General features: G+C 39.2%; 5 protein-coding genes across 19 annotated transcripts in view; 1 reads left to right on the plus strand and 4 right to left on the minus strand.

Annotated features, from left to right (window-relative positions):
• Positions 1–16,295: 16,295 nt before the first annotated feature.
• Positions 16,296–18,725, plus strand: LOC136264226 (uncharacterized). Of its 4 annotated transcripts, none has more exons than XM_066058941.1 (8): positions 16,296–16,989; positions 17,038–17,191; positions 17,318–17,422; positions 17,676–17,740; positions 17,801–17,829; positions 17,920–18,012; positions 18,457–18,521; positions 18,581–18,725. In XM_066058941.1, exons 3-8 carry the CDS (start codon positions 17,412–17,414, stop codon positions 18,648–18,650), a joined length of 333 nt encoding a protein of 110 aa, XP_065915013.1. In that variant the 5' UTR covers positions 16,296–16,989; positions 17,038–17,191; positions 17,318–17,411; the 3' UTR covers positions 18,651–18,725. The 4 variants fall into 4 exon arrangements, with proteins under 4 accessions (XP_065915013.1, XP_065915030.1, XP_065915024.1 ...); XM_066058958.1 differs by having other exon boundaries at positions 16,303–16,989; positions 17,880–18,012; positions 18,581–18,710; XM_066058952.1 differs by having other exon boundaries at positions 16,305–16,989; positions 17,473–17,740; positions 17,880–18,012; positions 18,581–18,708.
• A 26,894-nt stretch (positions 18,726–45,619) lies between these two features.
• LOC136246584 (uncharacterized) lies at positions 45,620–47,994 on the minus strand. Its single transcript, XM_066038081.1, has 2 exons — positions 45,949–47,994; positions 45,620–45,808 (listed from the first exon to the last, which is right to left on the minus strand). The coding sequence occupies exons 1-2, from the start codon at positions 47,992–47,994 to the stop codon at positions 45,620–45,622; spliced, it is 2,235 nt and encodes a 744-aa protein (XP_065894153.1).
• A 69-nt stretch (positions 47,995–48,063) lies between these two features.
• Positions 48,064–51,526, minus strand: LOC136246592 (uncharacterized). Its single transcript, XM_066038094.1, has 3 exons — positions 51,214–51,526; positions 48,507–51,143; positions 48,064–48,401 (listed from the first exon to the last, which is right to left on the minus strand). The coding sequence occupies exons 1-3, from the start codon at positions 51,524–51,526 to the stop codon at positions 48,064–48,066; spliced, it is 3,288 nt and encodes a 1,095-aa protein (XP_065894166.1).
• A 2,309-nt stretch (positions 51,527–53,835) lies between these two features.
• LOC136263895 (uncharacterized) lies at positions 53,836–59,957 on the minus strand. Of its 11 annotated transcripts, none has more exons than XM_066058530.1 (21): positions 59,378–59,957; positions 59,257–59,328; positions 59,136–59,207; positions 59,015–59,086; positions 58,889–58,960; positions 58,768–58,839; positions 58,642–58,713; positions 58,531–58,593; positions 58,165–58,478; positions 57,916–57,971; positions 55,862–56,003; positions 55,672–55,813; positions 55,487–55,608; positions 55,341–55,412; positions 55,220–55,288; positions 55,120–55,161; positions 54,999–55,064; positions 54,905–54,943; positions 54,822–54,851; positions 54,002–54,028; positions 53,836–53,949 (listed from the first exon to the last, which is right to left on the minus strand). In XM_066058530.1, the coding sequence occupies exons 1-21, from the start codon at positions 59,397–59,399 to the stop codon at positions 53,893–53,895; spliced, it is 1,695 nt and encodes a 564-aa protein (XP_065914602.1). In that variant the 5' UTR covers positions 59,400–59,957; the 3' UTR covers positions 53,836–53,892. The 11 variants fall into 11 exon arrangements, with proteins under 11 accessions (XP_065914602.1, XP_065914610.1, XP_065914595.1 ...); XM_066058538.1 differs by having other exon boundaries at positions 55,460–55,608; positions 55,862–55,952; positions 59,378–59,953; XM_066058523.1 differs by having other exon boundaries at positions 55,460–55,608; positions 55,672–55,795; positions 59,378–59,953.
• Positions 59,958–63,351: 3,394 nt separating this feature from the next.
• LOC136263934 (protein sidekick-1-like) overlaps positions 63,352–71,619 on the minus strand; it is a 90,744-nt gene continuing 82,476 nt past the window's right edge. For both annotated transcript variants that reach the window (XM_066058605.1, XM_066058606.1), the window contains 5 exons: positions 71,318–71,599; positions 70,920–71,264; positions 70,767–70,873; positions 70,488–70,713; positions 63,352–63,826 (listed from right to left, as the gene is read on the minus strand). In XM_066058605.1, coding sequence (XP_065914677.1) covers positions 63,585–63,826; positions 70,488–70,713; positions 70,767–70,873; positions 70,920–71,264; positions 71,318–71,599 — 1,202 coding nt within the window. In that variant the 3' untranslated portion in view covers positions 63,352–63,584. The remainder of the gene's footprint in view (positions 63,827–70,487; positions 70,714–70,766; positions 70,874–70,919; positions 71,265–71,317; positions 71,600–71,619) is intronic.

A 71,619-nucleotide genomic window follows, 5' to 3' on the forward strand; every position in this document is an offset into this window, starting at 1 on the left:
TTCTTACTAACTGTACTCTAAACTAAAACCATCAGTGGCTGCATTGTCAGGAGCAATTTCCAGCCGCAGCATCGCGAAAATGAAATTTCGGACTCGAAAAAAAAATTCGATGTCACTGGAGCACACAGTATCGATGCCAAAGTAACCCTCCCAGGTCAAACTGGTCTGGCATGGGTCCAACTACTAGCACACCAAACATCATCGAATTCCAAAATTGTTTGCCATCTGGCTGAGCTTGACGGCTGTCAAAAATGCCGATTTTATTCACTGACGGTTAGCCAGATGTGCTAGTTTACTTCTCAAAAGCTTGCTAGACCCATAGCCTGGAGCTTTCATTCATAGGATTGGTCTGGCAGCTCTTAAAGCGACCTCAGAAACCGCCAAATGCCGATATCAACGAATTTTTGCCGATGTTGACCAATTTGCAATGCGTCAAAGAAATTTTGCACACCAAACGTGATGCTTTGCCACTCTAAAGTCATGCTGCATCCTTGTTTAGTTATATTCGTCCATAGGATGGCACTGGCGGCTCTCTAATCGAGACCAAAATCCATCAAAATACCCATCTCACCATTTGTCATCAGTTTTAGGAAGTTTTGCATGTCAAACATGTTGGTTTACCTCTCTACATCCTTTCTGGACCATTCAATCACCTTCGTCTGTGTAGGCAGCTTTCTTCAGTCTCTTGAAAACACCAGATCACGCCAATTGGGCACAACCATCAATACCAGTTATGCTTAGCTATTTTGTTTTATTGGTTCCATGCAAAAATGACAGGAAAACTAGCAGAAATGTAATAGAGCGCAAATGGAGTTAGTCTAGCTCTAAATATTGTACTCTACATGTTTATACAAATGATTACCGAATGCAAATTCCGATTATCAAAAACCACAATCGAAATTTCCATTCGTGTAGAGTTCCGAAGGATAGATATTCAGAACTAGACTAAGTCCAGTTGGGTTATGTAATATTTCTGCTGGATTTTCGTGGAATTAACGCGCGAAAACAAAATAAGCAGTAAGTGGTGTTGATGGTTGCGCCGCGGCCCAATTGGCGTGATCTGACATTTTCAAGAGACTGAAGAAAGCTGCCTACACAGACGAAAGTGATTGAAACGTCCAGTAAAGATGTAGAGAGGCAAACCAGCATGTTTAACTTGTAAAATTCCTAAAACTGATGACAAATGGTGAGATGGGAATTTTGATGAATTGTGGCCTAGATAAGAGAGCCGCCATTGCCACCCTATGGACGAATATAACTAAACAAGGATGCAGCATGACTTTAGAGAGGCAAAGCATCACGTTTGGTGTGCAAAATTTCTTTAACGCATTGCAAATTGGTCAACATCAGCAAAATTCGTGGATATCGGCATTTGGCGGTTTTTGAAGTCGCTAGAAGAGCTGCCAGATCAACCCTATGAATGAAAACTACTGGCTAGGGGTCTAGTGAGTTTTTGAGAAATAAACTAGCACATCTGGCTAGCAAAAGTTCCCGTCAGTGAATAAAATCGGAATTTTTGACGAATTTATTACAGCCGTCGAGCTCAGCCAGATGGCAAACAATTTTGGAATTCGATGATATTTGGTGTGGTAGTAGTTGGACCCATGCCAGACCAGTTTGTCCTGGGAGGGTTACTTTGGCATTGCTACTGTGTGCTCCAGTGACATCGAAACTTTTTCGAGTCCGAAATTTCATTTTCGCGATGCTGCGGCTGGAAATTGCTCCAGACAATGCAGCCACTGATGGTTTTAGTTTAGAGTACAGTTAGTAAGAAAGGTTGAGAGCGCGTATTGTAGCTTTAAAAGACATTTCCCTGAAGATATAACATAAAATCTCGTAATTTGTAAGCATATTCGCTGATTTGTACGACAAGACGTTAATGAAAAATAATGCCAATCTGGAATTTTCTAAGTGGTACCTAGCCTAACATTTGTGGGTGGTTTGGTAGTTGATTCTCTGAGGTCAAAATTTCACGTTGCGGAACCTATCGAAGAAGGTATTATGTGCCTCCTATGCTCGCTCCCATGGAATTATAGAAAGGAAAGCGGACGCCGCTAGCGTGTCCTCATGGAGAATCAAGCAGGAAATAAGACACCTTCGTACTCATTTTCTTCCTTTGTCCCAAGAAGCACAAAATAAATTAGTGTGGCTGTTGCTAAACAGTTTTAATCACTTCATTTTAGTCTTGGTATTAGAAATATTCAATTAACGGTAATAGTTTTTAGTAGCGCTGATATCGTGTCCACCCTCCTCTGGGTTAACCTGTAAAATAAAACATGAGTAAATGGCTGCCATTGAAAAGGGAGCCTAAATAATTAATTTCCTTTTTTTACATTGAGTGGCTAGAATTGAACTGGTTAGTTGATGGAGAAAATAATATCTATACTGAACCTGCATGTGGCTCATTCATATGTGGCCTCAGCCATACTGGCTCACTGAGTTCACCTTAGCTAGTTACTAGCTAGCTGGTAATGGGAACTCTTCAATTTGGTGCCTTCACTCACTTGGAGTTCTTTTTACCCTTAGTGGGTTACTGTTACTCTCCTAGTAATCCAAACTCCCCTTTCAGAGTAAACTATTTTACTCCCCGTAGTTACTGTTACTCCCCTGTTTAACAGTGTAGAAATCCATAGGATCTTGGTCCAAATCAAGGTCTGGTGGCTATGAGCATGGATGCGTGAAAGGTTTAGGAGATCTGGTTGATTTTGTTGGTAGTCTCAAGTAAGGAAGAACAGTCGAAGACTTGGCAAGCTCTTTATCATACAACAGAAAAATTTCAACTCACTACTGGTTTTAGTCCACTACAGTGTTAATGAATCCATGAACTTTATTGATTTTCACAGAAAATAGCCTTGATGTGGCACTCAGTCTGCCAGAACATTTGCGCTTCACACGCTGCAAAAAATTGCTTACATTTTGATTGAGTTCCTTCAGCTGGCTCTTTCTTGTCACCATTGCCTTCCTGCTTGTTTCCTTTGTAGCATACAACATTCAGTCTACTAATTTATGATTGAAATGCTGGCCCCAGACTGTAGTCTATAGTCACACTAAGCATAAACAAGTGCAAGATTCAGTGAAAATAATTGATCCATTCATTAACTGCTCTTCTTGATAAATTCTTAGATAAACATCATGGAGACAGCTAATCCCACAATAAGTACTTCGTTACTAATGACAACCGACTAAAACCCACAATCAGTCCTTTAATTGTATCTATCTTTCTTGGGGCTTTGTTTAATCACCGACTGGAAGTCCATCGATAACTTGTAAGGGAAGTTTCAGCAATGGTAAGCTGCAGGTTTTATTTTGAGAAAGCGTTCTGTTCCGTAGTTTAGTTCATGATTCCGTTCCGTTCCGTAGAATAGACCCCACGTAATATTTTTATAGTTACTTTATTTTATGAGTAATATGTAACTGTAACTAAATAATTCAGTTGCAAGTATTATGTAATATGTGACTAGTTACTTTTACAAAGTAACTTGCCCAACACTGCAGGTAAGATATAGTGAAGATGGTTGTATTGTCTTGTTGGTCGTGTTTTTGGTAAGTAATAATGAGTGATAACTGTTGGTAGTGTATCTTATGCAATATTTGTAACCTAGATAATTTCTGACAATCTTGTAATGTAAGCCATTTTAGCTTATCCAACATTAGAGAAACTGAACTGAATCTGCCAGTGTTGGGCAAGTTACTTTGTAAAAGTACCTAGTTACATATTACTTATTACTTGTAACTGAACTATTTTGCTACAGATACATATTACCCATAAGATATTAAGTAACTATAATAATATTACATATTATATTACTTTGTGTCCGCAGCCTTAAGTTGTAACGTGTGAAACTACCACTTTATCACGTGACATAATTGCGTTGTTGGACAACGTGCAAATCTTGGTTGTAAGTAAGAAGCTGGTGAATAAGCTTCATTCAGTAGGCTTCTTTACTTCGTTGTGGCTAGGCGTTACTCAGAAGATAACTAACGAGATTAGTAACTTCGTTACTTGTAGTAATAATATTATGCAATATTAGACTCGTTACAGTAACTATATTACTTAGGTAACGCGTTACATTAGTAAGTAAAGTAACTTGAGTTATTTTACCCGTTTTTATAGCGTATTTCGTCATATCAAGCATGCGGCCCAAGAAGCCGGCGCGTAACACCCGTGAGTATATTGACAGGAAGAAAGAAAATGCAATTTTCGCACCTCCGTAGCTCTGTGCTTCCTTGATGAAACAAAACGATTTTTGCTGTGGACATGCCCTCCAACTTCAGCACTCCACATTCCAAATTTGAGCGAAATCGCTTCACGCGTTCCCGAGATATGCGACTTCAAATAATTTTATATTTTTTCACAAATTGCGCAACAATTTATAAATAACACACGTACATACTGAAAACTACAACATACTACTATTTATTACCTAACTATATTGTTTTAGGCTGCAAGCACCAGTTGCTTGCAGACCTTTGGCATACTTGCCATAAAGTAATAATAAAAATAAAAAATATATATACTTATTACTACCTATACGTACTTAACTTAACCAATGTCAAAGTCAGGAAATTCGTCCTCAGCAGTAAGCGAATACTGGCGGAGTATCATTTTTGCATTGTACCTCCACAAAGTCACAGACAGTTGCTGGAGAAGTTGGCGCCTAGCAAACTTTCGAGGTAAACCGTTTCTAACAGTTGTTCTGTCAGCTATGGATCCTAAAATTGATAGGGCATATGGTGACCAAACACCAAAGGTCTCACATACAAGAGGGATAAAATCTCCTCCATTATCATTCACAATGTCCTGGTATTGGTTGTCCTTAGCTATCTCACCAACAGCAGCGGCCGCCCCAGCCTGAGAAGAAGCAGAAGATATGACAGCAGACTGAGTGGTACTCCTGACGGAGAGATCAAAATAAGCAGGACGACCAAGATGAAAGTCAGGGTGGTATATGTCGCCAGGACGAGATCGGTCAGATGGAATGCCTTGCTCCCTAAGAACACCAGGGTGATCTTGGAGTAAGGCATGGTGTACAACAGACACTAAAGCATTATGACGCTGGATCCTCAAGGGACCATGAGAGCACCCCAGTAGATGATCACCAAACTGGTCAATGACAGATAGACAAGTACAGAGTGGTAAAGAAGGGAACAAAAGAATGCCAAGCCACAAACGTAAAGCTATAGTAAAATCGTGAGGAGGAATAGCTAGACCCAAAGCAGGCTGTGGAAGTGCTTTAAGCCAACCACTGCTGGTGCCAGAAGAATGTGATAAAGCACGCAGACGTGCTTGATCACGAATGGTGGAACTGCTTACAAGCTGTTTAAAAAGTGAATCATCTAAAATGGCTTGAAGGTCAGTTTGAGAGGAGTTTTGCAACACAGAAACAGACATACCTTCGAAGAAACCGAGGGAACGATCCTCCCCGGGAAATGGCATAAAAACATCAAAAGTTTCCACTAAACGCGACACTAAAATACGGGAAGAATTACAGGACCCCACAAATGCAGGAGCAGCAGAACGCTCAGATTCACGTAGGCCCAAGCCTCCTAACCTAAATGGTAAGGTGGCTTGTGTCCAACTACTATCAGAAATTCCACAACACAAGATTCTACTGAGGCATTCTCGCAACCTAAGGTCAAAATGTGAGGGAAAGGAACCCAAAGAGGAAGATTTCACACAACGTAAAAGGTGAGTGACCTTGCAAACGCTAAGACAGCTCCTAAGCAGATGCAACTCTACTTGAGGGTCCTCGAGGTCAACCAATTTATCCTGAATTGCAACTATTTTATCAAATTGAACAGATACAAAGGCATCGTAAAACTGTGGAGGTCCCCAAATAGGAGATCCAAGAAGCTCCAAACCACTGTTCTTGGGGTTGATACGCTTGATGGCAGGATGAAAGTTAGGAAAAGAAATGTCACCAGAAGGCCAGTATAGTTCACACTTGGATAGATTGATGTAAAGACCAAAACTGGGAGCCGACTCAGTAAAATGTGCAAGTAATGCATGAAGACAAGATCTAGTACCTATAAATGTGCCATCATCTAAATACCACAGGTTAAGAAGACATGTTTCACTAAAAGAGATGGAACAAAGAAATTGCACCAACACCAAAGAAAAAAGTAAGGGACCAAGAGGATCTCCCTGTTGGACACCTGTGGAAGCAAAAATATGCCTGTGGCCAAACCTCAGCTCAGCAGGTTGACTGTAGCACCAATACACCCAGGGGGAAATCTCTGGAAACTCTTTACACACACCATCAAGAAAAGCTGAGTGATTACATTCATTAAATGCATTCTTCATGTCTATTTTGAGTAGAGCTAGAGATTCATCATTGCCAAATTGGGAAAGAGAATGACGGACAGCATGGATAGCTGCCTCAAGACCACCTGGGATACCAACACCCACTTGACCATAAGGTAGGAAAAAGTCAGAGAGAAAGGGACGAGCAAACTGACAGCACAGACGACTGGCAAGGCGACGAAGAATTTCACCAACTGCAATAGGGCGAACACCCCCGTTCTTTTTCAGAAGAGCTGTTAAAGGGGCACCACACAACCAAGGGGCAAGCGATGGAGAAGCTTTTCCAGAAAGCAAAAAGTTCATCAGACGAGTGAGGGTGGTAAGGCAAAGTTCAGCAGAAGGTGCAGTGTGGCCACTGACTGCATCAAGAAGGTGTTGTGCCTGTAAACCAGAGGCACCAGGACTGGTACCACGAGGAAAACTCTTCAAACATATTAATACAGCAGATTCATCTACAACTAAAGAAGCAGTCTTGGGGGCCGAACAAGAAGGTGGATCAGAGACAGGATGTCGCTGAAGCAACTCTTGAAATGCCAAATCATCATTCTTATCAGCCACACCAGTAGAAGTAAGAGACTGTACAGCATTACTGTACCTACGTACCTTCTCGAGCCCAGAACAAAGCTCGAGAAATATTGTGTTTTGAAGACTGAATACAGTGACTGGAGCGAGAGACATGTAAATCATCTTGTAGAGCTTTCCAAAGATTATACAAACCATCGGGCTGAGACCAGAGATGAAGGCGGTCTAGCAAAATAAAAGCTAAAATAAAACGACGGCGGCACTGACGAAGTGGAGGCATACGTAGTGCCAGTTTAGCAAACAGAAAAAGACGCATAAAGCCCCAGACTGAAGAAATTGCATTTCGAAACTCGGTAGATAAGACTCTAGCTAGCAAAGGACGAACACTGCGGGGAATGTGAACAACAGTTGAGACAGGACAGGTCATAACATAATTCATCACTACAGAAAGAGCCTCAGACTCAAGATGAAGAGGGCCAACAAAAGAACATGCAGAAGCTGACAGAAGGGCTAACTCTAAAGGATCAGAAGGAATACTGTGGAGAAAGCTAAGGAAGGTGGTGAAGGAGAAGTGGGAGACTGACTTTCAGACTGATCACAAATTAAGAAAGGAAGATCAGAAGCAGAAACTAATGGAGCATTACAGTGCTGACCAGGCTCAAGTAAACGTCTGCAGCCTGTTTTACGAAAACGTTCATGAGTAGCCCAACGGCAGGAGGGAACAGTGCAAATAAGACGGTTACAGCAACAAAGAAAGTCGCAGATGGAAAAACATACCTAGATATGTGAACCGAGTTGATGTGTTGCCATAAAAGAGAACAGGAGGAACAGGATTTATTACAAATAGGACAAGGTAGAAGTGAAGAAAAGTGATCAGCTGAGGAAGCACTGGCTGGGATTGGCTTAGTTTCTTCGTTTTTTTTCTTCTTATTTTTCTTCCTCTTTCTAACACCCAGGCTGTGCTTTTGGCCGATGCCTCCAACGCTTTTAATTCCTTAAATCGGCATGTTTCTTTACACAATTTACACTTTATCTGCCCTCCACTTGCTGTTACTCTTACCAATGTGTATAGGGAGGCATCCGCTTTATTTATTGATGGTGAATGTCTACTCTCTGAAGAGGGGACCACTCAGGGTGATCCCTTGGCTATGGCCATGTATGCGCTCTCTACTGTTCCTCTTATACGAAAGTTGGATGGCTTGGCCGCCCAAGTATGGTTTGCAGATGATGCTGCTGCTGCCGGGTCTCTTGCTGACCTGCTGGTCTGGTGGAAACAGTTGTCTGGTTTGAGTCCTGGTTATGGGTATTACGTGAATGCTTCCAAGTCCTGGTTGGTCGTTAAAGAAGATTACTATGACACTGCCTGCACTTTATTTGCTGGTACTTCCCTGCGCATTACAACTGAAGGTCGTCCCTACTTGGGAGTTCCTCTTGGTTCCCCTGAATTTAAATCCATCTTTCTTCAGGAAAGGGTATGTCAATGGCGGAATGACGTTATTCAGCTTTCCAATTTTGCCTCCAGTCAGCCACATGCTGCATATTCCGCTATGATTAATGGCCTGTCATCTCGTTGGACCTTTTTAACTAGGACTGTGTGTGATTTGTCCTCTCAACTCGCTCCCATTGAGAAGGCTATTCGTCTGCACTTGCTGCCGAAGTTATGTCTCCATGCCCCTAATGACTCTGAACGGGCTATGTTTGCTTTGCCAAACCGTCAGGGGGCCTTGGTGCATTTCACCCTTGTAAATCTTCCCAAGACAACTATCAGTTTTCCACATCTGTTACATCCCCCTAGCATCTGCCATCCTGAATCAGCTTTCTTGCTTTGATCCCTCCATCCTACAACAACAGCGTGCTCTTTTTTATTATTGCTTTATGGTGTAAACACACCAAAGATCTGTTGGTAACATGTACCAACAGCCGCGAAAGTACATTACATTACATTACTTATTTACCTACTTACTTACTTACTTATATACACACATACATACAGATTCTACAAGTAGTTCAGGTTTAAGGTGGGTGGACGTGACTGGTGGCATCTTGAGCAAGGACAGAGATAGTGTAATGAGCAATTGTTGTTGTCTTCAAAGTTAGTTATAAAATGATCCCAGAGAAAAGTTTTTAGTTTTGATTTTAGCAGAGGAAACGTTAGATCCAAGTTAAGGATAGGCATGGCATTCCAGAGAGTTGGTAATCTATGGAAATAAGAATGTCTAGATACGTTATTTAAATGATGAGGGAAGATCAATTTGTTGCTGGTGCCGGATCTAGTATTAGCTGAGCTGAAGTTGATATGATCATGAATATTGAACTGTTTAGATTGTACCTTGATTGATTTGATTGATTTGATTGCAAATAATATATCTTGTAACTCGAACAGGTACATCAGAGGAAGGATCCTTAGTTTTACTAGACGGGTTTTGTAACTACTGGTGTAATCATTTAATAGATACTTAGTGGCACGCGCTGGATTTGCTCAAGAGTTAAAATGTCTTTCATCAGGTGTGGACGCCATAGTTGGGTGCAATAGAGCAGCTGAGATCGAACCATTGAAATATATAACGTGACCAATGTAGAAGTAGAATGGGTAGAAGCAATAGTACGACGTATTAGTCCCAATACCTTGTATGCACGAGCAGAGATTGATTTGTAGTGATTGTCCCAACTTAGATTCTCAGATAATATGAACCCTAAGTCCTTGTGTGAGTCATTATGTGGTATAGTAATATCCGAAATGGTGTAGGTGGTTTCTAACTTGCGTTTAAATGATAAATGTACGAATTATTTTAGATTAAAATTCAGATCTGTCTCTCTGGACCAAGTAAATAAAGCGATGATATCTTCTTGCAGAGCGTTGTAGTCAGATATAGTACAGATGTGCATGAAACACTTGGTATCATCGGCAAATTTTAGGAGTTGGCTTTGGTGTATATATGATGTCATGTCATTTATATAAATTAGAAATAGCACGAGGCCAAGTATGCTGCCCTGGGGCACACCTGAGAGAACTGGCAGTAAATCGGAGTAACAGTTGTTGATGCAAACACGTTGATATCGATCAGTCAGATATTCCCGGAACCAAGCCCAGAGTGTACCAGTTATTCCAGCAGACCAAAGCTTGTTGAGCAAGATGGCATGGGATACGGTATCGAAGGCTTTACTGATATCGAAGTACACCACATCAGTTTGTGAGGGGCTGTTAATTATGTAGTCTAGGAAAATTAGCATTTGTTGTAAGGTTGAACAGTTTTTAGTGAAACCAAACTGAGAACAACTAATATATTTACTAATGTGAGTGATAATTTTGTTGTAGATTAGTCTTTCAAGAACTTTAGATGTGTTGGATAGGAGCGAGATGGGACGATAATTTCTTACAGAACAATGGTCGCCAGCTTTGAAGATGGGTATTACTTTGTGAATTTTCCAGCTAGAAGGTAAGGTGGCATGACGTAGTGACATGGAAAACAGATGATGTAGTGGCTCACATAGAGGTCCAGCACAGCTGTGAAGTACTTTAGGAGCAATTCTGTCAATGCCGCAAGATTTCTCAACATCTAATGAAATGAGAGCTTCGAAAACATCAGTGACAGTAATAGTTATGGAGTTTAAGGATTCATGTGTGGGTGGGTAATTGTCATGGTTTGCTGGTGAAGATGAATTGTGAAAAACAGAGTGGAAATATTGATTAAACAAATTGGCCTTGCTGGAGTCAGTGCTAGCAGATGAAGAGTCAAAGTTCATGATAGGAGGATTAGTATTAGACTTAGTGATAGATTTTAGATATTTAAATATTTTGTTGTTGTTAGTTGGGGCAAAATTGTTTATGAGGTGAAATTCATAGTTCTGTTTGGCTGCTTTTATTTTGTCTTGAAGAGAATTCTCAAGGGAGTCAATGATATGGGAAATGTGATATGTTGGGTGCCTCTTATTTCTACGTCGAAGAGTTCTGAGACGTTTGATGCAGTGCCTTATTTCTGAATTGAACCATATGGGGTGTCGGTCTGAATGAACTTTATTTACAGGAATGAACAGTTCCATGGCTGTAATTATCTGATATTCAACAATGTGCCATATATACTCAACGTCATCACTTGAATAGCATGATGTAAAGTCAGAGCAACATAGGTAGTCATGTAAACCTTGGTAGTCACCTTTGGAATAACCAAATGTAAAGTAAGTAGTTGGCTTAGAAGACATTGTAGTACTTGTAGACAGTGAAAAGGTAATGTTGAAGTGATCTGATGGTAGTAGTGGAGTTGAATGGACTTGTAAATTGGAAATATTGTCATCTAAATTAGTAAGAACCAGGTCTAGTATGTTGCCATGATTATGGGTAGGTATGTCGATGAGCTGACTTAAACCAGTCTGGAAAACCAGATCACAAAACTGATTGGAAGGAAGAGAATGACTTGAGAATGAGTCCCAGTCTATGTCTGGAAAGTTAAAATCACCAAGAATGATTAATTGATCAGAAGCATTAGATAAATTTGAAAGAAAATCGAACAGGGTTTCATAATAAGTAGCAGTACTGTTGGGAGGTACGTAAACTGTGCAAACGGTGACAGGATTAGGTAGATTCAGTATGACACATACGGCTTCCAAGTTTACAGGTGAGGTTAATTTCTGGGAGGAGATTTTGTCGTTGACTGCAATGAGGACCCCACCACCACGAGATTGACGATCGTGACGAAACAGGGTATAATTTGAGGGTAGAATTTCATTATCAAATATGCTATCGGAAAGCCAATTTTCTGTTAAGCCAATTATATCAAACCATTTAGAGTAAACTACAGATTGGAATTTCTGGAGTTTATTTACTATACTTCTGGAATTGGTATAGAAAAAAGAGAGCCATTGAGAGGTAGTAGGTGTGACAACTTCCATTGTAGAATTACTATTAGAAGTGTTTGATGCTTCAGATCTAGATTTAGGTACAAAGGTTGAATCAACTAGTTCACTATGTATTTGGTTTTTAACGTAAATTTTAGTGCCACGAATTTTAATGTGTTTTTTATCAGTTCCTGAACTAATCAGGCTCCAACTTTCCTTTAATAGTAGTTGCTCTCTCAGCTTTTCTTCTTTGCTCATATCCGGTTTGACTTGTGTGCCTTCGGGGATTTTGGATCTATTGTAAAGGATAGTATTTACATTAAAACCACGAGACAATTTCACAAGTAGAGGTCTTGGCTTTGTTCTAGTTGAATCGAACTTTCCCAGTCGGAAGCAGTCTCTAATAGACTGTTCAGTGATGTCATTATTTGCTTCCTTCAAAATGTGGACACAACAATCGATATCTGACTTAGTGCGGGCACTCCTAGTAGTGCTAGTGGGATTCTCTTTGATGCCATAAACCACGACATTGAATTTGTGATCTATGGGATTGTCAGGCACAGCTACATGTTTGTTGTTTGGTGAAGGAGTAGACTGTGATTTGCTGGTAGAAGATTCTGAAGTGATCAGTTGTGGCTCTGGAATGATATGTTGAGTGATACCAACAATTTCCTTGGGTTGGGGACTTTCAGCTTTCAAGTCTGTGACTTCTTTTTTGAGGCTATCAATGGCGGATGTAAGCTCATGTAGTTGCTGCTCTTGAATGGCTAGGTGACAGTGGGGACAGTAGAATGGATCATCTCCATCTTGGTAGACTTTATAAAGTGTTTGTGAGAGACCGGCACACTGCCTGTGAATCCAGGCGTTGCAAGTACTTTCACAGTATATGGCTTCTTGTCCTTCTGCATCTTTTGTGGCATCTATGATAGGGTCCAAACAGATTGGACAGATCGTTGCATCAGAATCACCAGGTGAGTTTGGCGGTGGTCGCTTCCTCTTGGAACGTGGGGTTGTTGTCATTTTGCCGCCTCAATCTAAATAAAGAACACCATGAAGAAAAAACGAACCTGAAATCACAGTGGCTAGCCTTAGGTTGTACTGTTATTAATAACATGCCACGGTACAACAGCGTCTCAACGTAGTGGCGGAGAACACGAGAGGAAACAGTCCTGAGCAAAAACAGCATAAACGTTTCCCAGGATACCCCATACACGTACAGGAAGCCCGCTTAAACAAGAAGCTCTATCCATCAAACGTCAGAATCTCTCTCAAAGATTTTCAGAGTTTTTCTCGACTTTGTCCAACAATCTCCAACTGTCCCTGAAACTTGCTGGTGAGAAGGGTGCATCCTCCTGGCTTTCCACTTTGCCTTTGGAATGTCATGGATTTGCTCTGCACAAAGGTACTATCCCAATGGAAACATGCCTATGTCAGTCCAATATTCAAGAAAGGTCAAAAATCTGACCCAAAAAACTATCGCCCCATCTCATTAACATCAGTAATATGCAAATCAATGGAACACATTATAGTAAGTCAAATAATGAAGCATCTGGAAGATCAAAATATTCTTTCTGACAGACAGTTCGGATTTAGGTCTAAGCACTCTTGTGAGTCACAATTATTTATCACTATCAACGACATTGCCAAACAAATAGACACAAATTTACAAGTTGATGCTGCAATACTAGATTTTTCTAAAGCTTTTTATAAAGTATCTCACTCAAGACTCCTCTACAAACTAAGGCATTATGGAATAAGAGGGAATGTATTACACTTGCTTGAATCCTTTCTTCATGGTCGCACACAGCAAGTTATAGTAGAAGGTTCTAAATCATCCACTTGTGATGTAACATCTGGTGTTCCCCAAGGGTCTGTTCTTGGACCAGTTCTATTCTTGATTTATATCAATGACATCATTGCCAACATCCAAAGTGAGATCCGTCTTTTTGCAGATGATATCCTTATTTACAAAACCATTAAAACACCACAAGACCATAAAATACTTCAAGATGATTTAAACTCACTGACAAGATGGGCAACTGACTGGATGATGGAATTCAACATCTCCAAATGTAAAATTTTACAGATAACTACACACCATAACAAGAGTACTTTCACATACAAAATGTCCGACATTCCACTGGCTACAGTATTAGAACACAATTACCTTGGAATCCGTCTCCACCACAAATTATCATGGGATCCTCAAATCAATTACATCTGTAACAAGGCAAATCGACTCCTTGGATTCTTAAAAAGAAATCTCCACAATGCACCATCAGAAATTAAAGAACACGTCTACAAACAATTGCTCTTACCATCATTAGAATACTGCTCAACCATCTGGGACCCCTATCATCACACCAGTATTAGTAAACTAGAAATGATTCAACACCGCGCTGCTCGTTTCGTTTTGAACAAACCCTGGCACAAATCTAACCAAAACCATGATAGCATCACAGACATGTTAACCAGTCTTGAATGGCCTATACTTCAAAACAGAAGAACAATTGCTAGACTCACCTTCCTATTCAAGATTGTCAGGAACTTACTAGCAATACCTGATCATTGCTTACCGTCACCAACTCCAGTGTCCTCCACCCGTGCTCAACATCCTCTCAAGCTAACTCAATTGCAAACAAGAGTTGATGTGTACAAATACTCCTTCCTCCCTCGAACAATTATTCAATGGAACTCCCTTCAAATTCCTAACATCGACACAATAGATCTTGAAACATTTAAGAACGCTGTGAGTAATATAATATCCACCCCAAAAACACCTTCGCTGTAAAAAAGGCGCGCCCAAGAAACTACAAGTACCTGGAACCCAATGTAAAGAAACAAAAAGAAAAATCAGCTTAGCTGAAGTGAAAAGTAACTGGTAACTTAAAGAGCTGATATCTGAAGCGGTCAAGAATACAATTACTAAAGTTTAATCCATGCAAGAACACCTTGGCTATAAAACAGGTGTATACATGAAAGTAACTGGCAACTGAAATGGCTGATATCTGAAGCGGCCAAGAATGAATGGTCATATACAACTAATTCAAAAATTTAACACTGAACCTTTATAATTCAGCTGTGTTCTATATTCACTCTTGCTGCATCGTAAAGTAATTTCTTTTAACTCTAATTGGCTGGTAATTTGGCCGTCTTTTTTAATAGTCAGTATAATAGAGCAAAAAAAGGCGGCCAAATTACCAGCCAATTAGAGTTAAAAGGAATTACTTTACGATGCAGCAAGAGTGAATATAGAACACAGCTGAATTATAAAGGTTCAGTGTTAAATTTTTGAATTAGTTGTATATGACCATTCATTCTTGGCCGCTTCAGATATCAGCCATTTCAGTTGCCAGTTACTTTCATGTATACACCTGTTTTATAGCCAAGGTGTTCTTGCATGGATTAAACTTTAGTAATTGTATTCTTGGCCGCTTCAGATATCAGCTCTTTAAGTTACCAGTTACTTTTCACTTCAGCTAAGCTGATTTTTCTTTTTGTTTTTTTACATTGGGTTCCAGGTACTTGTAGTTTCTTGGGCGCGCCTTTTTTACAGCGAAGGTGTTTTTGGGGTGGATATCACTCATTTTTGTCAGTGATAGACTCTACATTTGGTTTAAAAGGTAATTTTTTTGGAAATGAGCAATTAACATTAATGCAGAATATTATCTTGGAGAGTCAGTAAAATCCGTACATAATAATGATTGTTTCATAACACCGTAAATTCGGAAGTATGAATTTACGGTGTAGTATGACTGTTCTATTAGAGTAAATTTATCTTTACTGCCTGTACGTGATGAATATATCTCATATCTGTGCATGTTAAATGCTTCAGACACCTAATTAAACTTGCAAGTGCCTAATTAGTTCACAGTTGCTACACAGCTATAAATACATTTGTAATTGTTATCATCATAATCATTTATCATGTTATAACCATTTTTTAATATTTTGGTCACAACTTCAGGATTAGAGCAGCAGAGAAAGGAATAGAGGACTCAACCATCAAGACTTGTATATGGGAGATGGAACAGTATTGCGATGGACAATGCCGGTACTAACCCCTCAAGGGTGTTGCAGTACAGTATAGATGCAAGACCAGAGCCTTGATCGTCACCTTTTGACTGTGGTCACAACTTCAGGATTGGAGCAGCAGAGAAAGGAATGGAGGACTCAATCATCAAGACTCGGGGAGATGGAATAGTATTGCCATGGACAATGCCAGCACTAACCAACCCCTCAAGGATGTCACAGTGCAGTATCGATACAACCACTCCAACCAGTGCATAAGACCAGAGCTCGATCATCACCTTTTGGCTGAAATTTTTATACTTGATGAAGCAATTAAAACAAAAAAGTTGTAGTACTTGTACTTTCCTGAGGGAACATGTCCCCAGAGTCCCTGACTCCCTTGCCTGTTCAGCAGAATAATAGGATTGAGCCTTACTACCAGTTTCACCTTTATCCTTGGCCTGAATGTACATATCAGCAACATAATACAGTAGCTGTAGATAATGCTAGTTAATGCCCCTAGGCAGAGCTATAGGGGTGGGAATTTTTCCCTACTATCATACTATCATAGTAGTTCTTCTCGCAGTTCTTTGCCTGGCCATCATCAACTAGTGTCTATCAACTGCTGTCAAAACATTAGTCTCGTCCCCCAGACCCTTCCTCAAGCATGCTTATCACACAAAAATAACTTAGTTTAGCAGTGCACAAACAATTATTCATTGACAGCTTATACTACACTTACCGCATTTTTGAACCATGTATACCACCAGAATCCACCAGATTGACAACTAACACGTGATCTATTTAGGGGAAATCTCGTGGAAAGTCCCTAATTACCTTAAGAGGACACTCATGATACGTGGTTTTAAATTGAATGGTTTAAGAATGTAACTGGATGGTGAGGCGTACTTTAATCGGCTCGACTTTACTGAGAAACTCGAGCCCCTCGTGAGAAACTACATCGCTTGAGCAACGCTTGAAAAAGTAGGAGTCAAGAATACTGAGGGACTCTATGATATATGCCGGTCTTGAATGCTAACGAAACGAGGAGTGAAGTTTGTGCAACGTGTCACATCGCCACACACTGATTCACCGTGTTTGTGCGATTGGGTTTTTGGACCTGTCCACCAGATGTTGAAAGGAAATTCATTCCACCACATGTTGAAAGGAAATTCATTCCAACTTGTCAGAAGTTATTGGTATACTCATTGTTGGGGTCCATGGGGACATCGATGATCATTTACCAGTCAGCTGTAAGTAATGTCACAACAGAAGGAAAGGAACCATTTCCATACCCCTATGGCATACTGATTTTCCAGGTCAGTTTATGTACACCCAACCACAGAAATGTAGAACTTTGGTTGCAGGTGGAAAATAAACACCTTTTTACTCAGTTACAAGAGATTCACCCAGCTGGGATAAAATGTTGAAGTGAATGTCATTAGTACCTACTTGCGGTTCATCAGGTATTGGACAATTCCAAGTGTCCAGATTATGCAGTTGTCCAGTTTACACGTTTAGGCAAGTTCCACAACATCCTATAATCTATTACTATATCAGTGTGGAATAATGCTTATATAATATTTTTCATATTCCAGGCTTTAGGTATGTGTATTGTATTTAACACCTGCATGTTGGTTTTTGCAGGCCATCTGGTCATACTGGTTTATCCACTAGCAGTTGAATGTGATCATGGTACATATGTAAGTTGAGACCATGCAGGAACAAAGATAGAGGTGTCATGAATTTCAGGTCAGTTGACATTCAGAGGAATTGTATTATTGCAATTGTTCTTTTTGTAGTTATCAATTATCAGTGACCAGTTTGTGATAGCGTACTTTTGTTTGACTAATGACCAAATGTTCTGGTTTACATGCTTACCCAACAGTTATGTTACTCACTTAACCTGCATATGGGATATATATTTTTAGTTCATTTTGATTATTCATCCTTTATTGGTACAGCCTGGCATATTGATTTTTTGCACATTCTCTTTTTAATTCAGTGCCTGCTGGATTGTTTCGTCAGATATCGAAACAGATGTCTTTGGTGTTGCGACCGATGTTCCAGGTCAGTTTGCGTGTGTGTTTAATTTAAGGTTGACTTCAGTGCCTGCTTATTCTTTTACAGGTCTCGGTATTGAGTGTCATGAATTTCAGGTCAGTTGACGTACAGAAGAAATGTATTATTGCAATTGTTGTTTTTGCAGTTATCAATTATCACTGTATACTAGTGATGTGAATTTGCAGGTCAGTCTACTCAGATGTATCAGGCATAGTGTTGATGGGTTCGAACAAGTATCCAGTGTAGACTGTAGTGGCATCAAGGGTGTTAATTTCCAGGTCAGTTTACATGTTGTGATGTTAGTGATTTTTTCCTAGTACCCAGATATTAAGTGTATTGTATTTAATGCCCACCTGTTATGTTTTTAAATTATGGTATATCAGTGTAGACAGTGCAACAGTAAGCCTTCTGTGTTGTAGTAACTATTTGTTTCATAATATTATGCTGTTGTCCCGGAATGGCACAATTTTTGGCAACCAGTGTGAAGTCCGGTGGTACAAACATTGTATTATGACCAAGTTGTGATAGCGTACTTTTGTTTGACTAATGTCCTAATGTTCTGGTTTGACTAATGTCCTAATGTTCTGGTTTAACATGCTTATCCAACAGTTATGTTATTCATTCACTTAGCCTGGGATATAATTTTTGTTCATTTCGATTATCCATGCTATTATTGACACAGCCCGGCATATTGATTTTTTGTACATTCTCTTTTAATTCAGTGCCTGCTGGATTGTGTCATCAGACATCGAAACAAGTGTTTTTGGTGTTGCGACCGATGTTCCAGGTCAGTTGCATGAGTGTTTAATTTAAGGTTAACTTCAGTGCCTGCTTATTCTTTTACAGGTCTCAGTATCGTCATGCTGACATACAAGAAATCATCACTATTGTTGGAACTATTTTAGTCTTGATGTGATGTTAATTAACGTTGTTACACATTGTTGTATGTTTACCATATGGCAAGAAATTATTATGGCCATCATGAAATTTGAATATTGTGTAAGTTGTGTGGACCAACCCCAACTCCTACATGGCCACTGGCAAACCACGAGCCACATTCGAGCCACAACACCACCAACCACATTCGAGCAATCCATTACAAAATTTTGTTGCACCATTTGTGTGTGCATAATACTTAATGAAAGCCACAACACAAGCTACATGGTACATACTACATAGAGGTGGTAACCCCTAAAGGCTTGTTACCTTTTGTATTCACCTTATCGGCCTTTGTGGTTAATCTATTAAAAATTACATGTAAATAGAGAATTGAAGAGTATGCTTAAAGCACCTTCGCTAGTGATTTTGTTCTTCAAACCATATAAAACAACTGGCGATTTATAAACGCTCGCATGGGGTGTGGTACTAAATGGAATTTAAAAGATTTCTGCTTAAAACGCCATCCCTAGGGAACTTACGGTTCAGCACGCTGTCACAACTTGTTTATCAGGCATTAGAGTTTGTGTCCACGTCGTGTCTTTAAAAGTTATTGTAGGGATTAGAGGTTGATTGAAGAAAATACGCGTATAGGCAAACCAGGATTGGATAATGTCAGTGCTAGATGGACTATACAAACACAGCTATGTTGACTGGTTGACTGGTATAACGTGACAGTAGTTGTAACATAGGGTAGAGAAATAAAGTGAAATACGCCTATTTTTTATTTTGCGATGGTTACTTTTTTATTTTAGCGAGGTCGCAAGAAAACTATAACGACTCCTAAAGATTTTTTATCACGTAACGCAATACAAATCTATTGAGAGATGTTGCGTAATTTAGGACTAATATTGCGAAACCGGCCCTACACGTAAATAACTCACAGTAGTGGCCGCGCGTCTTTTAATTGGGCGTGCGCTTTGTAGTTTCTTGGCCGCGCGACTCACTACCGTGAGTCTTGATAATGCGTGATTGTAATGCTCATTAGTGTGTTGCCCCTAGTGGGCTTTGCTAATTAACAATAATCATAATAATAAAGGTGGCTTTTGTGATGCGTCAACTCTCCGTTATGGTTGGTCTCCTAAGAATCTTCCTGTCAGCTGTGTCTGTGGCAGATCCAACAACATTGAACATGCTCTCAGCTGTCCGAACGGAGCCTTCCCTACCATCCGCCACAATGACATCCGAGATTTGACTGCAGAATTAATGTCAGAGGTTTGTCATGATGTATATACTGAACCTCCCCTTCAGCCCTTGAGTGGTGAATCTCTCTCCCTACGTACAGCTAACCAAGATGTCGGTGCTCGCTTGGACATCAAGGCTTCTGGATTCTGGGGTTCTCGGTTTGACCCAACATTTTTTGATGTTAGAATATTTAACCCGTATGCCCCTTCAAACCGTTGTAATCCCTATCACCAGCATGAAACTTCGAAGCGCCGTCAGTATGAGGAGAGAGTGCGAGAGGTGGAACATGGTAATTTTAGTCCTCTTGTTTTTTCAACTTCTGGAGGCATGGGTGCCTCCACCACTGTGGCTTACAAGCGCCTGGCCTTCCTCCTATCTTGTAAGTGGAAATCACCGTACTGTACGGTGATGAGCTGGCTTCGCTGCCGTCTTGGCTTCTTATTGCACTCTGCCATCATGTGAATAAGGGGTTCTCGCTCCTCTTCTGGTCATCCCTTTAAGGGTCATGTTCCAACATCATTTGACCTTGCACTGGGGGAGGGGCGTTTTGGGGCCGTTTAAGCCCTATTTCCTTTTTTCTATTCTGTGTTCTGTACAGCGGCGGAGGCAGTAGTTAATATGAGGGGGGCTGGGCTGACCCAGACTTATTTCTATAGTTTGGTAAGGTTAGACCAAAAAAAATGGTTCTGTAGGTTTTGTTTCAGTGGCTCTGTAGGTGTAGAAAAAGGCTAAACCCATTTTATAGAACATCTTAGCGTAGAGTAGATGGGAGTGCCAACTTGGGCCGGTTCTTCTTTCTTAAAAAGAAAAATTTCTTCCTCTTGTCGCACACTTACAAAAACTGCTATAAAACGCGAACGCCATATCCGATTGCCTTGAAATTTGGCACACAGAAGGGGGTATAAAGGCGCATCTTAGTATCAACTTTGGCTGGAATACGATAAACAGGCAAAGAGTTATGAGCGATTATTCACGAAAAATAACACCAATTATGTTGTCACGCCTACAGGGTAAACCGCGTATGGGAAGAAGCTGAAAATCGGTGGGTGAATAGGTTAACTATTGAACCTCAAACCTTTTGTGGTTTGAAAGAAATCGAGCTAAAAACCAGGAAGATATAACGAAAACACGAACACTGTGTAACAATTACGCAATCGAGATTAGCTAATAAAAAACGACTGCTTGCCACGCCTACCAGATAAACCGCTTGGGGTAATAGAGGATATGCGCTAACTTTATGACCGAAAACATTCTAATGAAAACGAGATGTTTTCTTACCTCACGACGGTGAACGAATGTATTGTAGGTATGCAAAGAAGATGCGAATCACCGAAACTAGACCAGTTACACGAGTTTCTCCAGAGCGATAGATTTCTTTACGTGTATAACAGAGTAACTGGAAGGAGGAGCCCCATCCGTAGTTCATGTGGCGAGTTATAGTCCGAGCCGCATTTGTTACCAGTACTTTTGTATGGGATTCACGATAGTCGTTCACCGTCAAAATTCTTGGGCACGCCGCAAATCTTGTTATATTGATCATTTTTCGTTCAAATTATTAATAGCGCATATCCTCTATTTATTATTATTTATATTATTTTCCAAAAATGTGCAGCCTCAGTTTGAGGATTAACGTACATATGAAACATGCATACAAAATGTTTTACAATATGATTGATTATGGGATTACTGATTGGTAGGGGAAAGTAATAATAATTTCAGTTGGTACTTAAAAATTTGTGATGATTGTTGTTGGATTAGGTCAGGTGGGAGTGAATTCCACAGTCTAATTGATCTAGGGAAGAATGAATTACTGTACTGATTGGTCCTTGCATAGATATGATGAAATCTTTGATCATGTCCTCTGGTGTTAGAAGTGACAGGGATTAAATCAACTGGGGATATATCAATGAGATTATGAACAATTTTGTAGAGGGTGATACTAGATACTTGTCTGCGGTGTTCTAAGCTGGAATGTTAAGGTCAATGAGCAGGTTAGTTACGCTGCTGAAACGCGAGAAGTCAGCCATATTGAATCTGGCAGATTGCCTCTGTACTCGTTCAAGCCTATCTATGCTTTGAAAATCGTTGTACAGATGGAGTAATCATCTTAGAAAGGTTCATCAATGGTGTAGAAGAATCAGACTTAAAGCCACGGAGTTATAACACGAAATCCAACTTGGTGCAACAAGTGCGAGATCGAAATACTCTAATAGAGCAGTCATCCTAATAGAGCAGTCACCCTGAAGAGAATTCAACGGATCAGTTAGAAACAAGAAACCTGTATAGAGATCAGCTACACACAAGTCACCCTGTAGAGAGATCAGTTAGAAGAAGTTACCTTGTATGGAGTTCATGCAACTATGGAAAGAGATAGTTCAGCTAGAAGAAATCACCCTGTAGAGTTCAGTTACAAAGAAACCACCATGTAGAGAGTTCAGCTACAAACAAATCGCCCTGTAGAGAGATCAATAGAAGAAGTTACCTTGCAGAGAGTTCAGCTACAAAGAAACCATCATGTAGAGAGTTCAGCTACAAACAAATCTCCCTGTAGAGAGATCAGCTAGAAGAAGTGACCTTGTAGAGAGTTCAGCTACAAAGAAACCATCATGTAGAGAGTTCAGCTGCAAACAAATCACCTATAGAGAGTTCAGCTTCAAACAAATCTCCCTGTAGAAAGATCAGCTAGAAGAAGTCACCTTGTAGACAGTTCAGTTGCAAAGAAACCACCATGTAGAGAATTCAGCTACAAACTAGTGGCCCTGTAAAGACATCAGCTAGAAGAAGTTACTTTGTAGAGAGTTCAGCTACAAAGAAACCATTCTGTAAAGAGCTCAGCTGCAAACAAATCACCTGTACAGAATTCAGCTATAAGCAAATCACCCTGTAGAGAGATCAGCTAGAAGAAGTTACGTTGTAGAGTGTTCAGTTACAAAGAAACCACCATGGAGATTTCTGTAATCAATATATCTATTATATATGTAATTTGTACATTTACTGATCAAATATGTAAAGTACATCTACTTCATCTTTTCTTCTTCCTGTGGTAAAGAAAAGAACATAGGTTAATAAAGTCTCAAAGCCGGCCATAGGCTGGCTTTGGGGTATACAAATACAAAAAGAAATGAAATCTAATCCAAAACAGCCAAGCTGTAAAAAAAAGTTTGCGGTCCTCAGAAAGGCTATGGTGAAAAAAGATGTGAAATCCAAGGTGGCGGCCAAGAAATGGCTGTGATGGTAGGTTAATGGTAAAAATTTTAATAATGACAATTCAGGTGAATTTTGTGCCAAGACCAAGCGGCACAAAAATTCACCTGAATGGTCGTTATTAAAATTTTTACCATTAACCTACCATCACAGCCATTTCTTGGCCGCCACCTTGGATTTCACATCTTTTTTCACCATAGCCTTTCTGAGGGCCGCACACTTTTTTTACAGCTTGGCTGTTTTGGATTAGATTACTTAGTTGCCACAAAAGCAATAATATTATGTAACGCGTTATTCCCAACACTGGAATCTGCCAGTCATTCAACACCCAGCGTGCTGCGTTTACTACTACTAAGACAGTATTACTGCACCACACATAATAGAATCTATATGACTGTAGTACTAAGCAGGGTATGAGCCCTCAGTGACAAAGTCTGGCATTGGCTAGACCACTTTTCAGCTACTTGAATAATGAATTTGTATCAAAAAGATCGAGATACTCTAATAGAGCAGTCATCGTAATGTATTTTGTTTTTGTAATTGTATTTTAAAGATAAAGGCTTATGCCTGTACATCCATCAAAAAAAAGTACTTAGCTATTCTAATTACTATACAAAATCAAATAAGCAATTGCTGTAGTGTCTGTCCAGCAGTGTTTTAAAATCATTAACAGAGGGCGAATCAACAATAGATTGGGGTAATGAATTCCAGTTATTGATTACTCTGTTATTATAAAAATTAGATCTTGTATATGAATTAGTGTGATGCTTGAATAATTTCCTTGTGCGACCTCTTGTTACAGTAGAAGTGGATGGGGTAAATAAATGATTTTCTATGTCATAACTGCCTTTGAGAATTTGGTACAAATAGATCAAATCACCCCTTCGTCTATGTACTCTAATTAGAGAATTCCAACATACCGATTTTTTACAAAAATGTTTGCTAATCAAATTACGCCCCTTCAACAAGTGTTTCACGAGCTGCTGTTCTAGTATGTAGTAGCCAATGCTTCGTACTTCGTAATGCACTTTACCGAATTGAATTTCATCCAGTATTTATTGAAATACGCGAAATCAAAGTTTGAGAAATAAAATTCCCCAATGGGAGCCCATACAAAAATTCTGTACGACGTAATGTATGGAAAAACACAGGATTTTACGGCACCGCTTGTAGTCAAATGTTATCGAGTTTTCTGCGAGTTTCTGTGACCTGTAAGGCTGAAAGAAGGGATCCTAGGCAAAGTAGATACGCTGATTCTGATTTTGGCATTGGCTTTCTGATGAAAAAATGTTTTGTGGTGGTCACTGACGAAAATTTGTCTTGTGAAAGGGTACAGCACCAACTAGGAGACTTCAGAATTCTGCGTTACAACCATCCTTGCATTCAAGACATCCATCCACATCAATCCAAGTATAGTTTGAAAGTGAGCAGTTTGTTATGTTGCGCGGAATTGCTTTATAGCATTCAAGGTGATACATAACTTTTGAAAAAGCAGTGTTTGGCAATTGATACCAACCTTGTAACACTGTGAAAAAGGTGGGATATAATATGGTATTTCCAGTGGCTTATTGAATACATATAAGTCTTAATATAAATCCTGTATTATACTCATCTTATACTTTAGTATAATCCATACTATACTAATACATATATGGTTTCAGTTTATTTATTACAATACCTGAAATAGCTTATATCTAATATAATGCCCACACTATACCATCACATATGTGGTTTCAGTATGTTTAACACATTAACTAAATCCTTACATGTGATTGTTAGTATACTACTGGCTATATCAAGCTTTTTTGTATTCAATAAGCCACTCGAAATACCATCTTATATCCCTCATTTTTCACAGTGTAAGGCTTCACAACTACCTGTTGTGATGTTCTGATATGCACACTACTGTTATTGTCCATTTTGTTGCAGCTGCATGACTGTAATTCTAGTCAGGGACAGTTTATTGTTTCTCTTTGTTGTACAATGATGTCATCATATTATATAATAATTACTATCTTCTGTACTTTTGGTGTGGCAAATAAAGTGAAGTAGTATCAAAAAATTGCTGCGTTACAATAATATTGAAGAGTAGTGGTCATATATGTCAGAAACCAATTGTTATATTTTGCAAAGTAATTGTTAATTGTGCCCTGCAATGTCAAAGGTCACTCTGTAATACAATGTCACTAGTTAATCATCTGTAAATATGTGTGGGGTACACCTGTATGTAATTTGATTTACAGAACTCCTGCTATTCTTAGCAAATTACTGACTCAAACATTAAATATTACAAGTGGTCATTCTACAAAGAGTGGTCACTCTTGAGAGGTCTTACCTAGCTCATGCATTTTACTACATTAAGTGGTTTATGTGGTGAAAATTTCATGTCATTAGGAGATTCATATTCAAATTTATAGCACTTTGGATATTGCGCTTGGTGCCACGCTAATGTACAGAAAAGTCCTAAAAATGTCGTACACAAAAATTACCGCTCTGCTGACTTCTTTTGCGTATATCTTTTGTCAGGAGCCACCGATTGAGGTGCGGTTTGCACTAAAATGATTCTAATAGATAGCACAATATTTGCTATACCAAAGAATTTAAGGAATGTAAAATTTTTAATTTGGTTGGAAATCTCTACTCTAATAGAGCATTCCAGTATAGATTATAGCCACTGCTCTCATTACACTGCTTGGTCTAAATCATTTACATTGTTAATTGTCTTTAAATTACTTTTCAAAAGTTCTAATGAGTCAACTTGCATGGCATTACATTGAGTTACTGAATTGATCACATAGAGTAAGTGATCTATTGTCGGACGCCATCTATAATCGGACACTTTTTCTCAGAAACTACCACACAAAATTTTCTGAATTTTTCCATGGGTAACTTCACATGTAGCCTAGCAACATACCAAAATTTGGGCTGGAAAGCTTTTGTGGTTGCTTTGCTACGGCCGATTAAAGTGACTGTCCGAAAACCTCTAATATCGGAAATTTACCTCTTTCATCGGACACCGCCCAGCAATCCTCCACTAAAAGATGAAATTCCTCACAACCACCACTGATTGTTAGGGAAATACATGTACTTTCTAAGCAGCCATAGTTTGTTTCATATGGGGTGCCATTTGTGCCAAAATAGTACAAAAACACCTTATTTATAAACTATAACCATGCATACTTTATAAATCAATACACTACTTTATAAAGTATAGACATATACTTTATAAATCATACACATACTTTATAAATCATAGACATATACTTTATAAATCATACTTATACTTTACAAATCATGCATATACTTTATAAATCATACATATAGCTACTTTATAAACCACACACGTAATTAGTAAATTATTAACATACTTTATAAACCTGACTTATTAGACATTTAGCATTTTAATAAGCAATCACGAATACATGATATTATCGTTTGGTAACGATTGCCAGTAATCGATAAAGTATTTTGCGCACGTGTAGAATAAATCTTTGCACGTGCAGCTTTTAAATCGGGTCTTACCGGGTCACACAAGTTTTGGAACAAGCGTTTTAAACATTCGCTGGGGTTATAGCGCAGAATCAACTACGTCACAGTAATGTGTACCACAGACTGGGTCCATGGTCTAACAGTCGATCTCTACTTTGAGGTCCAAGTCTCGTGCCCAGACCACCTTTTTTCTCCGCCCCCACACAAAAAGAAAAAAAGCGGTCTGGGCACGAGACTAGGTCCACCTCACTCGACCATACTGAGTTGCTTCCGACACTTCCACAACCACTTTCTCTCCGGCTCTTACTTCGTCAACAAGGTATTTAACCAAGTTGTTAGATTTGTTACTTTCGGAGTTGCCTGCTTGAGGCAAGTTAATTAACTAACCCGAATTGGGGTGAATGGAATGTAAAGTGTTACTTATAGTATTATTGTTATTCCCAGGCTAGATGAACTGCCCTTAACCACCACCCCCAGCACTAGTTGTCATGTGTTAGACAACTAAGAGACAAAAGGTTGGACTCCGTAGCCCCTGTTTTCATCACAGTGGCCCATCTCTGGAGAGATGTCAGCACATTATAGCAAGATGGACCTGCCACCATGGATACACACTGTTGTCGAGTGCAACAGAGAAAAGGACAGTGTGCAGGCCAGAGTATGGTTGTATGCAGTTGAATCTTGACGAGACAGTAGGTCAGCCAAACGTCTATAGAAAACTATGGCTTCTTTTCCCATTCCCCAGTAGTAGGGGCAAAAGAAGCCTGCTCTATTTCTCTGAAGAAGGGTAGCTAACACAAAAGGCTAGATAGCCGGTACAAGGTGGTCCCCAACACAGAACATACATGCACACATACAGTTTATCTGTTTATGATTACTGCAGGGGTGTATGCAGTAATTTCGAAATGGGTTTTCACTACAGTTAAGTGACTGTTACAGGGGCGGATCTAGGATTTATAAAAGGGGGGGGCTACTTCAAAGTCTAATCTCTTGGGTAGAGGTGTGCAAAGCACACTTCCCAGCATGCGAAGCATGCTGGAACTAGGGGGGTCTGGGGACATGCCCCCCAGGAAAATTTTGAAAAATAGGTGCTAAAATACTGCAATTTGGAGACGTTTCCACACTTTCCACATAAAATTCATAATATTTTCTGCCTGTAGATATTTTATACTAGTGAATTTAAAAATTGTTAATTTAGAAATGGAAGTAGGGATCAAGCGATAAAAACTACTGAAACAAGTGATTTGAATGATGGCAACTATTACAACATAGCTTTGTAGGGAAATCCTTACATTGGCATCTCACCACCTCACCATATATGTTCAATGCCAAAGTAGGGATTTCCCCACAAAGCTATGTTGTAATAGTTGCCATCATTCAAATCACTTGTTTCAGTAGTTTTTATCACTTGATCCCTACTTCCATTTCTAAATTAACAATTTTTAAAATCACTAGTTTGTTAACTTTTTTTGGTATAGGTATATAGCTATTATTGATCTTTGGCACTGACTGCTCTATTAGAGTATCTCGATCTTGCTGCTTGCTTTATGCAAGCTGCTCAATTACTAAATTGAAAAGCATGCAGGGTTTCTATCTCCTGTTTTCTACAATTAGTTACAGCTGGACCATTAATAATGGGCGTGGTCCACTGATCGTTAAGTACGAGCGCGCGCTCTGATTGATAAGGGCGTGGCCGTGTGTTCTTACTTCACTAGGCTGTTTGATCGCTTTGCAAGTGTTGCTATACAGGCATCTATTTGCCCTTACAGTACGGAATCCTTTATTAGTTTTGTGGCGTCCGAATACGGCTGCTCTAAGGAAAGTGTCGATACGAATTATTAACGCCTCCGTGACTGGAAAAGAAGACGATCCGTAATTGAAGATAAAAGGAAAGGCAAAGCGCAGAAGGCAGACACTCGTCGGAACCCGAAAAGGCACATCCCAGCAGCGAGTTAAATATTGTGGCAAAGAATGGTGATCCTTCGCTGCTTCGTTTGGCCTGTAGCCTTGCGAATGTGGTCAGGCAGGCTGGCAGGCAGGCAGGCTGGCAGGCAGGCAGGCTGGCAGGCAGGCAGGCTGGCAGGCAGGCAGGCAGGCAGGCAGGCAGGCAGGCAGGCAGGCAGGCAGGCAGGCAGGCTGGCAGGCAGGCAGGCAGGCAGGCTGGCAGGCAGGCGAAAATTTCTGTTTTAGCGATTTTTTAGAAATAAAATCCCAGCACTTTTCTAGTCGTTTCCTGATATATAACGCTAGAAATAAAGTTAGAAACTTGAAGACTCTTTAGTAAAAGGTTTATTTGCTGTGTGAGATATTTCTAGGATGATTTTTGAGGGATCGAAATTTGAGGCGCGTGCCAAATCCACCCGGATCCCTACTTAAACAGTACTATCGTACTGTTTAATACTGCCTTTAGATTATAGGTATGGCTCTCTGAAGCATTTTGCTCATGGAAAAGCTTGGGTAGGTACAGACAACCAAGTACATGATGCACCCTTCTCACAATTGCACAACAATAAGTGCATGTTAGAAGAATAATGTTGAAAATGGAAAATTTTGAAATTTGACCAATACAAGATTGAATCTGAGAGCATTTTCAATGGAAATTGTGTTCCTGAATTAAGTATTGCCATACATATTAACTACACAAGTAGATGAATGAAGCCCTTTAAAGAGACCAATGCACTTCATTGTATGTATAGGTGCAGGCAGATTTGGAAAAATTCCATAACAGAACCAACTACATGTTTCCAGTGAATGTTCTATTAGAGTAGTTAGCTGACTGCTCTATTAGAATATCTCGATCTTGTACACCTCCAATGCTGATCCGGGTCCTTGTTGCATAAACTTTAGCATAAATCCACTGATATTACCTTGGAAAGATGTTTGTAAGGTGGTTTTATGAGTATTTGTATTATTAGTGATCATATAATTATGCTAAGACAAAATTTCATTATAATACTCAGCATATTGATCAAGTAAAGCCTAAATATGAAGGGGGGGGGGGGGGCTTCAGCCCCCAAAGCCCCCCTGGATCCGCCCCTGTGTTACATTATAGAGTAGTTTATATTACCTGACTGCGTTATTAGAGTATCTCAATCTTTTCACCAAAATCATAATTTAGAACAATGCTGCAGGTGTTGCTATAATGTTAGAAACTATTATTTAACTAAGTAAAAGTCCTGTTCCATGATAAATTCCACATTCTGGAAACCTGAAGTTTCAATTTCTTTATGCTTCAAGTACTGTGTAAAATCCAAAGGGGTTCCTGAAACCCCCTTGGTATGTCCCTGTTACTGGGAAATCAGCACAGCTGGTGTGCCCAAGAAAAAAGGAAATTAGAGTATTAGGTACAATTATATAAGTATTATTAGACACAAATAAATACAAAACAAAAATAAATTACTTATGCTAACTAGCTGTATTAAATTATCAATCACACAAAAGACCACATAATTACAAACTAAATGCTTAAGCCTATATGTAAAACTTCCTGCAGTCAGCTGAGACAAAACTGCCAATGGTATAGAGTTCCATAACATTGGTGCAGCCACAAAAAAAGGAGTGTGTGGCCTAAATGCACTGATAGTTAATGGCACTAGGTTCAAAGTCAAAGAAGTGACTTTGTGGCTAACGTATTGAATTGAAAATATATTAATTTTTAAAATCAATGGCTGTTTTCTTATGAAAGATGTAGTAGAGAATCCAAATAGATAAGTTTTCGATGAACTTTGGGCAAGGGCCATCGCAATTCGCAATAGAAGATATGGACCATTTTAGCATGGCCTGATTGTGGAGTTCTTGTACCCAAACATTTGACTACTTTCCAAGTCTTTCTGCAATGGCCCTGAATAGTAACATACATTATTAGTGGTTTGGAGTATGCATGTTCTTTCTACAACTAGCCAGAGCCAAACTTAAATACAATATTATGCTTTCACTTCATTGTACCTCTTTATGCTTTTATTTTGGCAAACAATGGTCTAATTGGTATAAGCTACACCTGACATCACATCAGAGATGATGTTGAATGTGAAATTTGGTTAATCTTTCAAGGAACAATACAAAATGATCCCATTTTTTTCATTTCTGTACCTGCAAGTGACAGTTGCTGGTGCAAAACCATTAACTATTCCATTACAAAGCTCATCTTTTAATGGACTCCACAGCAGGTGGCTCACCTCTCTAGCCAGTTGGGCACAATTTATATATGGGCACAAGCTGACCTTCACTACACCACTGAAGAGGGGTGAGGTGTATACATACAATTTAATTTGCAGACTGATTACATAAAGCACTTGTGCTGTAAAGCATTAATAAATAAAATAAATAAATAAATAATTTATTTTTTTGTTATCTTTCATGTAGGGTAATCAAGGGGATATTGAAGTGAACAGTCCTATGGAAACTTACTCTGCATCAATGCCACAATCCCCATCACAAATACCACCATCTCCAACACCACCTCTATGTCACCATTTGTACCTTTTTCGGCAGTACCACTGCTGCCACCTCTACCGATACAATTATATACTTAACAGGGAACCAGAGAAAGGCCTATTGATAGTACTGTTATAAAGCATGTGATTCAGCAACATCAGTTACGTGCAATAAAATCTCCAAATGATGAGGATGTTCAAAGGATCAATATCAGAAGATCACAAGTGTATTCTGATGCCCTGCGACATTTTTCAAAGAAAGCATTTGATGTAGAGAAATTATTGAAAGCATGCTTCATAAGACAAAAAGCAGTTGATCTGGGAATCCTATTTCATGATGTCATGGCTGTTGCTAACGACACTTACTATACTGTTGGAAAAATGCTTTCAACATTTTCAACTCACAGGGGTTGGAGAAGTTTAACAGAAATATTCTAAGACAAGTTACATTTTGTAATAGAAATTAGGTGTTAAGTATATAAAATTGTATACATTGTTACCACATATACATACAATATCAATTATAGGTGACATGTGTTACTATTGATTTGTCAAAATTAATGTTGTCCTAGTATATGCATTGCTCATAAAACTGTTTTCCAAAATCTGTGCAACCTGTTTCAGGGTAATAAGCTCATTAACAACCTGTTTACATTTTTATTATTTTGACAGCACGTGGCTAAAAGGACATACAAAAAACCATGCCAAAAGTATGAATTTGTATCAGTTGGAATCTCTACAAGGTCTATCTCCTCTGGCATTAAATCTTGTAGTCTGCTTATTAATCCAGGTTACTCTTGAGGCATGATACTGCACTCTATGGCCTGTAAACCATCTAGGTACAATTGCATGGGAGTCGTGTCACCCTCAGTTGACCGCAAAGTTCCAGCCACCTTGAAAGTCAGCCAATGCTTTGTCTATTTGAGTTGAAATTAAAACTAGTCAACATCAGTACTACACCACAGGTAGGGTCCGCAATCCGAAAAATCAACTTCTACAAATCAATCCCCCTACCATTGTGGGATGCTCATTATAGTATCCCATTGCTAGATCCACCATGAAACCGGAGGCACGATTGTTGTCTTCACAGAAATATTGCTTTCAGTATCTCGCAAAATGCAAAATTTATTTTAAAATTTCGTGCTCCACAAAAGGATCGGATGAAACTTTCTACTTAGCCAGATCATATCCAGAGTTGTTGTAGTTGAAAAGTACGCACAGAACTAAGTGATTAATTTGCTGGGTTCCCGGCACAGGGTTGCTTTCTTTGAAAAAACAGACAAAGAAATACAAAGTTTCGAATTCAAACTGCCCTACCACCCAGGGCAAGAGAAGCCAACTCTTCCTCATAGTGTTTCGATATGGTTGGGTGCATAGTCTGTCTATGCTGTTAGTTTGGAAATGATCTGAGACTTTTCACCATCTGGGTGACGAGCGTCAAATTTTTCTGCAGCATCAAAGAATTGTGTCGCACTTTCTAGCCATTTCCAGCGCTTCTGCAGCCACAACAATCATCATTTATTGACTAAAACTATGGCAAAAGATGTCACTGAACGTTTGGTATATAGCAGCGGTTGTCCATTATTATTTCATCCACAGCTTCCAAGCCTCGCTCTAAGCTATGCATCAAGGGAGGCAGCAAAATCGTCCAAATTTGACTTCACCTCTCACACTCCACAGCAGTTTCAAATCTTCACTAAATCACCCTACATCACCATTATGCTGCAAAACATCCCAAAACGAACCGAAAAAAGCACAAAATCTTTCATTTTTGATTCGAGCTGGGTGGAGCTCCTGGTGAGCTGCTGGTATACTGCATCATATGAAATCACAGAAACACCAACTGCTACTAATACCAAACGTTTTGAGCCATCATTTATCATCATTCTAAACAAAATTAAGTGACCAGTGTGGCATCAGAAGTACTGGAAAGCACTTTGGTACCATTGAGAGAATCCCTTGAAATGACGCACGAAAATTTTGACGTTCTTCACCCAGATGGTGAGAAGTCTCAGATCCTTTCCAGATTAACAGCATAGACAGACTATGCATCCAACCTTATCACATCACTATGAGGAAGAGTTGGCTTTTCTTGTCTTGGCTGGTAGGGCAGTTTGAATTCGAAAATTCGTGTTTCATTTTCTGCTTTTTGAGAGAAAGCAACCCTGTGCCGGGAACCCAGTGAATCATTTGCTTATTACTGTGCGTACTTTTTAACTACATTAACTCTAGATAATATCTAGCTAAGCAGCAAGTTCTATCCTGTTCTTTGTGTGGAGCACGAAATTTAAAAAATATTTTTGCATCTCACGAAATACTAAAATCAATATTTCTGTGATGACAACAATCGTGCCTCCGGTTTCATGGTGGATCTAGCCATGAGGTACTACATTGAACATCCCACAATGGTAGGGGGATCGATTTGTAAAAGTTGATTTTTCGGATTGCGGACCCTACCACAGGCAATAATGTAGCTAGATATCTTGTTGGGATGTCTGAGTCTCACTTTGAGGAGTAGGAGCCGGAGCCAAGACAACTGGTGGCATCACATGGATGCTTGCGGAGGAAGCCACATTGTTGTACGCTAGATCCGTACATTTTGGTTCTGTGCTATATAATTCCCCAGCAAATGTTAAAGACGCTTGTTCCAAAGCTTGTGATAACCGGTACGACATCCGCGCCATCCTGATTTCAGTTGCACGTGCGAGGATTTATTCTACACGTGCACAAAGGTATCGATTATTGACAATCACTACCAAACGATAATTCATGTGTTTATGATTGTCTATTGACAAAGTACGAAATACTAAATGACTAATAAGTCATGTTCAGGGGCGGATCCAGAGGGGGTTCCAAGGGTTCCATGGAACCCCCCTTTTGAAAGAGCCTCTCTTACTCGAGATACTCTAATAGAACAGTCACAGTAGTCTTTTGAGGAGCAGTGTAGCAAGTTATGTATCTAGATATAAATAAGGAATTATAGTTGGTAAGGGTATCTATGGTGAGGGGCAGCTGTTGTCAGCAGGTGATGGCCTTTTTTTTTTTTGGTCTTCAACTTACCCTAGGCTAAAATTGCAATTCCAAAAATGGTACCCCCTTTTTAATAGTCTGGATCCGTCCCTGATGTTTATAAAGTATAATTTACAAATTACGTGTGTGGTTTATAAAGTATATGTATGATTTATAAAGTATATGCATGATTTGTAAGTATAAGTCTGATTTATAAAGTATATGTCTATACTTTATAAAGTAGTGTATTGATTTATAAAGTATGGTTATAGTTTATAAATAAGGTGTTTGTGTACTATTTTGGCACAAATGGCACCCCATAGTTTCATTCCTCTACTCGTATAAGCGGAGCTACAACCATTAATATGTGGGTGTGTCGTGACCTCTATAATCGGGCAGAGCAGGATTTCATTTCACGCGGTTTTATCAGTTCAAAGCTACCTTTAGGTATAATTAACTATGAAAATGAAAGGTGTGGTACAACATCTAATTGGATTTGTAAAGAGTCGTAAAATTTTACCATTTTAGCGATCAGTATGCTACTGTGGGACTCCACAAAATGACTGTTCCGAAGAACTTTTAGCACTGAAATGCATGAGTGTAGCACAAAGGGAAGGGGATAAAGTCCTTACACCCCTCCACTTCCAATTATCAAGATATATTCTAATAGAGCAGTCAGCTACTCTAATAGAACAGTTATGTATTCAAATAAGTATTTAGATGCATTTTTGAATAAAATTTCAACCTTGGTATATCAAAATGAATTTCAGAAGGCTAATTTTCAAAACTTTTCTGGGGAGGCATGCTCCCAGACTCTCGTGATATTGCATGCTTTAGATGATGATAAGTGTATCAAGACACACGGTAGTGTGTTGCGGCCAAGAAAGCCAGTGACCACACCGTGAGTATATTTACAGGATGAAAGAAAACAGCTTTTTCATGTGTGCATACCTCCATGCCGCAGGGGCGGATCCAAGAGCTGGCAAGGGGAGGGGCACAAACAGGCCAAGTTGTAGGTGGTTGGGGAGAGCCAGATTCTCTAGCTGAGTGCTGCATTTTTAAAGCAGCAAATGATCATCTCTTAGCAGTGTCCCACTGTTGTTTTTGCCACTTTTGGTCTTTTCAGATGGTTGTGAAGTCTTAGATACTGTTTAAAGGCTCTGAATGTCTTTTAAAACAGTAACACGATAATTGTTTTTAGAGGCGCTTAGTACTCACGATGTGCTGGGTGACAATTTTGAATTTCAGGGCTATTTTGACTGTTTCGCTTTGGTTTCAAGTGAATTTGTAATAAATGCTAATAAAATGTGCTTACTTTCATGAGTTTATAAACTGATTGGCCTGACAAAGTTTAGTAGCTAGCTATTTTAATCAGAACTGAGTATATAGCTGGTTCCTCACAAGGTGAAGGAGGGGGTGGGGGGGGGGGGGGGGCATTTGCCCAAAATTCCCCATCCTGCATCCGCCATTGCATGGTCCCTTTTCCAAAGCACACCATTTTTGCATTATAGCTGTCCCCCCAGTAGGGTACGCCACACAGAAAATTTGATTAAATTCGAACAGCCATTTGCGAGATATGGCTATCCAAATTTTCGTTTTAATTTCTTAGTTTTTTCTTCTTCTTACGTATTACGGGGGCTACGGGGGCTTCAATTTCTTTTCGCATACTTAAATTTTTTTTCTACAAAATGCAAACGTGTAACTCGATTGCCACGATCTTTGGCACAAATGACAACATACACAACAGAACACAGCAAGTAGTAATAGAAGGCCGTTATTCCATACCTTGTGACATAACATCTGGTGTCCCCCAAGGCTCAATTCTTGGACTTGCCCTTTTCCTAATATATATCAGCGACATAACTACAAACATACATAGCGAGTTGCGACTGTTTGCAGATGACATTTTAATTTATAGGCCTATACACTCACCAAGTGATCAGAAGATTCTGCAGGATGACTTAACTACTCTTATAAAATGGGCAAATGAATGGCAGATGGACTTTAATGTATCTAAATGCAACATCTTAAAAGTTACCACACACCATACCACCAAAACATTTACATATCTAATGAATGGAGTGCCCTTGAAATCAGTAGAAAAGATTAAATATCTTGGAGTTTACTTGAACAATAAACTTTCATGGCACGATCACATTGACTACATATGCAACAAAGCAAATCGATTACTTGGTTTCCTAAAGCGAAATTTACATTCCTGTCATAAACACTTCAAAGAATATGCCTACAAACAATTTCTGCTACCATCTATCGAATATTGTTGTGCCATCTGGGACCCACACCACCAAAATGACATTTCTAAACTTGAAATGATTCAACATCGAGCTGCTCGTTTCGTCTTAAATAAGCCTTGGAACAGACACCATCGTGACAGTATCACAGACATGTTAAATGAACTAAATTGGCCATCTTTACAAGAACGCAGAAAGCAAGCACGCCTCATCCTATTGTACAAGTTAGTTAATCATTTATTATTGGTCCCAAATCGCTGTCTGCCATCATTAAATCAAACTGCTACCAGAGCCCATCATGATCAGAAATTTAATCGTATACAATCTTCAGTAAACACGTATCTCTATTCATTCCTACCCAGAACTATTCCCCATTGGAACGATCTATGTATCCCAAATCTATCTACCATTGATCTTGAAACATTTAAACAATCAACTACTCCTACTTTATAACTGTAACTTAGCACTTATTGTATTTATTGTAACTTAGCACTCACTGTAATTTAGTACTCATTGTAATTCTAGCACTTATTGTAACTTACCACTTACTGTAATTTAGCACTAGTTGTAACCTAGCACCTATTGTAACCTAGCACTTATTGTAACTTAGTACTAATCATTATTGTAACCTAAATTATAGGCACTTATGTTATTGTAACTTAAACTAGGCACTTATGTGTACGTACCTTGTACATTAGTGTAAAAATCCTGTTTGGGTGTTTGCTAATCAATAAATAAATAAATAAATAATGAAGAGTGTGTAATGGATTCACATACTAAGTTTGTTGTGAATCTGAGAAATATTCAAGGAGATATGAGCGTTTATTCACGTAAAAAAAGATCAAACTTCTGTCACAGCTACAGGGTAAACCAAGCATAGAAATAACTTAAAAATTGGTGTATAGATAGGCTGATCATCGTAGCAGTGCCTTTTGATAGTTTGAATAGCAATAGAGTTACAGCGAAAGAGTTATAAAGCAAAAACTAAGCATGTGTAAAATCGCGGGATCGAGATACTCTAATAGAATAGTCACCTCGGGGTAACAAAGGTGTGCACAAAATGTCGAAAAAACTTACCAGAGTTCGAACCAACACCTGCATTCTTAGCCACTGAATCACTGCTACCTTGGCTGATCACCTCACTTAATTTCTGCTTTATAAATGAAATTTCTAGTTGAAATCTGCTTGGACATTATTATTACACTGCAAACTGATAATTACAAGACGGAGCCGGGACGCCATGATAATTATTACACTGCAAACTGCATGAACCAGCTACCATTCTAGCTTGTAAAGCCCTTATGCACCTTATTTTACGATTATGATTATATTATATTGGAAAGATAGCAATGTGCTGATATACATCCAATAATATAAATTGACTTATAAATGTTGGTCCAGGAGTTTGTCATAACTAGATGGTGGCAGCTCATTCCATTCTTTAGTAGTTCTGTAAAAAAGACATTCTTGATAATGTTGGGTGTGTGATGATGGTAATATAAAATGTAGTTGGTGGAATTGTCTGGTGGTGGAGGTCTGTGGCAAAAAGTATTTGCATACACAAGTAAGAGATGCAAGGAATGACACCACATGTTCATGTCCTGGACTAACAAGAGTAACAACCAGCAAGGATGACTATCATTATGTATTTGCCATTTCTGCAACCAATCATACCAGCAGTTAAATTAATTATGATCCAGATTAGGGATAATTGTGTGTTAAAACCCCCCCCCCCCCAAAAAAACCACGGGAATGAAGTTGTTTGGTGCTATAGTGCTCTACATTACCTGGCCCTAATCGTGTATTTTTGAGTTTACAAAGCCATCTTACTAGTCTCAAAATCTTCATTAGTCGCAAGGATTACCAGGAAACCAAGCCAGGCTGATTTTAGCAGGACGGACGTGACGTCTCTGTCACTGAAGATCCTGACCCCGGACGCATACACTGTTGTACCATGGCTTAGTTTCTTTTAACGGTACCACCAAAGATCAGAAAACTGTTGTACTTTAACTGTCTGCTCTCGTGTTTTATTAATACTAGAATTGTCACCATGGCAACCCCTCGTACTAAGAGGAAACGACCTCCAATGAACTCTCCAGGTGATACTTCAACAATTTGTCCAATTTGTTTGGATCCTATTATTGATGCCAATGAAGACACAGAGGGGCACGAGGCAATTTACTGTGAAAGTACTTGTAATGTTTGGATCCACCGGCAATGTGCCGGACTCTCACAGACAATGTACAAAATGTTGCAAGAAGGAGAAGATCCTTTTTACTGCCCACACTGCCATCTAAGCATTCAAGAATAGTGCTAATAATAAATACTTTAGGTTTAAGGAAGAAAATCCATCCCTCCTGGAGGAAGACTGAGTGTGGCCCCGACTAGACATTGGGTGACCTGCAGTTCGAATCCTGGGATTGGAGGGATTTTTTTCCTTACTTTGGCCCCTTTTCTGTTACACCTTATCAGTCAGTAAGTCAAGTCAAGTCACTAGGTCTAAGTCCTTGAAATTGGGTTAGGTAATCCTAAGGCTGCAGCACATGTTGCTGTCAGACCTTCAGTGCTGGTCACTGTAAAGTGCTAATAATAATAATAATAATAAAGAAAATCAATTGCAAGAATTAAAATCTACCATTGATAATCTCACTCAAGAAGTGACAGCTCTGAAAGTTTCAGCATCTCCAACCAACGAGGTTATTAACCCTCAAGGCTCTTCCCCTAAGTCACAACTGGACATACAGTCAACTCCTGTTGTGTCTGTCACCAACAGGCAGACACAGTCAGCAACGACCGCTAAAAGGTTTGACAAGGCAGATGATAAAGCACAAGGAGATCGTAAGTTTAATGTAGTAATTTACGGAATATATGACTGTAGTAAGGGGACTCCTAGGAATGAACGGCTCACTCACGACTTAGATAAAGTTACATCCATTGTTACAGAAGGTGAAAACTCCATCAATCCTCTATCTATTCGTGATTTACTGAGACTGGGAAAGTATCGTGACCAATCTACAAAACCACGCCCAATACTAGTTAGACTAACCCGAACCATTGATGTATCACTGCTCTTATCTAAAGCTAAGTCACTTTCTAAAGATATCAGAATCAAACCAGACATGTCACAAGAAGAAAGACTAATCGAGTCACTTCTTCTAAAAGAGAGGTGGTCTCTCGAGGGGTCCGTCACGGGCTGGAATCCCGTACAAGTCATTTGGAATCCCTCGGAATCTCGCACAAAATCTGGAATCTTTTGGTTGATTAAAGTCCGTGAATTTCCGAATAATTTCGGATATTCTAATAGCGTGCAACTCGTGGTATGCAGCTCGAGATGCAGCTATAAGCTTGTTGGCCTGTTATAACTTGCCTTGAGCTGTTCGCTTTAAACTTACTGTGTCTATATAGGTGTTTAAGAGCTTTTATGGATTCAACAGAGCACGAGTGTAGAGTCAAACTGCTGAATAGTCGAGTCTCGAGTTTTGCCGAGTCTGTAGTTGTGTCTCCGATTAACAGCGAACCACAACGCGAATCCAGAGCCTATCCCAGGTACAGCGAAGTCTACAATGAGTAGCTAATGAAGTTTAGGTGCCGAGTTAGGTGCTCGTTTAGAACACGAAGTTGAGCAGCATTGTCTGAGCTCGCCGGCATTCGAGGAGAGTGTCCAAGGCACTGATCGTCTATCCAAGAGAGTAGCTCGAGGTAGCTGTTACCTTTCCACGCATTGCTGTAGGGCTAGCGTGTCATTAATTTTGTTTGAGTACAGGAATTTAATTTTGTTAATTGGATTTCAGTAATTTAAATATTTTTTGGAATCCGGAATCTTGCCTGAAATTTCGTGGGATTCGGAATCTCGTACAGGATTTTAAGGTCGTGGCGGACCCCTCGTGGTCTCTAATCCAAAATGGTATTGAGCGTAAAGTCATTAGAATTCGTTATAATAAGATCTTTGTCCAGAACAAACTACATGGCCAAATCATTAACTCCTCATTCATCCTTTCCCAATCTCCACAAACTGAAAGTGCAATGGAGTTCTCCAACAATTGACTAGTTCCTGGTACACCCTACAACACTTCTCTTAACTTAATAAATGATTCAAATGCTTTTACAATTGATAATTCTGACATAATTTCTAGTGACGTCAATACTGGAAATAGCATCAATAACTTACATGATTTCAATCAACATTCTATCCCACATGACACTCAACCAAATGATCTGCACATTTGCTTAATGAATACCAGAAGTCTTGTCAACAAACTATCCAATTTCCAATCTTTTATTTGTTCATCTGATTTTAGCATTTTGTGTATCACCGAGACTTGGCTATCTAAAGATATATTTGACAATGAAATAATACCCAGTGGCTATACCATTTATCGTAAAGATAGAGATTCTAGAGGTGGGGGTGTTTTACTTGCTGTAAAGGATAACATCACTAGTAGTCAATTGTCATCCCCACCTCATGTTGAAATCTTAACTGTTCTCATCTCTACATCAAATCCATTTATAATCAGTGTTGTTTACATTTCTCCAAACTCTTCTGATACTTACCATGAATTGCTGCATAGTTACCTTACCAATTTAGTCAACGAATCAAGTCCAATTATTCTCTTGGGAGACTTCAATCTCCCTGATGTCAACTGGGCCACTTATAGTGGTTCCTTACCAAAATCTAACACATTTTGTGACTTACTGTTTCAGCTAAACCTCTTTCAACTGATTGATGAGCCAACCCATAATCAAGGAAATACTCTGGACTTAATAATCACTAACAATGAAGATATTGTGTACAACATATCTATTCATCCCCATTACCAACCGATATCATCTGATCACTTTATTGTCACCTTAAGTGTTAAGTCACATGCAGACCATATACCCTCACACACTCCACTAGTTATCTAAGTTGATTACTCTAAAGCCAATTATCCTGGCCTCATCAATTATCTATCTCATATTGACTATACTACCTGTGAACAGCTATCTGACATAGACTCTATCTGGCTCTTTATTAAGAACAATATCACTAGGGGAATGGACCTGTTTATTCCTAAAATTAGAACCAGCTCTTCTCAGTTTCCTAAATGGTACACTTCAAATATACGCCATCAGATTAAGTGTCTTCAGACTCTACGAAAGAAATACAAATCTCATCCTACTGATCACAATTTGAATTGTATAAAAACAGCAGAAGATAACCTCCAAAACAGCATCCAACAAGCCAAGGCCAACTTTGAAGCAAATCTAGTCCACAATTGTGCCTTCAGTAATGACTCAAAAATATATCAGCATGTAAGAAACATCACTAAATCTACTTCTATCCCAGCTACAGTCTTCTTTGATGATAGTTCTGCCACCCATAACATTGATAAAACTACTTTGTTCAACAGGTACTTTTACTCTGTGTTCTCTCAGAGTACCTACTCCTTACCTCTAATTGAGGACATGCCTTCTACAAATTCTACCATTGACTCCATCAATATCACTGAAGACGAAGTCCACACTGCTTTACTATCTCTTGACTCTTCAAAGGCGACTGGTATTGATGGAATTAGTCCTTCTGTCCTAAAAAACTGTGCTATTGTTTTAACCAAACCTTTACACCATTTATTTTCATATGCCATTTACCATTGTTGTCTTCCTTCCAAATGGCAGATACATTGCATCACCCTTATTTTCAAAGCTGGCAACAAAAATTGTGTTACTAATTATAGACCTATATCCCTACTCTGCATTGTGTCCAAGGTACTCGAACATAAAGTTACAAAATCTATTTCTAGTCATATCTCTACCTCACAATTTGGATTCATGAAAGGGCGCTCAACTTTGCAACAATTTCTTATCTTCCTCAAAGACATTTATGAGCACAAAACCCAAACAGACATAATCTATTTAGATTTTTCCAAAGCTTTCAACCGAGTTCCTCACAATGAACTACTCTTAAAATTGTGGCATTACTGGCAACCTGTGGTGGTGGTTCAAATCATATCTCTATAATAGATACCAATGTGTACGACTCAATGATTCCTACTCAACGCTACTTCCAGTTTTATCAGGTGTGCCCCAGGGGAGCATCCTTGGCCCACTTTTGTTCTTAGTTTTCATTAACGATTTGTATCTATCCATTCATCACTCCTATGCTTTATCTTTTGCAGATGACACTAAATGCTACAAACTCATTTTTGAACTACTTGATTCCATCAAACTCCAGGATGACCTCAACTCCTTATTTGACTGATCTCAAGACTCAAACTTATCTTTTAACACCAAGAAATTTATTCACCTCTCCTTTAATACAAAGTTCCCAACTTCTTACAACATTGATGATTCCTCGATAATATCTAGTAACACCCATCATGACCTTGGTATCATTCTATCTACCAACCTGTCCTGGAGAAACCACTATCACCACATTTCATCCAAAGCTTATCGAACCCTAGGATTGCTTAGACATACATTCAGCCATTCTATTAACACTACAACTAAAAGAACTCTGTACATAGCACTAGTAAGGTCTCAGCTCCTGTATTGTTCCCCATTGTGGCATTCCTACCTTATCCAAGATATCTCTGCTCTTGAAAGAATACAGCGCCGAGCTACCAAATACATCCTCAACGATTATGTTTCTGATTATAAAACTCGCCTTATCAAGCTCAACCTACTACCATTATAATGTATATTTATGACCAGTGTGACATTCTGTTTTTCATAAAATCAATTCAAAATCTATCTGATCATTTCAACATCCGGACCTTCGTCAAATTCTGTCATCATTCTACTAGGTCTTCTTCCAGTAACAAACTTGAACATGTTTTTACGTCATCTAATCAACAAAGAAACTTCTACTTCAACAGACTTCCTCGAACCTTCAACAGCTTACCAATAATTGACCTAACTCAACCCTTTATCACCATTAAATTTCAACTAACTAAAATCCTATGGCAGCATTTTACGAGAAACTTCAATCCAGACAACCAGCATAGTTTCCATTTTACATGTCCTTGTAGCATCTGCTCCAAACATCCCATGCCACCTAACTTTGATACATTTAGCAGCTAATTGTAATTATATAAGTAATGATGAGTACTTAATCTAAGTTATGGGATCTGGTACTTACCAGATTATCTTTAGTGCAATTGTATACAAACTCACTTTTATTGTTGTGCATGCAACCATGTACACCTGTAACATTGCACTATAAAGCTAATAATTGAATTGAATTGAATTTTAATCTACATTATACGCTTGTCACAACTACATCTATATAGTGTACATGTCATGCCTTTCTTTGGTTCGTTGTAAAAATCTGTAATATCTTCTAGCTATAGTTTTTTATTTCATACAAAACTACCTTTTGTTTAGCGTGTTGCAAAGCATGTGTGACATGCATAGTTGTAAGAGCAGATAACAAAAAATAGGTAAGGTGCATGAAGGGCTTAAGTAGCATGGCTGGTTGAGAGTGAGAAGCATATTCTTACTATGCAAAACATGCTCTATTAAAGGAGTCTGGGGGAATACTCCCAACAGGAAAGTTGAAGAGTAGTCTTCTGAAATTGATTTTGGTAACAAAGGTGACTGAATTTTACTAAAATCTGCATCTAAATGTTTGTTTGGACACATGACTGCTCTATTAGAGTAGCTGACTGCTCTATTAGAGTATATCTTGATAATTGGAAGTGGAGAGGGTGGAAGGACTTTAGCCCCTTCTCTTTATGCTACACCCAGTGCATTTCAAAAAAATGCATTTCAGTGCTAAAAGCTCTTCGGAATAGTCGATAAGTCATTTTGTGGAGTCCCACAGTAGCGTACTGATCGCTAAATGGTAAAATTTTATGACTCTTTGGAAATTCAATTAGATTTTGTACCACACCTATTCATTTTCATGGCTAATTATACCTGAAAGGTAGCTTTGAACTGATAAAACCGTGCCGGAAATCCTGCTTTGCCCGATTATAGAGGTCACAACACACCGTTGTAGCTCCGCTTACGAGTAGAGGAATGAAACAAACATGGCTGCTTAGAAAGTACATGTATTCCCCTAACAGTCAGTGGTGGTTGTGAGGAATTTCATCTTTTAGTGGAGGATTGCTGGGCGGTGTCCGATGAAAGAGGTAAACTTCCGATATTAGAGGTTTTCGGACAGTCACTTTAATCGGCCGTAGCAAAGCAACCACAAAAGCTTTCCAGCCCAAATTTTGGTATAGTGCTAGGCTACGTGTGAAGTTTATCCATGGAAAAATTCAGAAGATTTGGCGTGGTAGTTTCTGAGCAAAAGTGTCCGATTATAGATGGCGTCCGACAATAGATCGCTTACTCTATGTGATCAATTCAGTAACTCAATGTAATGCCATGCAAGTTGACTCATTAGAACTTTTGAAAAGTAATTTAAAGACAATTAACAATGTAAACGATTTAGACCAAGCAGTGTAATAAGAGCAGTGGCTATAATCTGTACTGGAATGCTTTATTAGAGTCAGGGGCAGAGGAAGTAGTTGATATGAAGGGGGCTGACCAGTGGTGGATCCAGACTAAAAAATGGAACTGAAGCACTACATTGTCTCTGGTTTGATAAGGTGAGACCAAAAAAAAAGAAAAGGTCGCAACCAGCTGACAATATCTAGCTGCCCACCTCACCAGCTACGAATTTATGCTGATAAACTACATAAAAATCCTTACATAGCTCACTACAAACTGCTCTGATACTGTGATTGCTTTATTAGAGTGACTGCTCTATTAGAGTATCTCGATCTTGATCACGATTTTCAGCCCCACTCCAAGAAGGATAATTTCGCGTGATATCATTCTGAGGGGGGGCTTCAGCCTCCTACCCCCCCCCCCTTTCCGCCGCCTATGATTAGAGTACATTACGATGACTGCTCTATTAGAGTATCTCAATCTTTTTGATGCAAATTCAACAGGGCCGTACGGAGGGGGGTTTCAGGAAACCCCTTTGGATTTTATACAGTGTTTGAAGCATTAAGAAATCGATACTTCACAGGGGCGAATCCAGGAGCCAGCAAGGGGAGGGGCACAAACAAGTTAAGTTGTAGGTGGTTGGGGAGATCCAGATTCTCTTGCTAGTTGCTACATTTTGAAGCAGCAAATAATCACCTCTTAGTAGTGTCTCACTGATGATTTTTTGTCACTTTGGCCTTTGAAGATGGTTGTGGAGTCTTAAAAGCTGGTAAAAGGCTCCAAACGTCTTAAACAACAGCAACAGGATAATTAATTTTAGAGGCATTTAGTAAGCACGAAGGTGCAGGGTAACAATTTGACAGCTAGTTTGTTATTGGTTTCAGGTGGAATTGTAATGAGTGCTAGTAAAACGTGCATACTTTCATGAGCTATATAGCTAAACTTATCTTGAAAAGTTTAGTATTTTAATCACAAGTATCGCTGGCTCTTCCACGAGGGGGGCGGGGGAATTTGCCCCAAATGCCACATCTGACGGGTATAGTGGTACCTGTGGGGAAAGGTATCCTGGTTACAGCATCAAATGACAATGCTAACGCTAGCTGGAACGAGGAGGTTCGCCGTTCCACGTGTTCACTACAACTCTTAATAACGCACTACACACATGTGAGCATAATAATACAGAAACCCACAATAACTACAATAACTGTTACTTAATAGTTAGTGTTCAGATCTTCGGGACATCCTCGGGGGGGGGGGGGGGGGGGGCACGTAGGGTTGCAATCCACTGCTTCACCAGCTGTTGTCCCTTCTTGGCTGCCTCACGTGTTGGTTGACAAACAGGGGTATCAATTGTAGACTGTCCTGGTTGATCATCAGCTGGTGTATTTGTAGATGTCTCTACCGTTATTTCAAGTGGATACAGACGAGCAATTGGACGGTTATTTCTGCCAGTAGTAGTGCGTATATTGGCAGACCGGATCATCCCATCAGCACCCTTGTTGACTGATTCGATTACTGCCATTCTCCAGTTGATCCTTGCTGCATCATCATGGACAAGCACTATATCTCCTGCTTTGACCTCTTGGTGATTATTGCCAGTTACTCTGTGTGTCTCCCTTAACACTGTGAGATATTCACTTTTCCATCGGTTTTCAAAGTGTTGGATTATAATAGCCTGTCTCTTAGCTCTGTGTCTGACCTCAGGACCATTCATATAATTGGGATCACAAATCTCATCTTCCTGTACAGTGGTATGGGGCAGTTTGACAATTCTCCGGCCATGAAGTAAATGTGAGGGAGTTATTGGACTCAAATCACTGATGTCAGGTGACACATATGTAAGTGGGCGGTCATTTAGGATCGCTTCCACCTCAACAGTAATGGTTTGCAGACTCTCTAGAGTGGCATGTGTCCTGCCCAATGTCTTCTTTAGAGTAGATTTAGTTAAGCCTATGAGACGCTCCCAAAAGCCCCCAAACCATGGGGGCTTTTGGGAGCGTACTTCCAAAAGCCCCCATGGGTATGAACTTCCACTCCAGTTCTTGGGTATGAACTTCCACTCCACTCCCTTATGTGCAAGAGCATCAGACAATTCAGTAGATGTGAGCAATGCTTTCAGTTCCTCTGCTGCTGCCAAAAAGGTAGAGCCATTGTCTGATAGTAGTAACCTAGGGAGGGATCTTCTTCCAGCAAATCTACGAAATGCTTGTAGAAAGCATTCTACTGACAGGTCGTTGACAATTTCCAAGTGGACTGCTCGGCATACAGCACAGGTAAACAAACAGAGGTAAACCTTACGTTCTCCTTCAGTGGTACGGACGTACAATGCGCCAGTAAAATCCACTCCAGTAATGTTGAAGGGATTTGTGTAAGTGACTCTGGACTTCACAAGTGGAGGGGGATCAGGAATGGCGTAAGGCTTTCCACTAGATTTCTTGCATACCACACACTTACGGATAATGGACTTAATCCGTTGGCGAGCAGAAGGTATCCAATAGGTTTGCCGTAAGGTGGTCAATGTTGCATTAACTCCGCTGTGAAGATGTTTGATGTGAGCATTCTGGATGACGAGTGTTGTAAAATGATGGTGTGTTGGCAGTAAGTAGGGAAATTTAGCAAGTTCTGAAAGGGGTGCATTGTGAATGCGCCCTCCGCAACGTAGAAGGTTGTTGTTGTCAAGAAATAATCTCAGTTGCCTTACTAGTGGTAAACGGTTGCGGCCTGATGGTATGTTGGTTATTTCCTTGGCAAAGACAGTGTTTTGGGTATCATGTATCCATTTAAGGTTAGCTTGTGTTAACTCAGATGCTGTTAGAGGTCCTGTCTTTTGTGATGAGCTAGAATGTTTGGCATTGTTAATGAATCGACACACAAAGGCAGTAACAGCTAGTAATTTGTTTAACTCACTGAAATGTGTTACATCTATGAGATGATGGAGTCCAGCCTTAGGTGCTTCAGTGGTGTCAACTGGTAGAACATCAACCTCTTCATCTGTGTCTGTTTGTATGAGTAGTGTTTCTGCATTTGGCCATATTGGCCATCTGGATGGGGAAGTTAACCATGTTGGACCATGTTTCCATTGAATAGACAAGTTCAATTGATCAAAGGTTATTCCTCGGGTGAGCAGGTCAGCCGGAGTGTCAGCAGATGGGCAGTATTTCCATTCCGTTGAAACTGATCGTATTTCCTTGATACGATTGCTGACAAAGGGCTTCAATGGTTTCTTGCTGGTAATCCAGGAGAGAACAATCTGGCTGTCTGACCAGAAACAAACATTAGTGCCAATGTTGATAGATGTTGAGATAAAACTGTACAGTCTTGTGCCAAGTACAGCAGCCATCAACTCGAGTCTAGGTAGTGTGTGCTGCTTGAGGGGTGCAGCTCTTGCTTTTGACATTAGTATTGCCGATTATGTTCCTTGTTGAAGGTATGCTACAGCTCCATATGCATGTGGACTGGCATCTGCAAAGATGTGCAGTATAACTTCAGCCGATGGTGTTATCGTAATGCACTGGCGTGGAAATTGCATTACTGTGGCTCGGGTAATGTCTGTGGCAATTTTGAACCAGGTCTTACTCAGATCGTCACTCAGTAACATGTCCCATTTCAATTCTTGCTGCCATAGTTGTTGTAGGAACAATTTGGCGGCAATAGTAACAGGTGTTATTAGTCCTAGTGGATCAAAGATGCTGGAGGTCCACTTCAAGATTTCTCTCTTCGTTGCCATCAAGGTGAACATTGTGGTATCTGGATCAGGTAAAGCACATATTGTGTCTGAGTGAGTGTCCCACCACAAGCCAAGTACTTAAACTGGATTCGTGCTGTCAGCTACATTGCGTGCAAGTGCCACACTGTTCAATTGTGTACTGTTGGATGCCCAGGACCGCAAATTAAAGCTAGCACTGCCTAGAATGGATCTGGATTGCTTGAAGTATTCAACAGCAGCTTCTTCATTGCAGGAGCCTGACACTACATTGTCAACATAGATATTACAAAGGAGATCTCTGGATGTTGAAGAGTTGTTCTGGTTCAGATGGTGGTGTATGGTAGCATTGAGCATAAAGGGAGAGCATGTTGCTCCAAATAATACAACCTTAAATCGGAATGTCACAAAGGGGCTGGTCGGATCACTTGGGTTGGAAAGCCAAAGGAAACGAGTAAAATCTCTGTCTGCTTCATCTAGATGTACGTGCAAGAATGCCTTTTCTATATCTGCAGAAAACGTGAAGTTGTGTAGACGAAAACGTAATAGGATTGAGCAAAGATCATTCAGGAATGGAGGTCCAGAGTTGAGACAATCATTCAGACTAGGTGTATTTGGTGATGGTTTACAGCTGCAGTCATACACAATTCGGATTGGTGTAGTTGATGATTCCTTTCTCACAGGGTGGTGAGGAATATAGTGCACAGAGTTGGATGTAGACCTTTCATCAACTCTCTCAATAAACCCCTTCCTTTCCTGTTCTTCAATGATGTTACCATAAATTCTGAGCAGGTGAGGAGTTTTGGCCAGTCGATAGATCATAGATCTGGTGCGCTTGGCACAGATGATGTAATTAGATGGTAGAGCAGGGTGGTTAGTCTTCCACGGAAACTTGAGACAGTACGTACTATCAGACTGTAGTGTGATGTTGTTGTTCAAGAATTCTTGTAGAAAATCTGTATCAGTGATCTGTTTCATTGGTGTGGTGCCGATAGATTCCATCTTCCAGAAGTTGTCACAGTCTGTATCTTCAGTGATACAAGAAAATGTCAGAACCTGTGTGCAGGTGATGTAGGCTGATTGGGGAAGGGGCAGTGGACCAGATAGGAGATAACCCAATCTTGATTGAACAGCAGTTGGTCCATTGCCACGGATTATTCTATCTTGTATGAATTGCCAATAATAGTCCGCTCCAATCAAAATGGAAATGTGGAAATTCTCATCACTGGTCACGGGATGTGCTAGTGGCAATTCCTGTAGATACGGAAGCTTGTCTAGATGAGTACGGACACTGTTTCGAATTAGAGCAGCAAGTTTTGGTACAATTAATGCTGATATAGGTATGTGGCCATTGTGAAGTGTTTCAATTAGCACAGATGCTATGGCTAGTCTTCTGGAAGTTGATACTTGTTCACCAAAGGATGATACAGAGATGTTCTCATGTTTGCTGGGTTGGAGTTGTAGTTGGTTGGCAAGCTCTTGAGTGATAAAGGAGCGTTGGGCACCCTCATCGAATAGGATGTGGCCTTCCACAGTGGTTTCTCCAGCTGACACATTGGCAATAGCTGTCTTTAACAGGCAGACACTGGTGGAAAGTGCAGAAAGTGATGTAGTGTCTGCTGCTTCATTGTGAGTTCTAGCAGTAACTGTATGGCTTGCAGTGGTGGTATTCTGAGGAACTGTTTGAGTTACAGTGGTGGTGGCCTGAGGAACTGTATGAGCTGCAGTAGTAACTGTCTGAGGAACTGTATGAACTGGTGTGACAGGTGGCATCTGTGAAGGTGGTTCAATGTTAGTGGTGAAGGCATGGAATAGACTCGTATGGTGTTTCTTATGACAGTCTCTGCAGGTAAACTTTGAAGTGCATTGGGACACCCTGTGACGTGCCAGACAATTGAAACAAAGACCTGCATTCTTGATAATGGTGAGACATTCCTTGGGGGATGAGATTGTTGTGCACTGATTAGGTCTATGCATCCCTTTACAAAAAACACAGGTGGGCTCCTTCTTGGGTCTTTCACGTGTCATCCCTTTGTTGGTGGTCATATGGAAGGAACTGGTAGTCGATATAGGATGTGTCTTTCGGCCAGAGTGTTGGCCAGCTTCAAATACGTGTATTTCCTTCAAGATACTACTCATTAGTTCGTTAATGTTCCACTCGGTGTTGTAGTGGTCTTGAGCCATACGTGCTTTAGTATCAGCTGGTAGTTTGTTTAAAATCACGGTAGTTAGCAACGTACCGTAGGAATCAGAGGATGTTCCCAATGCTGAAAGTGATCTTGTGTGACTTTGAATAGTGTCGTAGAACGATTGTAGACTGCTCAAATTATTGGATGGGGCTGGTACATTTAACAGTGCTTCCATATGAGCATCAACTAGCTTGAATTGCTGACCAAACCTTTCTTTCAGTACGGCAACTGATTCTACATAGTTCCTGTCAGTTAGGGGAAACCCACTAATTACTCGAGCTGCGTCTCCTTCCAGCTGGGCACGAAGGTAAGCAAACTTCTGGATGTTTGAAAGATTGGGATTTGAGTCCACTCCAGCAGTAAAAGAGTCCCAGAATGTCTGCCACTGCAACGCACTTCCATTGAAGGTTGGTAGCGTTAATTTTGGAAGCCTACTAAAGTTGTGTGTATCTCTTGACTGAGAGGTGTCAATAGCTTGATTAGCAGTGTCCTTCTTCAATTGTGCTGGCTCAGCAGCCAATGTGTGTACTGGCTTCTTGACTACTTCAGTCTCTTGCATTGAATCAGTCTCTTGCATTGTATCAGTCTCTGTAGTAGCTGAGGGTGGGTGGGATGTCAGGGTCTGGTGATCACGTTCTTGAATAACTGAGACTGGGGGCTGACTAGCCTTCCTGACAAATTCTTCCACAAACGCGATTTTCTCTTCCAGCTCTGACAGGTGGATCAGTAAGTTCAGTTTCTAACTCCCCTTCGTCTTGGATAGTTGCCGAAATGTCATCGTTCAGTTTACTAATAATGGCCTCCTTTGTCTTAAGCTGTGCAACTGTAGTAGCGAACACCAACCTTCGTGAGTCCGAGATAACTTCTGAGTTTACGGCACTTAGTTCGCATGATATCGCTTCTTCCACCTTCGCCAGTAACTTTGTTATGCTAGCCTTGCAACCCCATCTCTTGACGCGGAGGCGTTGTGTATCCTCCATCCGGTTTGTCACAGCACCAATGACGGGTATAGTGGTACCTGTGGGGAAAGGTATCCTGGTTACAGCATCAATGACGGGTATAGTGGTACCTGTGGGGAAAGGTATCCTGGTTACAGCATCAAATGACAATGCTAACGCTAGCTGGAACGAGGAGGTTCTCCGTTACACGTGTTCACTACAACTCTTAATAACGCACTACACACACGTGAGCATAATAATAATACAGAAACCCACAATAACTACAATAACTGTTACTTAATGGTTAGTGTTCAGATCTTCGGGACACCATCCTGGATCCGCCATTGCTTCAGGTTTCCAGAGTCTGGAAGCTGTCATGGAACAGGACACATTTTAAACTTTTATCTTAGTTAAATAATAGTTTCTAACATGATAACAATGCTTATAGCATTGTTCTGAATGGTGAAAAGATCGAGATACTCTAATAGAGTAGTCAGGCAATATAAACTATAAACTACTCTAATATAACAGTCACTTAGCTATAGTGGAAACCCCTTTTCAAACTTCCTGCGTACAACCCTGAATTCAAGTAGCTGAAAAGTGATCCGTAGCCAATGCTAGACTTTGTCACCGTGGGCTCAGACCCTGCTTAGTACTACAGTCATATTGATTCTATTATGTGTGGTACAGTAATGCTATCTTAGTAGTAGTAAACGTTTGAGTATAAAATTAGGGATGTCACTGAAAGCTCAGGTTGCTCAGCCTAAATTGTTGAGCATTTTTTTACCGAGGCAGCTGCCTCGGTTGCCTCAATGGTAGCTATGCCACTGCAGATCAATAAAAGTATAGTGTGCATGGCAATGACCTCCATTGCAGTCCATGGATGGCCTGACCTCTAAAAACATCTCCAGAGTAAGTCAGCTTTTTGTAAAATTATAGTCTAATAATTGAAACATAGTATACTATTGCATTAACTAAGCTGAAACATTAATTATGACATGTAGAAAAATGCTCAGGGTCTTCTGTAACAGTTTCTTCCATCCAACCAGACACCCTGCAAATGCCAAATTTGAAAGTGTTTGTGAATCAATTTAGTCAGCCCTTCTCAATTTGGTCAATGTATAAACTTTGCCTCGGTAAAAAATTATTCCTGGCTACGCCACTGGTATTACAACTGTATCATTCAGAGTTAGCTACAAACTGAAAGTAAAAAAGTATTAGCCTAGCTGAAATTTTAATCATTAGAACAATTTCTTGGTGATTTACCTTACAGTTTGGCTATTCTGTCTGCAGCTTGGCTAATTTGGCATGGATCCTATCATTTACTATTACTTTACGTGATTGTGCTCTATCCAAGGTAGAAAGTCAAGCTGATGTTAGAAACAGGACTTAGACAATTTACTTCTATCTAAAACCATTAATTTTAGTTAATTAGATTATATTAATTTAAGTCTAATTTTATTTATTCAAAATAATGCAATGGATGCTTTAAAGACTGGATTTGTATCTTCCACAAGCAATTGCCAATTGTATGAATAACTTTGTTCCTGAACTTTTTCTTCCTCCAATGCTCTATGTTATGGCGCACAGCTGACAAAATTTCAATCAATAACTTATTTCAAATCTAAATTAAGTTATGAATCATTAAAGTGTTAAAATTTGGTGTGTGGAAGACCTTTCTTGCAAACTTGGTCACAAAATGACTGGTATGTTGAACATTTTTATGTTATTGAAAGTTCTCTCTTGCATGCCAAATTGTAAGGTTACCAAAACTCTCATGCAAGAGGAGCAGCATGCAAGTGTAGGAGAATAACATACCTTTAAAAATTTGATTTGATGACCATTTCAGTGAAAATAACAAAAGGTACAGACTTCTAGAAGTGATTAAGCAGAAGTGAGTGAGAGCATACATATCTTCAGTACAAAGGGCATGTCATGATCTGTTTACTGTATATAAAAAATGTTGATTAAGAGGTAGCACACAGTCATACATACATCACAGCGAAACTGGTAGTCTATGACCCCAGTATGACGACCTTGTCCTTGTACGTATAACATACCGTCGTGGATTGGTTACGAGTGGATACAGCGTTCGTATCAGATTTCGTATCATCAGTCGTCTTGCTTCGTCGTGGGACCATTTCTTGGAGACGGGATTCTGTCTGGCACCGTAACAGTAGCTCTCTATCTACACCCAGTACCTCCGTCGCGGTAGTATCAAAGCATCCTTTGCCGTATCAGCAGTCCTCTATTAACACCCAGCAACACCGTCGCGGTAGTATCAAAGCATGCTGAACTTCGTCCCAGTAAAACTAGATCCCGTAAAACTAGCCATTTTCCGTATAGGTATATTAAATTTTCCGTATACTAGATATTACATTTTCCGTGCATTAAAAAGAAATAAAATGTTAGTCTGAATCTTCAAATATGGCATCCACCGGATCAGCCAAATCAACTTGGTGTACCTAGAAATATGCACCAAATAACCACTTATTTCAACAGCAAAAAATTACTTACAAGATTTGGAGGTGTAGCATACTGACCCTAAGGAAAAATAAATAATTTAGCATATACATATAATTTTGTACAATGTCTCAAATAGCGGGCTGGATGTTTCTTTCAAGCTACTGCTAAATTCACCCAAACCGCTAGCATAAGTGGAAAATGGTTACAAAGGTACTACAATAAGGATTAACAACACGGTTGTGGCTACACTTGTACAAGGCACGTCCCATAGGCCAACTTATGATGCATATTTGTGGGCTATCAACTGCCTTCATAGTTGTAAGGTTTCCAATACCATGCAGGACGCCCAGCCACTACACCTTACTAGGTGTTCAATTTCAAAAGGAAGAAAGGAGCCAAGTCCTAGCGGCTTGCTTCAATTCCTTCATGAGTTATGATGGATTACACAATGTTACCTTCAGTGGCTTATTTTTCACATACTGTAGACATGTACAAATTCATTATTTCACTCTAATGCTGTTTTCTAAAACTAAGGCTAAAACTTTAGACATCCCAGGCCATCGGTTTTTCTCTATATATAACCAAGAAGTTATTATAAAAAGTTTCAGAAAATTGCAAAACTAGCTGTGCTTTTGGTCACATATCAATAATGTATGGTGTAGCCAAGCTTTTACCACACAAACTCAATCTTAACATTTCAAGCAAAACGCCCTAGATTTGCTGTTGTATTGCCAAAGTATCAATCAACAAACTTTCTTCTCAAACGTTAACATGATGGTAGTGTATAAAGCAATCCCATTGAAATAACCCAATATTCAGTATGCAATGCTTATTATTTACAGTAATGACAAATTATACACAAACAACTCACCTGCTGTGATGACAATGATTCTTCATAGTGCTACAAAATCAATAATATGTAAATGTAAGCCTAATCGACACTTTGACACTTACGTTAATGCAATGATCATTGTTAACTGGTCGTTGACTGAACTGTAATACAACCAGTTAAGGTACATCACACGGAAGATTTTGTAGGTTAATTTACCTGAAGATAGTACTGGTCTTGTGGAGGCTGTATGTTGCGAGCATAGTACGGTGAAGGTGAATAGCCCTTTGCAATGTGCAGCTAAACTAAACATATGAACTTTTATACTGTACACACATACATCTGAATAATCATCTTGCGGCAGAGGATAGTGTGTGAGGCTCTGAAAATAGATAATAGCCATCAGAAGAGGTATTTGCTATGTCATACGTAGTACGTACCTCAGAATCATAAGCTGCGTGCATCTGATCATGACCTGTACCACCACTAGCAACAGCTGGATCTTCAACCTGTAGTGGTCAAAATAAAATCACAAATGATACAGCTTAGCTGTGTACACACCTGTTCCACTTCAGTATAGGAGGATTGCAACTGGTGACCATTTTGTGGTGCATCATGATAAGCAGTTGTTACCTAAAATGTATCATCTGTTACACTATACTAATTATAAGTTAACACACAGTAGGACTTATTGACCGTGCTCTCACTGCCCAAGCTGGAGCTCCCCTCGGGGCCTCACACACTAGTGGAGTAGACACTACTCTGGGCTTCTTCAATACACTTTTCACTGTCCACCTTTGATCCAGCTCTTGAATGAAGTCTTCTAGTTCTATCAGGGAGACCATAAAATCAGCCTTGTTGTAAGAAATACCATTCATGTAATGTAACTAACCAGTAGATTGCCACGATGGTGAATGTGTTCTGTAAGAGCCTTCACCGTCATCACTCTCTTCAGTCATATAGGCTGGTATGATTTCTCTCCATCTTTTCTTTTCTTCTTTCGTCGGGCATAGCTTCTTGCGACGATCATACAACTGTTTCCACAATATTGAAATTTATTGATGCACCCAAAGAAAACTAACCGCTTTCTGCCTGCTCCTCACTTTGGTGTTCCTGTCATTGGCTTCTTTAATAGCCACCCTGTCAGGCCTCATATCAGTAACTAGCTTTCGTCTAAGGGATTCGTAGTAACGATGAACTGCCTCTAATATTAATAACCAACATCTATATATGTAAATAAAATATGTAATGTGTACTACGTTACATGACTCAAACAATATATACCAGTATGCCTTGCAAATCCCAGATTTTAAACAAAAAAACTATATGCACATGTTCCATCAATTTCTAAAGTATATACAGCAAGAGTTGCTAAAAGCTGACCAATTTAGTAATATGTAAATAAAGGGTCTAAGTACCTCATTAGCGACGAAACTTTAAAGCATACTATGCGTACTGTAGTCTCAATTAGGTGTAGTCTCATGAAGGTACAAATATCACCTGGTGACATTGCTCTTACTTCAATGCAGCCAAAATGTTGGCTGGTCAATCATAATTATAACCCCAATCATTCAGAAAATCACGATGCAGAATTTACTTAAAACAACCTTGAATTATAGAGGAAGATGATTTATTTTAAAACTTCAGTGCTGGTCACTGTAAATTTCTTTTGAAATATTTGAGCCAAAATTCTGCAGTTCTCAAGTGCAATGAAAAGACGACTTGAGTCACTTGACAATGAACAATTAGGTGAGAAAAGGCAAAATATGGAATAATGGAACGGCAGAATTACAGAATAAGCAAAACTTTGAATATCCCTACAAGGCGAAGATGAGACAACACTAAAACTATGCTCAGCAATTCTCAGGACGATCTTGAAATAGAATCACTCTAAAATAGAAAAGTACCAATACTGACATTACGTAGTATCACTGCCTATATTACTGGTATCGGTACCAGATCCATATTGGCAATACATACTAAGGAGTGAAGACTTACCACATTTCCTACATTTTCAACCATCATTAAATAAGTTTCTAGTAGCAAATAACTTACAGTAGTTATGCAAACAAACTAATACCTTGTTACCGGGGCTCTTTTTAAACTATTGGCGCGCGCGCGCGCGCGCGCCCACACACACACACACACACACACACACACTCCATGTGTATTCTAATAAATGCTCCACGTCACGTGGTGCTTAAAGTGCAGTTAGGTACAAAAACTTCAGTTCTTTCTGCTGTACTAGCTAATATCAGCTATCGCTCTAAGTTAATAGCCCTAATTTATTGCAGACACCTTTCTATTAACAGGTGAAAGCTAAAGCAGGATTTAACCTTCATATTTTTTTTAATTTGCTTAGAGATGGATGACTAACAGTTGAGGAAGATGATTAAGTAGAATAATTATTGAAAACACTCACAAACACAAGACAACAATAGAACAATGCTCAGCGATTTGAAGGGCAGTCTTTAACGAATCGAATAATGCTAGTAGCAAATTATCGAATAGTTATTTCAGCACTATTTCAAATGCACTTCACCATAATTTGCCACTAAAATTTAAGTTCTCTTTGCTGTACTAGCTAATACCAGCTATCACTCAACATTACCTGCCCCAATTTATTAGTGTACACCGTCTTCTACGAATATAATCTCTCAAACCCTAAAGCCACCGGGCTGCTCTTCATTTTCGTTTGCGTAAGTACGGGTCACGCCCACTTTTAGAATGGCGAGATACGCATCTACTGGGAGCCTATGAGGCCTACTACGGCGTTTTTCAGTTGTAGAACACCTGAACAGCCCACTAGGAAAGCCAGTCTCGAAGCCTGTGGAGAGTCGCTGCGCCGGTTTTAAACCTCGGAAAAGAAACCACCTTCAAGCCAAAGCTCACCAGTGCGGTGGTTCACTAAAGGCTTTGTTTAGCCTTAACTTGTTGTGGATAAGCTGTTTTTACCACTGAGCTAATGGTTTGCTCACGTGGGTGCGTACAGACAAACATACATAGGTACACACACACGTTTTTCGGGAAACAAGTTCAGTAAACCAGGTGCGCGCTCACAACCGGCCTTCGGCTGGCTGTGGGCGTGCGCCTGGTTTAATTACATCAATATTTGTTGTCATTTGCTATTTCGTACCTTTCTTCTAAATCAAAATCAGCATCGAATTCTTCATATAGCTTCTTAACATCTCCCTACAAATATGATCAGTTAGCCATGATAACGGTTGCAGAAGTATCAATCCAACACAAGGTAAATAAACAAATGAAAGTTTATTAATCCACCTGCACATGGCGATGCAATCAAGTAAGATGCAGCAACTAATACTTAAGCACTTACATAAAAGCTTCTCTAATATTAACTGTTAATGAATACTGTAGTACTTACACTCAAATTGGTATCGAGACGTTCATCATTAGAGCTAGCAAGTGCTTCGTCTGGTGTGGTATCTTCCTGACCGGCAGACTGTAAGTTTGCTATCTCTTCTCTCATTGACCCAACTTCTTCTTTTAAGGCTTCTACGGTCATCCTCAATGCCTGATTGTCCATGGCAAACTTTGATAGTGCTTCCTGCTGACTTTGCATCATAGCAGCCATCTGGTCAAGTTTCCCCTCAATTGCTGAGGTCACAGGTTCACTATGCTGCTCTTGTCTAGATCTCGCATAGAATCCAACCAAATGACTGTTCCTATTATCCACACCTAGTGGTACCCAAGTAACACACAGAATAAATTTGGCCTGTTGCCTTCTCACCTCGAGTCCTTGAAGTAATTTGTTGCTCTAATCTTCGAGGTGTGCCACGGTTGGCATCCATATCTATTGGAGAAGTAGTGATATGCAGAAATTAAGTCTGCGACTTCTCACCTCGGCCTTGTGGAGTCTGTGATTGAAAGCTGTGATCTGGTCCCTGAGGTGTGCCACGGTTGGCATCCATACCTAGATATAAGTAGTGATAATATTGTGTAGAAATTATGTGTGCAGACTTCTTACCTCGGCCTTGTGGAGTCTGTGATTGAATGGTCTGACCTGGATCCTGAAGTGTGCCACGGTTGGCATCCATACCTGTATATAAAGTAGTGATATGTAGAAATTACATGTGCTGACTTCTTACCTCGGCCTTGTGGAGTCTGTGATTGAAAGCTGTGATCTGGTCCCTGAGGTGTGCCACGGTTGGCATCCATACCTAGATATAAGTAATGATAATATTGTGTAGAAATTATGTGTGCTGACTTCTTACCTCGGCCTTGTGGAGTCTGTGATTGAATGGTCCGACCTGGATCCTGAGGTGTGCCACGGTTGGCATCCATACCTGTACATGAAGTAGTGATATGTAGAAATTATGTGTGCTGACTTCTTACCTCGGCCTTGTGGAGTCTGTGATTGAACGGTCCGACCTGAACCCTGAGGTGTGCCACGGTTGGCATCCATACCTGTATATGAAGTAGTGATATGTAGAAATTATGTGTGCTGACTTCTTACCTCGGCCTTGTGGAGTTCGTGATTGAATGGTCTGACCTGAACCCTGAGGTGTGCCACGGTTGGCATCCATACCTGTATATGAAGTAGTGATATGTAGAAATTATGTGTGCTGACTTCTTACCTCGAGTATTGTAATGGGTCATTGTGTTAATTAATCAAAATGCTCGAAGAATTGACCACTGGGATTTCTGATTCCACTCTCTAGGACTAGCCAATTTCCGAGCTGGTTGGACTGTACAGCTGGCTGTTTTAGCGGTTCAAACAACTCAAGTTGTATAAATTTTCTTTGATGGCGCTTATTTCGTGTCATCCCTCTCCAATTTTCTTTCTACAACGAATTTCACGCTCACACATAACTCACGCTCACACATAACTCATGTTAGATATCTCAACAAAGTCCTCTTCGTTTCCATTTTCGGGGAATTCCAGAAGTTCCCTACTTGCGTCCTCCTCGAGATCCGAGTCTTCTGTATGCATTAACTTGTGCCGATAATACGTAGACTTGGACACTTCTTTGTGGCAGTGATCACAAAACTGTCGCTTTCTATTTCGCTTGACTCCTAGCTAGGCTTTGTGAAGACAAAGTCGCCTCGGCCATTTTATTATCATGTCAAACCGTAATAGTTACGGATTCTTATACGATTGGCGTATCCAATGTATCACGAAATTTATTTCGTATCCGTACGTCTAGCTCGTCTCGAGAAATGCAGGCCTGCCAACTCTCACGGGTTTACCGTGAGTCTCACGGTTTCACTACCCTGCTCAAGGGCAGCAGATCGAATCTCACGGTTTTTGAGAAAAGTCGAGACCTTGCATAGCATCTACCAGTTTTTTTTTACTACACACTGCAATACTACAATAAAGGTACAGAAATCTCAAGATTTTTTTACTTTCCAGGTTGGCAGGCCTGGAAATGGCAGGTTTCAAGTACGGAAATCGTGTCAACTCGTAACTATTAGTGAGTTTCGCTGTGTTGCAGACAGCAGCAGACATGAACTCGTGTGCAGCCATTGATAAATGGGCGAGTATGCCTACAGACAGCAAATAATCCTGAAAGTGGGTGCGGCTATGAAAGAAATTGGAGCAGTAGCACGTACTTACGCTATTCGCCAATTTTTCAGTGAGAGTATTTCGCCAAATTAAAATTTCGCCAACTGCAATTTATAGCAAATCGCCAAGTATTAGCTTCGCCAATATTTGTTGTCATACGGTATGTAGTTCACAGCACATAGTATCCATAGCAGGTGAAACTACAGTACGTACATTTAGTATTCCAGTGTCATGTACTGTAATTACTCACAATAGAAATGGGGTGATCCTTATTTTGCAGTGATTGTTTGTCCATTCTACAGTATGCCGCATAATTCTGTAGTTCTCTACCTTGTGCTTCATCCATGCATGCACGCATATGCTCATTTCTGTGTCTAATAATAAAATTCAATCTTCCTTGCTCAAGAGTTTATAATACGTATGTAAACTAGCAATCATGATGTATATTACTTTGTGCTAATTCTTGCTATGAATCATTAAAATGTAACCCATAAGCATTATATTTATTGATGTACACACCATACGTACGTCATTCATTATTTATCTTGCAGGTGATAGAGATAACAAGCCCTCAACAGGAGCAGTAGTTGCTATCACTTTAGTGGTAACAATTATCATCACATTTGTTGTTACCACATTGACCAGTGTCATTATTACCAGAATGTATGATAAACGTCATTGTAAGCACAAGGAGAGTGTCAATGAAAACAATGATGGTACTGATTATCCTAATAATGAATTTGTCCAAATGAAGCAGTATGATCAGAAAGACATAGATAATGAAGGTTATATTATCCCTCAGAGTAATTGTTCCGAGGACTGTGGCCAACTTTATGATATTGTTAATTAAACAAGTTACATTTCACATGTACTGTACTATACATTGGTTAGACATTTAGTGTATGTCACATGGTACATTAGTTTAGAAATAGTTGGCTTTTATGCTCCATCCATAAATGCATTGTAACAATAAATGCATTGTAACAATAGTGCCAAATGCATAATACTTGTAAGCATATGCAAATTTCATACATGAGTAGTTTATAATAATGGCTGTTACAATAATTAAGTATAACGCAGTGTTGAATATATGATATGATCTGCAAGCAAGAATATAGCTACACCTTAGTGGCAGATCCAAGCAAGGGGGGGGCATAGGGGACTCCCACAAACAAACTTAAAAAAAATTGAGATACTCTAATAGAGCAGTCAGTAAAATACTCTAATAAAACAGTTAACGAATGTAATGTTTAAGAATTCTCCACATGTACAGTTGCTGAGTACATGACAACTGGAATCTGCAGCACCATTCAGCCACTAATAGGCAGCTAGGAATTTTGCAGATTGGTCCTTTGTAGCCATTCTTTATTTATGACAATTGGTTAATGACTGTCACTGATCCCTACAACTCTTGATCAATGCAGACCACTTAGAAAGAAGCATACTTATATTGTTTATTATAATACATATTTGTGTATAAAACTGCTCTACATACCCCCTACCCCTTTCCAAACCCTGGATCCGACCTTGCACCTGACCCAAACAATTCATATTCATGCTGCAAGATATTTACAATATGTATTATGCAGCAAATTTCAATGTCATCAAGAGCTGGATGGAGAGTAACTAATTATGATGCAACAAGCAAACTGTAGTAAAATGACACACCACAATGTGTTCTAGTGTAAAGACTTGACCATGTTGACTATAATCATGACAACTACCACTATAGTTGCCCTTCCCAAATGCACAGGCTGGCATTAAAATTTTGTGTGATCTTTTAGTTGTGTTATGGCATTAAGTATGTAGTGAAGTTGGTTCATAGGTGTAGCTTAATTTCTTATCTAATTATTATTTCACCTAAAATCTTTAGAGACCTTAATTTTTACAAACTAAAATGCTTCCAGAATTGGCATCTATCCTATTAATTTGTTGATTGTTACTGTAATAAGTATGACCGTAATAGTGACTATATAAACAATAAAGGGATTAATCAAAAAACAAACAAGCATAATTATGGGAAATTACTGAGAAGTGGTTTTATTTTTCACACTGGTACAGTAGAAGAGGATCTAAAAGTCCAATTTACACTATTGTCAAGAATACGGTATATGCACCCTCAGACTATAAGCCATCTCAGATAAGATTGCTGTCGCCATGCATGCATGATCACCCCAGCTGCATGTGGTTGAGAGAGTCAAGTTAAGTGTTCTTAGCACAGGCTTGAGTAACTATTCTGCAGTCTTACAAAAGTTGGTGATGATTTACTATAATTATACTTATACAGGTATGAAGGACCATGACGGAATACATGTATTTATGAACTAAAGTTGCAGGTGGGATTGTGGCAACCTCCTGTTATCATTACTTATAAGTACAGCATCTGCTTACTGATTATAAACAATGAAGAGCATTACGGGTGTGGTGGTGTTAGAACTTCTGTAGTTAACATCAAGTAAAACAGTACTATAGGTACATTTTTGTTAATAAAAATTATTTTCCAGTGAAAAGACCATGAACTGGTACAAAGAGATGGCATCACAGGCATAATCTTTAAACCTGCTTAACTGTTTTATAAATTGTGTTACGATTGCCTTAGTGTTACTGCATTTGGACATCATTTGTCAAGCAGTTCACTTTCTACAATTGAAGGGGTCAGCGGAAAAAGGGGACATGTGCCATTTTAGATTTTTTCATCTCTTAAAAATGAAATGGATCATTTAAGACATGTGAATAATGTTGTTACTAAGTAAACAACAGAATTTAAAAGTTCAAGGCAGTCTCAGATTTATTTCTTAGAAAAATTAGAGCAATTCAATTATGGCCCCAAATGCTATTTAATTCCCACCACATGGTCACCTTATTTTTCAAATGGCACTTGTCCCCTTTTGCCGCTGACCCCTTCAATTTATTATACTGAGCACCTTACTTATACAACACATATAGGATTCCATTAAAGCAGATTGGTTCATGTATTGCACCCACACTGCAATAAGTGTGTTAATTGCATGCAGTTCGAATTTATATTATGCAAATATATATAAGTTTCCATTGACCGAGAATAAGAAATTATCTAACAATGTATAATCTACGTGTATGGTACTGTACTGATGAGGACATTACACTCACTTGACTGTTATACAGGTACCACTTCACATATAGTCAAGTATCAGAAGAAAAAAAAGCTGTGTATGCAAACTAAAAGTTTAGACAAACTACACCTACATATATAATTTCCTAACTGTTCTCTTACTAGCAAACCAAGTTAAGGTAGTCAGTTAACACTTTGCAATATAAGCTTTTCGCAATTTTTGTAGTTTTCCTTTTGGATTTCCACAATGCCAAATTGCATTTCCATCTTCATCCTTCAGCAATTTCTTAACTGCGGCTGTACAGGATTGTAAGCAATCAGGTCTTCTCTTTGTAAGGTCTCGACAGGACCTTCTAACTTTTCTATACAATCGCTTACATTTCCCTTTGCATCTGCTGACAAGGCCTTTACAATCCATTGTACCATCTTCTACATGTTAAAAACATAACATACATAGATTATCAAACTTTCTATAATTGTTCTATGTACCACTTCTGACATCACTTCAAAGGTAGCGAATGCCATTAAAGCACATCTATCAGTGCTCAGGAATGCATTAATGAGAAATGGAGGTAGTATATCAGAATCACAACCCTCCTGGAGGGAGTATTTTTTGGTATGCCACAATTTCTTGCTAATGCATTCCAGAAATTCCCAGAAATCACTTTTTTCCATACTCGACCTTTTAACTTAAGATGGATAAATACTCATAACTCCTTGGATATTCATCAGATTCATAGCAAACTTTGTACGTAAATTTGCCTTTATACGCCCTTTGTTTGTGTCAAAGATTGAGGCAATTGAATTACATGTCTATGTTTTATAGCAATTTTAAATTTGCAAAGTGCGTAAAAATAATCAAAACCCAAGCAGATGAAACTTTGTTACCTCCTCTGCTTTAATATAGTAACACTTTACAGGGTCATTTGTGGGTTTTAGTTTTGACAATAATATAAAGCTAAGCTGTGGAATTGTAATCAAGACACACAAGATAGTGTTGTTGTAAGGCCAAGTGTGCCACATCGTGATCAAGACACATGGTGGTGTGTAATGCAGACAAGAAAGCCGGCATGTCACACAGTGAGTATATTGACAGGAATTGTTTTTTCATGCATGAATAGCTCCATGGCCCCTTCTCCAAGCACACCATTTTCGCATTATACAATAGCTGTCCGCCAAGTAGGGTAAACCACACAGCAAATTTGATTAAATTTACAACAGCAATTTGTGAGATACGAGAATTCAAAGTTTTGATTTAATTTCTTCATTTTTTCTTCTTGTGAAATCAAAGGTAGCAGCCAAGAAATGGCTGCAATGATAATAAATTTTAATAATAGTTATATATGTGTATTGTTAACATTAACATTATTGCAGCCATTTCTTGGCCGCCACCTTTAATATCCTCAACTTTATCACCCAGGAATTTTAAGACCACACCATTTTTCACAGCTTGGCTGTTTTATGTGATTATTGTTTAATTTAATAACTTAGGTCACAGATTAGTGAAAAATATTGTTGATAGTATACAAATGGTGTAATGTTATGCATAGCACGTAGCATAGCACTTAATGGATTTAGCCATCATGACTATTAACAGGGGCAGATCAAGGGGGTTGGGGGTGCACTATGACCAGGATAGTAGGTAGCTATATAAGCAGAGGAGTCTGGGGATGGAACCCCATAGCAGTCCATTAGAATAAGGTACAGTACGTAGTTTAAATGTTAGAAGATTCAAATTTCTTAGCAAGCTATAGAGCTAAGTGTGTCCATAGATTGGTACTGCAGAAAAAAGTGGTCATACTCAGCAATAACTGTGAAGAATTTTTAATAGTGTTACATGTACATGGGATGACTGTTCTATTAGAGCATTTTATTGACTGCTTTATTAGAGTATCTTGATCTTTTGTATGGATATTTTTTTGGTTGGGGGATATGCCACCTCTTCTGGATCTGCCACTGATTAAAGTAATTACTTTGGTGCACTTGAAATATGCGTTGCTATAGTTGGTGTATAAAAACTGACGCGCATTAAAAGCAAACGCACTGCTCGAAGAAGGCTGTTTTGTCCACCATGAAAACCAGTAAACTAACAGACTGATGGTAAACTAACAGATGGTACATTTTGTTTATTTAACCTACTAGCAAATCAACAGTGACTGTTGATTTACTAGTTGGTTTACTCTAAGTAAATCATTGGTAAAAAAGTGTTCCTGTCTGTTAATTTACTGCTTGATTTAAAACAGCCTTCTTCAAGCAGTGACAGCTTCTTATAGTAGAGCAGCATAGTGTGAACGTTTCATCATATGTGATACAGCTATGAGACTTTCCACATAAAGTGTACTGCCTGTTATATTTATGTATTGATATAGCATCATTGCAGACTTGATCTTTGGTGACCTTTACAGGAATTTTGTATTGAAAATTCAGCATTATTGTCTTTATCCCCCTGAGGCATTATTTTACTCTGTTAAAACATGATTTCCAAAGTTATATTAACCATGAAATTCTATGAAGTTTGCTGCCCAATGGTAATTTACACCCCAAGGGCAAAGTAAGTGTGCGGCCCTCAAAAAGGCTATGGTGAAAAAAGATGTGAAATCCAAGGTGGCGGCCAAGAAATGGCTGTGATGGTAGGTTAATGGTAAAAATTTTAATAATGACAATTCAGGTGAATTTTGTGCCAAGACCAAGCAGCACAAACATTCACCTGAATTGTCGTTATTAAAATTTTTACCATTAACCTACCATCACAGCCATTTCTTGGCCGCCACCTTGGATTTCACATCTTTTTTCACCATAGCCTTTTTGAGGGCCGCACACTTTTTTTACAGCTTGGCTGTTTTGGATTAGATATATATATCTAAACCAAAACAGCCAAGCTGTAAAAAAATAGTGCGGTCCCCAAGGTGAAAAAGATCAGGAGGAGGCAACACAAATTCACCTGAATTGTCATAATTAAAAATTTTGCCATTAATCTACCATCACAGCCATTTCTTGGCCGCTACCTTGGATTTCACATATTTTTTCATCTTGGGGGCCGCACTTTTTTTTACAGCTTGGCTGTTTTGGTTTAGATAATCCTTACTTGACAATGTAGGAAAATTGCTACTTCAGCATTGAAAATATTTAGGGACCCACATTGCTACAATGCCAAGTAGGGATTTTCCCTCATAGCTAGCTACCATCGTACAGGTTTTTGCAATTGAATTCGGCGACTTTGCAATTGAATTCGTCCCGTTTGCAATTGAGTTCGTCGATTTTGCAATTGAATTCGTCGGTTTTGCAACTGAATTCGTCCCGTTTGCAATTGAATTCGTCGCTTTTGCAGTTAAATTCGTCCGTAACAAGAATGGCAGCTGGAGAAAACACGAAAACATGATGTAGCAGCTGCTACAAGAACTTGTTGAAGTACAACAGTAGTAAACAACTCTTTATAAGACAATAATTCTTCCTCTACAACCTATCCAGCAACATTCCAAACTCTACTACGCCATTCGCGATGGGTGTGGTCACTTGCGAGCAACTGCTAATTAACTTGTCAGACAGCTATCAGCTTCGCGTACTACCAGCTCCAATTACCTTCTAGTGTCTCAAGTGTAACTCTCCATGGCGTAAATAATTCATCTCTTAATGAACGGTTGGTTTCTGGAGCCGTTTTGTGTATGACGAATTGTAATGCAAACGCGACGAATTCTATTGCAAAACCGACGAATTCAATTGCAAACGGGACGAATTCAATTGCAACACCGACGAATTCAATTGCAAACGGGACGAATTCAATCGCAAAGGCGACAAATTCAATTGCAAAAACCTGTAATTATGTGACCAGATTTTACAGAACCAATCCAAATTGCACATTAGTAAAAATCAAACTAACACCACCAGTGGATATAGTTACACTATTTTACTACTAGGTTAGACCCTCAGTACTACTCAAACTACTCAAGGGTGGTTTTAACAGACATCTTTTCTGGGTGGTATGGATAGCTCGAATGGCAGTTTCTGGCCTTGTGAAGGGCCTGGCTTGTCAAGAATCAGTGTTTTACTGGTGGATGGCCTGATAATGTTGGCCAAACAATTTTTCTGTTGATGTTGCTGCATACCAGCCACTAAGAAGCCAGCAAAGTCATCTCTTGTCTGGACTTCAATCATCCATTTTGAAGTCTATCCCCATCATCCCACCCTCCTCCCCTTTGTGAGCACTTGTGATACTACTTCACTTGTCCAACTGCTCAGATTTTCTATCTTATTTGGCAGGAAACTCTACAACAGCTACAAGTACTGGAAGTGGTCTGAAAGGTAATAGATTGATTGATGCATTCCTTATGTAAATTTCAATTTCATATGCATGTTTGCTATCCTTGGTAAGCTGTGCTGACTTGAATTCTTAAAATCATTGATCTCAAAACTTCTAATGTGCAATTTGGATCATCTTTCCAAAATCCAGTCACATATCTTGTGTCACAAATTTTTATTGCTGGAACCCTATATACTTCATTTTTAATTACTAGTAAAAATTTTATTACATTATATGCATAGAGACGTAATGTGCTCAGGTGCATTGACTTTGTCACACCAAGTTGTGTATCCATAGTTATGATCATGATGTGCTTGTTGAATTCAGCTTGTTGTGTCAGTGAGAACTTTAATGAATTAACACATGGCACTATCCAATGTGTAGATTCAATAACCTCGTTCGTTGAACTACCAGAGGACTATAATCCATAACCATAGCTAGAACAGAACCAGTGGATACTGTCAACCATGTCAATTTTGCAAAACACATCTTTAGATAACTTACTGCATGCAATAAATACAAAACCATTATACACAAGTTTACACTGTATTGTGTACTCAGATGCTTTACTACACTTATCACAATTAGTCAGCCTAATCAGAATCTTTTTTTGGAGCCAAAGGTCTGCACTGAGAGGAAGGAACTTTGCAACTTTGCATGACAATGATGCATTGGTAACCTTTTTCTTGTCCCCTTGGCATTCTAAATAATGATCTCAAACCACACAAGTAGAGGAATACTGAAATAACAACAAACAAAACAACTAGCTTGGTATCAGTAACATGGCACCACAGTACTCTAGTTTTGCTGTTGTAAGTTGACTCTAGACCCTGGGAGTATGGTTGCATTTGGACAGATGCAAAACTTCTTGGTTCAGAATTGGTCTCACCCCCAGATGGACTTTGAAATATGGTAGTAAAGCAATGTTCAGCAGATAAATTGGTGGTTTAGTACTGTATAGCCAGAAGTTCTGGGATGAAGCTTGCCCAAAACTGTGTACAATATAATTTTTGTGTTTACAGGGGGTAATTCAGCAAAGTCAGAGTAATAGCTATGTATACGTAACCTTGATTGATTGATTTATACCTCAAATATATTTTCACAAAGTCTTACAAAATTCGTGATAGTTTCAACCCTCAAAAATTTCTGGTTATTTGGTATTCAATTCTCGAAAAGAAAAACTCTGCTGCAAATGAATGTAGCCACCAACATTTCTATAAACCCACATTACATAATTCATTTCATTGCACGACACTTTACATTGCGTACATCTGTTCCAGACAAACACAACTATACATACCATAAGAAACCGAATGTCAACTTATATCAACCACAGGTGCATCTAAAGTCAAACAGTGGAATTATGAGGAACTATCTGGATGTAAAGAAAGCTGGTGAGAAGAGCTCTAGAAAGAATCCCAAGAAGTAAATCAGATGGCTGCAGGTTCGGGGCTACCTACAGTAGGTCCAGTCATGGATTTTTTCTCCTTTCTCCAACTTTTCAAACACACCTTAATAAGTAGCTAAAGTCTTGGAGCAGGCTGTAGGACCAGGTGTCCTACAGACGTTCAGCACTTGTGCTATAAAGCATTATAAATAAATAAATTAATTAATTAATAAAAAAGGGAAGCAGGCCATCAGGAATATGTGTGAACTCTAGGGTAAATGGCAACCAACACTACAAAATTGAACCTAAAATCACACTTTGGATGCAGAGACAGACAATTTGTAGCAAGCAATATCTGTTTGAGCTATGATACAACATAAGACAAGTATGTATTCTTCATGTTCTGTTTCACAAAAGAAAATTATGACACCATGTCATTGTTATAGGCAATAACTATCCTTTGTGATTGTGGAGTCTGATTAGACACCAGCCTACTATGCTGACACAATTTGGAGCACAATACGTGCTTTGAAACATGGAGCACAATGCTAGCATAATGGGTAGATTTTTGCCATTCTGTAAATTATTAGTGGAAAAGATTGACATACTTAGCTACTGCTTTGTGTAATTTCCTACACATTCTCTTCATACACAAAAAGAATTAAAGTAGTGGTGTGTAGCCTTGTCAGTGATTCTAATGAACCAATGAGCTACATAATTCAAACATTTGACATAATAAGCTGCTAAATGAATTATTTTTAATGGTTAACTTTGATGAATTTCTCAGAAGCCAAAAGCTATCATTATCCATAATATACAGAAAGTGCAAAACTGTTAGTTAAACATGAAAGTTGAGGCAAAAAGTTTGAGCATAATTGTGAGCATAATAGGTAAACTTTTTGAGCACTGTAGCATAGCATAATAGGTAAAATGAAAAGTATAATAGGCTGGTGCTTAAGTACGATAGTATGCATCACTAGTCCTTAACCAACCCTAAATGCATGGTAAAAAGTAGTGAAGATGATATTGGTTTCATTCCATCCGTTGGCCACACCTATTATAACTTGACCACAACAGATTATTCCATAACTTTATGTCGACTACCTTCAGATTTTCCCTTTTCCATAGTAACTACATTTAGAGAGTACAGAAACTCTACTATACTTGTACTTGAAGCTTTGCTAAATTAATAAGCTTTGTATGATATTTACTTCATGGAATATATTATAATTGGATAGTGGTTGATAATTGATCGCTTACACCAAATAAATAAATGACAAGTTCAAAACTGCAAGATTATTTGTAAAGCCCTTGGCAATCACAGAGGCAATGATGGGAATGTATTTAGTAATTGGTTGTCAAATATGATTATTACTCATCTACATAAATACTTAATATTTAATTACCATCAGGTGGTGTGGTTACTGAGATCATAGCTTCAGGTCCTGATCCCACATTGGTATAAGCCACAATGGTGAACTGGTACTCTGTAGCAAGTCTCAGATCAGTAAAGGTCAGTGAAGATGAAATATCATTGTCATCAGCTAAAATGGTAGTTGAGTTATTGATTGTAAATGTGTCCATTTCTCCAGTTGTTTGATTAAAGTATGTTACCATAGCATTATATGACACCTACACAAGAAATATGCACAACTACTATAAAACACGACATTATCATTACTTACTGTGTACTTGGTGATCAGTCCATTAGGAGGGTCAGGTCTCTGCCATGTGAGGGATATACTTGATTGTGTTACAGTAGTTGAAACAATCTCATGAGGCTCAGTGGGACCTTAGGATATAGCATATCACATACAACCAGCATTAAAATAACTCACTTCCTTCAGATGTAGTAATCAATTCTACAATTGATCGATCTCCACCTAGTTCCATTTCATTGTATAATGCAAAAGCTGACACTTGAATCCTGTATGTCACTGATCCATTAAGATTAGTTAATGTACCAGAAGTTCCAGTAAAGTTCTTAGCAAACTCTCCATCTTGTGCTAGTTGTCTCTTCCTCCTATTTCTAGTTATAATAGGACCATAGGGACCACTCACTGGCAGGTAGAACACTATGTAGTGAGTAATAACACCATTTGGTACATCAGGCTCCATCCAGTTTATTGTTAACATAGAAGATGATATGGATTGTGTGGTGACCCTAGGAACAGTAGCAGGTGCTAGAGAATTATGCAAAAATATATTATTTAATAACATTTGTATTGTAGCTTACGTTCTGGCAAAGTCTTTAAAGTTTTTGTACCACTAAATGGTCCAGCTCCCACTCTAGTATATGCTCTTATTTGTAGAGTATATATTGTACCAGGTGATAATCCTTCAACAGTACCCATCAGTGTATCAGTGAAGTTAACAAGTGATGTTGTACTGTTAACACTATACTGTACTTCATATTGTATGATGATCCCATTAGGAGTATCAGGTGGCATCCATGATAATGTCACAAATCTTTGCTGGATAGTATCTACTGTTAGTGAACATGGAGCAGTAGCAGGTCCTTAAATATGATACACATCT

Source organism: Dysidea avara, chromosome 1, assembly GCF_963678975.1.
Source record: "Dysidea avara chromosome 1, odDysAvar1.4, whole genome shotgun sequence".
Classification (NCBI taxonomy): domain Eukaryota; kingdom Metazoa; phylum Porifera; class Demospongiae; order Dictyoceratida; family Dysideidae; genus Dysidea; species Dysidea avara.

Coding starts and splice junctions, on each gene's coding strand:
- LOC136264226 (XM_066058941.1), top strand. Junction 18,013..18,456: donor TCAAGGGTGTTAATTTCCAG/GTCAGTTTACAT, acceptor CTTTTAATTCAG/TGCCTGCTGGATTGTGTCAT. Junction 18,522..18,580: donor TGTTGCGACCGATGTTCCAG/GTCAGTTGCATG, acceptor ATTCTTTTACAG/GTCTCAGTATCGTCATGCTG.
- LOC136246584 (XM_066038081.1), bottom strand. CDS start 47,994: ATGGCTGCTGTACTTGGCACAAGACTGTACAGTTTTATCTCAACATCT. Junction 45,809..45,948: donor CCAAGAAGGGACAACAGCTG/GTGAAGCAGTGG, acceptor ACATGTGTGTAG/TGCGTTATTAAGAGTTGTAG.
- LOC136246592 (XM_066038094.1), bottom strand. CDS start 51,526: ATGGAGGATACACAACGCCTCCGCGTCAAGAGATGGGGTTGCAAGGCT. Junction 51,144..51,213: donor TGGAAGAATTTGTCAGGAAG/GCTAGTCAGCCC, acceptor ACCCACCCTCAG/CTACTACAGAGACTGATACA. Junction 48,402..48,506: donor CAACAGTACACAATTGAACA/GTGTGGCACTTG, acceptor TACCTGATCCAG/ATACCACAATGTTCACCTTG.
- LOC136263895 (XM_066058518.1), bottom strand. CDS start 59,399: ATGACCCATTACAATACTCGAG. Junction 55,162..55,219: donor ACGCAGCTTATGATTCTGAG/GTACGTACTACG, acceptor ATCTATTTTCAG/AGCCTCACACACTATCCTCT. Junction 53,950..54,001: donor ATGCTACACCTCCAAATCTT/GTAAGTAATTTT, acceptor GCATATTTCTAG/GTACACCAAGTTGATTTGGC.